Raw genomic sequence first — 72,089 nt, 5'->3', positions numbered from 1 at the left:
TATGTGCAATTCTTCTGAGGATTCCAAATCAACCCCAATATTATGCTGCTGATCATGACACAAAAACGATAATACCCGGATGGATTGTTCTGAGAGGGACCCTCGTCTGGCTGACACAATAATTTTGTAGATGTTGTTGCCCCTTTCAGCATCTGCAGAAATGGTCACACAGTTCTTGTACACAGCTGTAAGCTGTGAAAGGACTTGAATGTGGTCAGCCATCCCATGCCAAAATAAGTAATTGACGATCACCCGAGAAACTGATGCCTGGACTGCTTCTGGGTCTACATGTTCAAAGTAGAGGCTAAGCTCCTGATCAGGAAGTTTGCTCAAACCAGGGATGGCTGAATGTGAACTCTTGTTCATAGGCAGGTTGCAGACTCGTGCATGATTGAAAAGGAGCACTTGTTTTGAGAATCCAATGCCTGGTTGGGCCTCCCTATGTACTAGCCCACCTTTTCAAGAGAATTTTCAAAAGCTTCTTTAAGCTGGGATGTTATCTTTTTTTCTGTGTCAGAGTTGATTTAGCCCCTGCAGTGGTCTCTAGAAATGGCTGTAGTGACTCTAGAGGGAGGACTGAATTGTTTGTGAGCTTCATGTGGAGATCCTCTAGATAATCATACACCTTCATTGTCACTGGTGTCTGACTCTGTAATAAGTCCAACAGATTTAAAATGTTTTGGCATTTGTCTGCCACAATGTCCACTTTTAATGCAGTTTTTTGGTCACTGTTCAAAATCCTTTGCACATTTTCAAGGGACTCTGGGGGACTTTCTGAGTTGCATCTCAGACTCAACAAACCCAGCATAGGCCTCAAAGTGCTTGCAGGGGTACTGGGCAGCAGCAAACCAAGAATTCCACTGGGTACTGCAAGGGTAAGTGCCATCTGTGGTTTCATTCCATGGTTCTCAGCAAGATGGTGCAGGTACCTTCTCTTTCTGCTCCCGGCCATGTAAATGATTCGCGAGAAGTACAGAAGGGAAAGCATTTAGATCCACAAAAGGCTACCTAAATGACTCTCTAATAAGGTTCATTATGTGTGCCAAGCAGGTGATATGTATGGAGTTTGTATACAGATTTCCCAACACAGTGTTGTATGCCTTGAGCATGTATGTCGCATTGTCTGTGTTAAAGAAAATAACGTTCTGAAAGGCTATGCTGTACTCTGTTAGCACCTTGACAACTGCTTGCACTACAGTCCCCTGGTTGCACTGTGAGAGTGACACTGTGTCCGCTAGGTCGGTGTGGATCTGATGGCCACTCTGCACAGAGACCACTGTAAATAACACATTCAACACACAGGTGTTTCATCAAACATTACACTGATATTCTGGTCTTGCAATTGTTCTTTCAGCACGTTCTTGGCTCCTATATATCTCTGTGGGAGATAACGTTCTTGAAGCTGATGACTTCCAGGTATTGCTCCACCATTCCGTACTCGCTCGTGGAGAAACTTACACAACACAGGGTGTTTGGTTTTGCTCAGCGGAATGTTCAGCCCTGGGCAGAAATTGACCCACTAACTTATTATTTCCTGGTTTGAGGCACCAGCAGCTGTACTCTTTGTGAAAAGTGAGTTCACAGTCATCTGACAGGCACGTTTAGTTGAAGAGTGAGGGTCTGGGGCATCTGCATAGCGCTTCAAGTGTTTTTGGGATCGCACATGCATATCCACTGTGTGTTTCCGGATGTGGTCCACCGCCACATCACTCCACCGTCAGCATGCATCACAGTACTGTACTCTCTGGCCTGATCTGCTGTGGTTGTATGAGTAGGTAGATGTGATCAGTGCTTCACAGCCTTCACAGGCTGCAGAAACTTCTCCATCCTGCTTTTGTTTTGGTGGCCTGTTGCTCCCTGAGAATCAAAAAGATCCGGGGGGTTGTGGTGCAGTCACATAACTCACCTTCAAATATATGGTGTTTCTGGATGTGTTTCAAAGGGAAAAAAAGGCATTGAAATTGATGAATGGAAAGTAAAGAAAATATAAGGAAGCAGTGATTACAAATGCTCATAACTCTGAAGCAGTTACAAATGGCAAAAAAACTGAAAATTTGTTGAAACAAAACTGCAATGAAAAATGGTGTTCCCCAAACAGAGTTGAGCAAACAGTGTTAAAACAGCATGGTCTGTTGCAAAGGAAGGAGAACGTGAAACCTTTCAAAGCAAAGTTGCATACATGTAACGTAAATAAAGAAAAGTAGGCAGAAGTCTTTTGCAGTTCAATGGCACACTTGTGTCGGTCCCTCTAGGCAACTATGAGTTGACGGTGGGGGAGAGTGGTGGGTTGGTCTAACATTAAAAAAAGGCAAAAATTATTTTTTTTAAACAACCAACCCTGCTCCAAAGTGCCTGCAAATGAAAAATAAAATGAGTAAGCCTGCATGGGTGGAGCAAAAAGGACAAAAAATGGCAGGATGAGCCACATGCATAGAAAGGGAAACTTAAAACCTTCAAAAACAAATGTGTACATGTGCACTTTGTAGTAGGCGTTTGCAGACAGGGGTGGGGAGATTAATAGCAGGAAACAGTGCTTAGAGGGTGTGTACGGAAAATCTAAAAATTGCCCCAAACCACCACAACCCCCCCAAAAATAAACAATGAAACCCTTTACAAAGAATTCCATTGCAAAACCATGAGTTGACGTTGGGCTACTCCTGTGAAAAGACATGATGCAAACTGTGTGGGGCCACACACATCCATCCCACCCATTGCAAGTAGGACTTCACAAATATGGGTGGAGACCTCAAGGTTCTGCGCTTTAGCATATGCATTATTCATCTCTCCAGAAGTATACAGAACTGAAAACTTACCCGTGCTGTGTAGCAGCAAGCATGTATTATATTTGCCCGACTACCCAATGGCTCTTCAAACAGCAGATTCTTTCCTCCGAGACTTTACAAAAGAACAAAAAGGAGTTAGAGCAGGATAGGCTAGCCCTTTTCCATATCACCTGGCCCACAATACTGCCACTTACCAAACTCTGCGACCTTAAAACCACAGACCCGCTGCATGCCCCGTGTGTTGTGGGCCCCAAATCAATGCCCCTGGACCCGCTGCACACAGGGCATGCAGCAGGCCCAACATATTTTTTTTTAAACAGAATGCCAGTAAGGGCCCGCTGCGTGCCCCTGGGCCTGTGATACAATGCCCACGTGGCGGGTCCAACATAATTTAAAAAAAACAGAATGCTGGCAAGGGCCTGCTGCATGCCCCATGTGCGGCAGGCTCCCAAAAATGCCCCTAGGCCCGCCAAACACTGGCCATGTAGCAGGCCCAACATAATAAGGAAAAAAAAACAGAATGCCCGCAAAACTAAATCATAGACTGACTGAAAGACGAGGAGAAAAAGGAAAAACAGATCACAAAGTAATTTGGTTTAAAGATAGACCTAGTAGTCAAAAGGAAATGACTACCAAATCAGACTCTGTAGAACCAATGCAGATAGGGACCATCCGTGGGCCTTTGTCCAAAGAGGAAAAGGAAAAAAGGAAAAAGACGAAAGTTAAATCAGTGCCTCTATTGTGGCAAAACAGGTCATTTTGTCAGGGAGTGTCCCACGCACCCAAATAAAAGCAAAATAAAATCCGCAGAGGTAGCTGTAACTCAAGCGGAAAACTAGATCACTCGTTAAAAGATGAGATGAGGTCAGTTTGTCGAGTGTTTATTCTAGCTTGGCCTCCACAGTGCCTCCTCAAGGTTATCGACATTTATGTTTAAAGGTAAAATTACAGACCTTGACTAGACCCTTGCATTCTTGGGAAGTAGATGCCCTACTAGATTCCAGTGCTACGGGCAATTTTATTGATACCGAATTCTTGAAAAGATTAGGCATTAAATCTGAAAATAAGAGTCATCCAGAAATAGTATGGGCCGTTTATGGGAAAGAACTGACATCCGGGCCCATTCGATTACAGACAGAATCATTAGAAATGTTTTGTTCCTCAATTCACAAGAAAGAAATAACTTTTGACATTATCGATGCACCACAATTTAGGTTAATACTAGGAATTCCTTGGTTGATAAAACACAATCCAGGTATAGACTGGATTAAAAAGACTATCACGTTTTCCTCTTCTTATTGTTCAGACACTTGTTTTCAGGAACATGTTTCTGAAAACATCGTACAAGGATTTGACTCCTCAAACAAATTACAAAGCATTTTATTGTTGGAGGGGGTCCCTGTTGAATATTCAGAGATAATTGATGTTTTTGATAAAAAAGGGCTAACACTCTTCCCCCACACAGAGATTTCGATTGGAGATTAGATTTAATTCCTGGTGCGACTTTACCATGCAGCAGAATATATGCACTGACAGAAAAAGAAAATGAAAACTTAAGAGAATATTTAGATGAGTATTTAGCAAATGGCTTCATTCAACATTCAAAATCCCCTGTCTCTTCTTCTCTGTTTTTCATTCCTAAAAAGGGCGGGGAGTTGCGTACGTGCATTGATTATAGAGCTCTAAACAATGTTACGATTAAGAATAGGTATCCTTTACCTCTTATTCCGACTCTTTTGGATCAAGTAAAACAGGCTACCATTTATACAAAATTGGACTTGCGTGGAGCATACCATCTTGTGAGAGTCCGAGAGGGCGATCAGTGGAAACTGCATTTCGCACAAAATTTGGCCTTTTTGAATACCAAGAAATGCCCTTCGGCCTCTGTATTGCTCCAGCCGCTTTCCAAATTTTTATAAATGAAGTATTACACGAATTTATCGATGTCTGTTGTGCTGTTTATATTGATGACATCCTCGTATACTCACATTCAAAAGAACATGTAAAACAAGTTCGGGCTATCCTTCAAAAACTGCTTTCAAATTCCCTGTATGTGAAATTGGAAAAGAGTTTATTTCATGTATCTAAGGTGGATTTCTTAGGATATGTTATCAGTCCTTCAGGAATAGAAATGGACCCAAAAAAGATAGAAGCAGTAAGCACTTGGCCAAGTCCAACCACAGTAAAACAAGTACAACGTTTTTTGGGGTTTGCAAACTTTTATCTTCGATTCATTCAAGACTTTTCCCGAATTATCACTCCCATTACTCAACTTCTTCGAAAAGGAGTAAAATTCAATTGGTCTGACTCCGCCGAAAAAGCATTTAAAGAATTAAAATCTAAGTTTACCTCAGCACCTATTTTGAGTCATCCTGACCCGACTCAACCATTCATTGTAGAGGCAGACGCTTCTCAGTTTGCATTAGGAGGTATTCTATCACAACGAAATAAAGACACAGGGCAAATGCACCCAATAGCCTATTATTCTAGAAAGTTATCTCCAGCAGAACTAAATTACGCCATTGCAGACAAGGAATTATTGGCTATAAAGGCAGTTTTTGAAGAGTGGCGCCATTACTTGTTAGGGGCATGCCATCCAATAACAATATATACAGATCATAGAAATTTACAAGCTTTACGATCTGTCAAAGCGTTATCCGCTAGACAATTGCGGTGGTCTTTGTTTTTCAATGATTATACTTTTGTTGTCACATTTAGGCCTGGAAGAGAAAATTTAAAGGCCGATGCTTTATCACGACTTGGAGAAGATGATTCCGAAAAGGAAGTTCATATCAATCCAGAATTACCCACAAATTGTTTTCAAGCTAGTCTTTCCATTTGTGACATAATTTCTGATATAAAGAAGGACCTAGAATTAAAAGATGAGAATTATTGGAAAAAAGAATATCCATTTTTGCAAAGCAGAGACAGTCTATTGTTCTTCAATGATCAAATATTTGTACCATTGGTTGAAACTCAAAAGACAATTATGCACCTACATCACAATACTCTTTTGTCAGCCTATCCTGGTGTCACAAAAACTTATGAAGTCATTAAGAAAAGTTTTGGTGGCCTTCCATGTTTAAGGATATACAGGAGTTTGTAGAAACATGTAACATCTGTATCCAAAACAAGCCTTCACATCAAGCCCCCAGTGGTTTACTTCAGCCATTATCTGTTCCACTTCAGCCGTGGCACACTATATCATTAGATTTTATAGTTGAGCTTCCACCGACTAAGAAAGGGTTTACTACTATTTTAACAGTGGTAGATCAATTCTCTTGAATGGCTCATTTTTTGCCTTTAAAAAAGCTTCAAACAGCAATGGAGTTAGCTCAAGTGTTAATGGACAACATAATACGATTACATGGACTTCCATCTGGGGTAATCACAGATAGGGGTCCTCAATTATTTTCTCATGTTTGGCGAGGGTTGAGTACAATGTTGAACATGGATGTGCGTTTATCATCCAGTTACCATCCGCAAACTGATGGTCTAACGGAACGCACAAATCGTACTATAGAACAATATCTTCGATGTATGTTAACTCATTTGGACGATGATTGGTCAGATATTTTAGGAGCTGTGGAATTTGCATATAATAATTTGGAGCATTCTTCTACTAAAATGTCGCCTTTTTTTTGTAACTATGGATTTCATCCTAAAAATATCCGTGGCCACTTTCCTTCCCCTATTGATGTGCCTGCAATACATGATTATGTTTCCAAAATAACGACAATTCAGGCTGAAGCTCAATTCAATCTCGCAAAAGCAAAGGAAAGTCAAAAAGAATGCGCAGACAAGCATAGAGTAGTACAACCTTCTTATGTAATTGGAGATAAAGTTTGGTTAAACACAAGAAATTTAAAAATAAAGGGAAATAAAAAATTCAATCCTCGATACATAGGACCTTTTTCTATAGAAAAAGTGATTAACCCAGTTTGTGTTAAATTGACTCTCCCACTTACTTATTGATGTCATCCAGTCTTTCATGTTTCCTTGTTGAAACCTTACAACCCTAATACTCGTATGTTAAAGCCTCCTCCTCCTATAGACATCGAGGGACATCCAGAATTCAAAGTAAAAGCGATTCTGGATTCAAAGAGAGTGCGAGGAAAACTATTTTATTTAGTAGACTGGAGAGGGTATGGTCCTGAGGAACGGTCCTGGGAACCCATGGCTAACTTGACCCATACTCCCAGATTACTCAAAGCATTTCATACTAGATTCCCAACAAAACCAAAGCCAATTCCACAGGTATTAGGGGACTTTTGAGAGGGGAGCACTGTCACGATGATCTCATGCCTTCAAGACTATCTTAAAACATATTCACCTTTATGGTAAAAGACGTTAATTTCAACAGTAAAAAACCCTCCCCTGTCCCGTGCGCCTGCACTCCGTAATGTTGGAATGTATGTTTGATTTATTGGTATGTTTTTATGTTTGGTACATGTAACGATCTCATCTGCTAAAGTCGCAGCATTACTTCATTGTATGAATAATTTTATACTGTGGATTGTATTGTCAAGACACTGTAACCTGTTGAATGCAGCTTGGCACAAACTGAGGCCCAGTAATGTATTAGCAGTCTCATCTACTGATGAGCTTTCTTGCAGAAGACACAGCACCGTCCGTGGAATGCAACGGTGCTGTTTTGAAACCTCGGGCGGTTTCCGCTAGAACCGCGCACCTCCGCAGGACGTTACGGTGCGTCTCAACGTTGGGTGCGGCTGGTTATAAAAGCCGCACCCAAGGTTCTGGAAGGCGCTTTGCCTTCCGCTCTGCCCATGGACAGGATCGGGGTTTAGACTCTCTGGACAACTTACCTTGAGACGTGTATGTTGCTGCAGATTTTCATCTTCGGATTCTTCAGCTTCCTGAAAACATCGAACCTGCAAGAGAAGAGAAAAAGGAGATAAGTAACTCATTTCAGGCGCCCTTCGCAAGAAAGGGAATCACCTTGAAAATAATTTTTGGAACCTTTTGAACTTTGAACTTCAGGTATTAAGGACATAATTACTAGAATTTTCGAGAAAAGGACCTTTGTTGATATTTATGTGATTATATTTTACGGTTACACATAGGCAAGTCCGAGGATTTTTGGGAACTGTTTATTTGGTGAAAATTCAATCATCTATCGCTTACAATAAGCACGTAAAAACTAGAAAGCATTGTGGTTTTGTGCATTGTATGTCATTCTATTTTACTTAGATCCTGAGAGAAACACAGATGAGAACAAGCGTGATAAAAGAAGCAAGTCGTAGATAAGTGCGCAGAAAGTAACAGGAAAGATGGGGAGATACTAGTAGAAGCAGAATTGGTAGCAATTTGTTTATTTCTTTTTAGACTAAGATTATCTAACTAAACTGCATAAATGAACTACCACTTACTCGACTGAAAACGGACTCCATTCCCACGCAAGATAAAGAAATACTGGATGTAGGATTCACAAAAGCTGATTGCAGGTAGGCCAGTTTAGGTGTCTTGTGACGCAATTAGTTGATAAAACTCTGTAGGAAGAATACATAAAGATAAAAAGAAAAATTAATAGCGTGTCTCTTGTAATTTCACAGGTCAACAGCCAACGCCCACCACGTCCAGTACCAGGCCCTCCTCCCTAATTTCTAATTTATATTCTCAAAGTATTTAATACTATCTTTGGAAGTAAGTAAGGAATTTGGGAAGTTGGTCCCTTGCGTCCCTGCAAAATACTTCTACGTTGTTACAAGTAGCTCAGGTAAGAGACGACGTAGACCTTGACACTTCATTGCTCACGAGAGTGCTTGATTTTCGGTAGGTAAACCTTGGAATTGACTTGCATAAACGAATATCCTAGACCTGGCTGTATTGTTGAAGTTAATGAGAATTTTCATTGAACATTTATCGCCATATAAAATAATGAGCAAAAATATTACCACAGTAAATATTACTATGCTAATATGCTAATAGGTCAGATAAAACTTTAGCCTACTATTTACGAATTAAGAAAGATAATGCCCTGGTTACTTACCAGCACGTTTCCCAATAACGTGCGCGCACGCCCACCTCTGTTGCATGTAGCGCGCAGTGCTGTGTGTAGAGCGTGCACACACACACCACATCAAACGAGAATGTTCGCGCCGCTGCTTTTAAAAAGCAAGCAGCACAAAAAATGGGTGATTCTTTCAGGCTGCGGTGCATACTGTGTGCTTTTGTTTAAGTATTCATGTTAATTGCAGAGCCGTCACGAGCTGCAATTAACATGAATACTTTAAACAAAAGCACACAAACTGCCCATCCCCCTGCAGCTGCGGCGCTCTATTAAGAAAAGAAATTTAGCAAGTCTACAAACACGGTGTAAAAAGCACCCGTCGTGTTTCTAGACTTGCTGAATTTCTCTTCTTACCAGAGCTGGGCTGCAGGATGATTGTGTGACTTTGTTAAAGTTTTCAGGTTAATTGCAGCTCCAGACGGGCGCTGCGATTAACCTGAAATCTTTAACAAAGGCCCACAATCACACCGCAGCCCAGCTCTGTTAAGAAAAGAAATGCAGCAACTCTACAAACACGGCTTGAAAAGCACACGTCATGTTTGTAGACTTGCTAAATTTCTCTTAAAAGAGCTGGGCTACTTCTCACCCCAGAATGGCACATTTTCCCCGCGGTACAGAGTAGGACCTTGAGAAAATGGAATAAGAACTCATATGGAGAGGGCGGAGGTAGCAACTCTAAGCGCTGCAGCTCGCAGCACCCATCATGAGCTGCAATGAACACGAAAATCTTAACAAATGCACACAATCACCCCACAACCCAACCCAACTAAGAAAAGAAATGCAGCAACATAGCTGCCAAGGTTTCAAATTGCAATATGGGATGTTTTCATAATTTCACTATAATTATTAGTGCAATTTGAACAGGGCCGGCTTTAGTGCTGGTGGCGCCTAACATGACAATGTTTGTTGCCGGTCCAATGACCACCTTCACCACGGATACTCTCATTACCAACCTTTAACTGTGACCCTCATGTCTCCATAACCCCTCTCTTGTTCATATTTATTTTGTTTAATAGCGCCACTCATACCAGTGTAAGGTGTTAGGCACTTTACATCACATACACATTACACAGAGACACTGAATCATAGTGTGTAAGTCAATGTATAGGAACTGTTACATCAGACAGAGGAATAAAATGTCTCTTCTTAACAGAGCTGGGCTGCCAGGGTTTTAAGCAAACGTTCAAAGTGATATTTGGCGCTGCACACACTCACAGTCTGGTTCCTGGCGCACATAGCCATGGCTGCAGCGCACAGAGACCCTACACTGCCGCACACAGAGGAAAAAAATTAGAGGGAACATTGCTTACCAGTAATCTGCATTACTCTGAGTCCTAGTCTTTTTTGCCACAGTAATTCACACATGAGCTTTAGGCTCCTAAAGAAACTCCAAGTACAAAGTTAGCTTACTAGTCTCCCATCCCTCCAATATGGCCCCCACCTCTATCCACAAATGGTATAAAAGAAGGTACCATCCACCACAAAGATCTGCAACCAAAGTCACAGAAACATAAAGCCCCCAAACAAGGGCTGGGAGGGATGGAAAACTATACTGTGGCGAGATAGACTAGGACTTGGATTAATGAAGATTACAGGTAAGTAACCAGTGCATTACATCCCTTCCTCACCACAGTAATTCCCACATGAGCAGATACCAAAGCCGCATCTGCTTCGTGGAGAACAGAAGACAGCAAACACATAGAACAGAAAGCAATATCATGTTTAATAACATACAACATGGGAACTGAAACAGAACCTCGGAGAAGCAACAGAACCTAGAACAGAAGAAGCAAATGCACTGAAGCACCACCTCCAACCTCAAGTCGGTAATGCACCATAAAGGTATGAGAAGAAGACCAAGTGACTACCCCGCAAATATCCTCCATGGACACCACTTTGAACGTGGCCAAAGAATGAGTAGAACACAGCTGGACAGGAAGCGTAGGAACCCCATCTTGGGCATCATAAACCACCAGAATAGCTTCCTTAAGCCCATGAATAAGGGTAGAAAGGGAGGGCTTCAAGCCCTGTCTAGCCATGCCAAAAGTTACAAACAGACTGTCCATCTTACAGAAAGGAGCAGTCCACGACAAGTACACCAACAAAGCACGCTTCACACCCAAAAGATGCAACAGAGAACCTAAAAAGAAGCACCCTTCAGCACAAAAGTAGGCTGAGTTTTCATTACCACCCTATCCTCCAAACACCTCAAAAACGGGGCAGATCTCAAGAAAGACCCCAACCCCCCCACACGTCCAGCAGAAGCAATCGCCACCAAAAACATGACCTTTGTGGTAAAAGCAAGTCCACAGACTCCAGAGGCTCAAAGGGAGACCCTTCAAAGGCCCTCAACACCACCGGATGATCCCACAGAGGGGGCAACATCAGTCTAGGGTGCTGTAAAGCCAAAGACCTCAGCAAGCAAGCCAGCAAAGGCTCAATGCCCCGAAAAAGGGGACCCTTGAATGACCGAATAGCTGCCCATTGCACCTGGAGAGTTTAAAATAAAAACCTTTATTTAACATTTTTCATTCATCTACAGTTTACCACAATTTGGATAGTGAATCTGTTGCCTGCGGACAATTACAAACATTGCTTACTAGGACATACATCGAAAGTAGATACATTATAAAGCAATACCAAATTACCAGTCTGTGTAAACATAAATATAGCGGCATTACAATCCAGCAATTTAGGAGCTATCTAAGTACCAATTGACTCCTTTACAATTATCCATTTTGGATGGCCACGCCGGGGGACGGAATCAGCCCACACCAGTCGGGACAACTCCTGGAGGAGGTTGAGAGGAAGCAGACCCCAATTCCTATAAATAGTCCATTAAGGGCTCCCAGATGTCTTTGTGCTGCGATGTGACAGGTAGTGCAGACTCAAACAATTCCCCATTAGTATTACAATAAATGAGACTGTTCAGCCATGCCTTGGCAGTGAGCGTAAATTTATCTCCCCAATGAAGTGCGGTCTCTCGCTTAGCCAGTAATAGCGCAAGAGAAGTGTAACGATGCAATGTTTTGGGAATGTTCTGAACATACCCTAGTAGCGTCACTTCTGGTGTAGGAAGTAGGTCCAGATGTGTCATACTAGAGAGGATCACAAAAACTGATCTCCAAAACACTCTAATCTTATCACAAGTCCAGGTTATGTGGACATAGTCAGCATGTTACGTTATGTACTCTTATAACGCGCAACAGCTACTCCGAGGAATGTCCAAGAGGAGTCACTGAACTACACCACCATCATTTAAGGAAACAGGTGAGTTTTTAAAAGTTTCTTGAAGGCTAATGGGTCTTGAGTATTGCACAAGGAAAACGGAAGGGATTCCAAGCCTGGGCAGCCTTGACAGACAAGGAGCAGCCGCCCATCTTGTGACGAATGAAGCAGGCACCCTAGCTAGAAGGAGAGCTGAAGAGCGCAGTTGTCTTAGCGGGACATAAAAGGAGAACCGCTTCTGTAAATAGGCAGTCCCACAACCGTAGAGGGCTAGATGAGCAATGACCAGGGATTTAAATGTAACCCGATCCGCCACGGGAAGCCATTGGAGTACGCGGAGATGTTCATGCACGCTGCTCCTCTTAGCGATTCCCAAGAGCAGCCTAGCGGCCGCATTCTGTATTACCTAGAGTCTATTCAGAGAATATCCAGGAATGCCTTTGTACAACGCATTAGCGTAGTCCAATCGGGAAAGGATCAAGGCATGGATAACAGTCTCTTTGGCAGGCCTAGGGAGGAGAGGTAAAAACTCCTTAATGTTTTGAGAAGGCCAAAACAGCTGCCTGAAAGCTTTTTCACCTGAGCAGAAAAGGAGAGGTTGTCCTCAAACCACTCTCCTAGGTTTTTTGCAGATTTGCCATTAGAAGGAACCGAGGAGGCCAGATTGTGTCTCTAAAGCCTGAAGGGAATTTACCGTAGAGTAGGATCTCTGACTTGTCTTTGTTACATTTGAGTTGGGCCGCCGCAAGCCACTCAAAAACTGAAGACATGCAGTGCTAAACAAGGGATACAGAGTCCTCATCCTTTTTCCAAGTAAAGAGAAGCTGGGTGCCGTTGGCGTAGGCTATCACCTTAGCCCCCAAGTCCTCGGCTAAATAGATCAGAGGAGTAACCTAGATATTAAAAAGAAGGGGGCTAAGGGAAGACCCCTGTGGGACACCAGTGGTGACCGGCTGCGGAGTTGTGGTGGCCGGTGGCAGCCAGATCTGTTGAGCCCTCCCTTCAAGGAAGGACCTCAGTCAGCCCCAGGCAGCGTTGTGCCTTGCATTTGAGGCAGTTATACGACCTAGATGGGTCAACAAATTAAGTTTGGCAGGGGACATATAGGCTCGCCACAAGAATTAAAAATGAATCAACTTGTGGTGGCTGTTTAGAGAGACTTTTTTTTATTTGGGTACATCATAAGGATCAATGGTAGTCTTCTATGGGATGTCCCAAGTCTCGTTCCCAGATATCACAAATTTTGGCATCCCTGGTGGGCATAAGTTGCATTCAGGCCCTATATAACTTGGAAATTAAATGCTCCCCCCCAGCATCAGAGATTACCAGCGTCAAGGGTGTGAATGATTCCGGTTCAATACGGAACTCCGGTAACATGGACCGAAGTGAGCAATGGAGCCTAAAATTAACTTGACCTCACTTACATTCCAATGCACTTTTGAACCAAGGAAGAGCAATCACTACTAACTCCGCTCTCTCATATTTCTAAGTACGGCATTAGCCAGGACCTTTTGATATTTCTAAAATTATATGTGTAATATACTTATCGGTGTTTTCGGCCAGCCCTCTTCACCCTTGGGTCTGTTATTGTGCCATTCACATTTTTTCCACTCTCTACATCATAGAGCAAAGGGTTAACCTACTTCAGCCATTGTTCACTTCACTGTGAGTGACAACATTCTGCCCTTTCACAAGAAGCTGATCCGCACTCAAAGTAGATCTCTTCAGTGCCAGGAACTACAATTGTAATGTGTGCCTTAAAGACCTAATAAATGGTATTTTTGCTTTTAGATGTTTTTTTCCTGTTTAATGACGAGGGCCCAATAGCTCCCCAACAATAAAGTTTTACAAAAACCATGGCAAAAAAAACAAGTATTGACAACCGAATCAAAAAAGCTGGCAGCCAATGTAAGACCCATTGTTTTTTCCAATGATTGCTTGTATCAAAAGCCGTTATTCCATTATATTTAATTTCCCATGCATTCTTTTTATTTGCTTGTGTGGTTTTAGCACATCACCCACCCCTTCAAAAATAGTTCTACCTACAAAAATATTGCCATTGTTCCTGGAGAATAACAGTTGCATGAGTGCAAAACATATGGGTGTTTTGCTTTTGACGGTTTTCCTTTGCGACATATTTATTGAACAAATCGACCTCTTTATGATTGCCTGCTTTAAACCTTGTTTACAGTCACTCAAATTCAACACGTACTTTTCTTCACTGTAAAGCCCAGCTAATAAATTTATATCATGTTAAAATTTAAAGCAAACTGTATACATAACTTTTCTGTTCTGAATACTCGGCGCTTTTCAATCTCTTGAACAATCGTGTACTGAATACCAGCCCTCTACCTTATAAACCTAAAGACACTAAAAGTCAATCGCCCCTAATATTGACGTGTTTTACAATTAATTTATCAACCTCTAAATAATTACATTTTAAGTTGGCCCTGCAAGGAAGAACTTGCACATCACAAGTTGCCATCAAGAACCGCCTATTTTTCAGTATATAGCCATCTGATCATGTTTGATCCCTTCTATAATTTTATTAGCTCTGTGCAAATGTTAATCAAGTACTAAATAAAATGTTGCATTTTTAATTCGCAGATATTATTCAAATTACTTATGAGCAAGTTATTGCCTATCAGGGACCGAAAAGTGACATGTTAAAGAAGCCTAACGCGGTGAAAATAAATAGTTACAACTCATTATTTTGGGTAAATGTTCCTTTTGGGAGCAATTACTTTATTTCAGGTTGATATTTCGACATGATATAACGCACATTTTGTTTTCAGATGATCTATATGTTGTGAAATTTCTGTGAAAAAATATTTTAAAAGAATGCATGAAACCAAGTATTTACTACTATCTTTATAGCTGTGTCTGCTAATCTGACTTATGATATGAAAGCCAATGAAATGGTTTTAAAAGGAAAACTCATAAGGGTTTTGTTGAAGTAGGTGAATAGTAATAATATATACATTTAAATGCTACTCCTAAATACTATTTTGATTGCTTCTGACTTCGTGGGATGTTTTATATACACAGTTTACGATTTTATTTGGTAGTAAAGGTAGCATGTATTTTTTAGAATACTTAATATAATTTAGGCAGACCCCCCAGGATATTACAGTATGAACTAGCAAATTTAGGGGCACAACTATGGAAATTTAGCAGCACAAATGAGGGAATTTTGTGACATTTATGTGGCACTTCATTTAGCAATTTTCCCTACAACATATGCAGATATCTTATTTTTGTGAGGTATTTTACAACATGAAGCTATGTATATTTGGTTTATTTACAATGTAGTCAATTTATTTTGGGTCAAAGGCTACATATAGGACATAAACCTGTTAATGAATAAATGCCCACAGACCCTGTATGCTTGTCTCCTTAGGTGTTAATCTTGACCATGTATGTGCAATTCTTCTAAGCAGTCCAACTCTAGCCCAATATTATGCTGCTGATTATAATGCAAAAAACAATAATGCCCGGATGGATTGTTCTGAGAGGCACCCTAGTCTGGTTAACATAATAATTTTGTAGATTCGGTTGCTCCTTTCAGCGTCTGCAGAACTGGTCACACAGTCCTTGTACACAGCAGCAAGCTGTGAAAGGACTGGAATGTGGTCAGCCATCCCACAACAAAAGAGGTCAGTGTCGTAGCTAAGACAACTGAGGGGATGCAACCTGCAATCCCCTAGATTATTCAAGTAACTCATGACAACCTGGTTGTCTTCCCAGACTTGCAAATGGTGACCGACCAGCTGATCGGCAAATGCCACGAGACTTAAGTGAACCACCTTCAGCTCCCTGTATTTTGAAGAACAGGACATCAGACCCCTGGTCCACTGGCCCTGGACAAACACAAAAACAACAATTGATGGACAGAATGCAGAACAATGTCATACATTCACCCAGTACAAAGATCTGGGCCTAAATCCATCGTTTTTTTGCTCACCATGCCATTCCAGTTTGGACCCAGCCATATGCAAATCAGTCTTGACCCTGAGCCCAATGGGAACAGTCCAATAAGAAGCAATACCAAATTACCAGTCTGTGTAAACATAAATATAGCGGCATTACAATCCAGCAATTTAGGAGCTATCTAAGTACCAATTGACTCCTTTACAATTATCCATTTTGGATGGCCACGCCGGGGGACGGAATCAGCCCACACCAGTCGGGACTACTCCTGGAGGAGGTTGAGAGGAAGCAGACCCCAATTCCTATAAATAGTCCGTTAAGGGCTCGCAGATGTCTTTGGGCAGCAATGTGACAGGTAGTGCAGACTCAAACAATTCCCCATTAGTATTACAATAAATGAGACTGTTCAGCCATGCCTTGGCGGTGAGCGTAAATTTATCTCCCCAATGAAGTGCGGTCTCTCGCTTAGCCAGTAATAGCGCAAGAGAAGTGTAACGATGCAATGTTTTGAGAATGTTCTGAACATACCCTAGTAGCGTCACTTCTGGTGTAGGAAGTAGATCCAGATGTGTCATACTAGAGAGGATCACAAAAACTGATCTCCAAAACACTCTAATCTTATCACAAGTCCAGGTAGTGTGGACATAGTCAGCATGTTATGTTATGTACTCTTATAACGCGCAACAGCTACTCCGAGGAATGTCCAAGAGGAGTCACTGATCTACACCACCATCATTTAAGGAAACAGGTGAGTTTTTAAAAGTTTCTTGAAGGCTAATGGGTCTTGAGTATTGCACAAGGAAAACGGAAGGGATTCCAAGCCTGGGCAGCCTTGACAAACAAGGAGCAGCCGCCCATCTTGTGACGAATGAAGCAGGCACCCTAGCTAGAAGGAGAGCTGAAGAGTGCAGTTGTCTTAGCGGGACATAAAAGGAGAACCACTTCTGAAAATAGGCAGTCCCACAACCGTAGATGGCTAGATGAGCAATGACCAGGGATTTAAATGTAACCCGATCCGCCACGGGAAGCCATTGGAGTACGCGGAGATGTTCACGCACGCTGCTCCTCTTAGCGATTCCCAAGAGCAGCCTAGCGGCCGCATTCTGAATTACCTAGAGTCTATTCAGAGAATATCCAGGAATGCCTTTGTACAACGCATTAGCGTAGTCCAATTGGGAAAGGATCAAGGCATGGATAACAGTCTCTTTGGCAGGCCTAGGGAGGAGAGGTAAAAACTCCTTAATGTTTTGAGAAGGCCAAAACAGCTGCCTGAAAGCTTTTTCACCTGAGCAGAAAAGGAGAGGTTGTCCTCAAACCACACTCCTAGGTTTTTTGTAGATTTGCCATTAGAAGGAACCGAGGAGGCCAGATTGTGTCTCTAAAGCCTGAAGGGAATTTACCGTAGAGTAGGATCTCTGACTTGTCTTTGTTACATTTGAGTTGGGCCGCCGCAAGCCACTCAAAAACTGAAGACATGCAGTGCTAAACAAGAGATACAGAGTCCTCATCCTTTTTCCAAGTAAAGAGAAGCTGGGTGCCGTTGGCGTAGGCTATCACCTTAGCCCCCAAGTCCTCGGCTAAATAGACCAGAGGAGTAACCTAGATATTAAAAAGAAGGGGGCTAAGGGAAGACCCCTGTGGGACACCAGTGGTGACCGGCTGCGGAGTTGTGGTGGCCGGTGGCAGCCAGATCTGTTGAGCCCTCCCTTCAAGGAAGGACCTCAGTCAGCCCCAGGCAGCGTTGTGCCTTGCATTTGAGGCAGTTATACGACCTAGATGGGTCAACAAATTAAGTTTGGCAGGGGACATATAGGCTCGCCACAAGAATTAAAAATTAATCAACTTGTGGTGGCTGTTTAGAGAGACTTTTTTTTATTTGGGTACAGCAGAAGGACCAATGGTAGTCTTCTATGGGATGTCCCAAGTCTCGTTCCCAGATATCACACATTTTGGCATCCCTGGTGGGCATAAGTTGCATTCAGGCCCTATATAACTTGGAAATTAAATGCTCCCCCCAGCATCAGAGATTACCAGCATCAAGGGTGTGAATGATTCCGGTTCAATACGGAATTCCGGTAACATGGACCGAAGTGAGCAATGGAGCCTAAAATTAACTTGTCCTCACTTACATTCCAATGCACCTTTGAACCAAGGAAGAGCAATCACTACTAACTCCGCTCTCTCATATTTCTAAGTCCGGCATTAGCCAGGACCTTTTGATATTTCTAAAATTATATGTGTAATATACTTATCGGGGTTTTTGGCCAGCCCTCTTCACCCTTGGGTCTGTTATTGTGCCATTCACATTTTTTCCACTCTCTACATCATAGAGTAAAGGGTTAACCTACTTCAGCCATTGTTCACTTCACTGTGAGTGACAACATTCTGCCCTTTCACAAGAAGCTGATCCGCACTCAAAGTAGATCTCTTCAGTGCCAGGAACTACAATTGTAATGTGTGCCTTAAAGACCTAATAAATGGTATTTTTGCTTTTAGATGTTTTTTTCCTGTTTAATAACGAGGGCCCAATAGCTCCCCAACAATAAAGTTTTACAAAAACCGTGGCAAAAAAAACAAGTATTGACAACCGAATCAAAAAAGCTGGCAGCCAATGTAAGACCCATTGTTTTTTCCAATGATTGCTTTTATCAAAAGCCGTTATTCCGTTATATTTAATTTCCCACGTATTCTTTTTATTTGCTTGTGTGGTTTTAGCACATCACCCACCCCTTCGAACATAGTTCTGCCTGCAAAAATATTGCCATTGTTCCCGGAGAATAACAGTTGCTTGAGTGCAAAACATATGGGTGTTTTGCTTTTGACGGTTTTCATTTGCGACATATTCATTGAACAAATCGACCTCTTTATGATTGCCTACTTTAAACCTTGTTTACAGTCACACAAATTCAACACGTACTTTTCTTCACTGTAAAGCCCAGCTAATAAATTTATATCATGTTAAAATTTAAAGCAAACTGTAAACATAACTTTCCTGTTCTGAATACTCGGCGCTTTTCAATCTCTTGAACAATCGTGTATTGAATACCAGCCCTCTACCTTATAAACCTAAACACACTAAAAGTCAACCGCCCCTAATATTGACGTGTTTTACAATTAATTTATCAACCTCTAAATGATTACATTTTAAGTTGGCCCTGCAAGGAAGAACTTGCACATCTCAAGTTGCCATCAAGAACCGCCTATTTTTCAGTATATAGCCATCTGATCATGTTTGATCCCTTCTATAATTTTATTAGCTCTGTGCAAATGTTAATCAAGTACTAAATAAAATGTTGCATTTTTAATTCGCAGATATTATTCAAATTACTTATGAGCAAGTTATTGCCTATCAGGGACCGAAAAGTGACATGTTAAAGAAGCCTAACGCGGTGAAAATAAATAGTTACAACTCATTATTTTGGGTAAATGTTCCTTTTGGGAGCAATTACTTTATTTCAGGTTGATATTTCGACATGATATAACGCACATTTTGTTTTCAGATGATCTATATGTTGTGAAATTTCTGTGAAAAAATATTTTAAAAGAATGCATGAAACCAAGTATTTACTACTATCTTTATAGCTGTGTCTGCTAATCTGACTTATGATATGAAAGCCAATGAAATGGTTTTAAAAGGAAAACTCATAAGGGTTTTGTTGAAGTAGGTGAATAGTAATAATATATACATTTAAATGCTACTCCTAAATACTATTTTGATTGCTTCTGACTTCGTGGGATGTTTTATATACACAGTTTACGATTTTATTTGGTAGTAAAGGTAGCATGTATTTTTTAGAATACTTAATATAATTTAGGCAGACCCCCCAGGATATTACAGTATGAACTAGCAAATTTAGGGGCACAACTATGGAAATTTAGCAGCACAAATGAGGGAATTTTGTGACATTTATGTGGCACTTCATTTAGCAATTTTCCCTACAACATATGCAGATATCTTATTTTTGTGAGGTATTTTACAACATGAAGCTATGTATATTTGGTTTATTTACAATGTAGTCAATTTATTTTGGTCAAAGGCTACATATAGGACATAAACCTGTTAATGAATAAATGCCCACAGACCCTGTATGCTTGTCTCCTTAGGTGTTAATCTTGACCATGTATGTGCAATTCTTCTAAGCAGTCCAAATCTAGCCCAATATTATGCTGCTGATTATAATGCAAAAAACAATAATGCCCGGATGGATTGTTCTGAGAGGCACCCTAGTCTGGTTAACATAATAATTTTGTAGATTCGGTTGCTCCTTTCAGCGTCTGCAGAACTGGTCACACAGTCCTTGTACACAGCAGCAAGCTGTGAAAGGACTGGAATGTGGTCAGCCATCCCACAACAAAAGAGGTCAGTGTCGTAGCTAAGACAACTGAGGGGATGCAACCTGCAATCCCCTAGATTATTCAAGTAACTCATGACAACCTGGTTGTCTTCCCAGACTTGCAAATGGTGACCGACCAGCTGATCGGCAAATGCCACGAGACTTAAGTGAACCACCTTCAGCTCCCTGTATTTTGAAGAACAGGACATCAGACCCCTGGTCCACTGGCCCTGGACAAACACAAAAACAACAATTGATGGACAGAATGCAGAACAATGTCATACATTCACCCAGTACAAAGATCTGGGCCTAAATCCATCGTTTTTTTGCTCACCATGCCATTCCAGTTTGGACCCAGCCATATGCAAATCAGTCTTGACCCTGAGCCCAATGGGAACAGTCCAATAAGAAGCAATACCAAATTACCAGTCTGTGTAAACATAAATATAGCGGCATTACAATCCAGCAATTTAGGAGCTATCTAAGTACCAATTGACTCCTTTACAATTATCCATTTTGGATGGCCACGCCGGGTGACGGAATCAGCCCACACCAGTCGGGACAACTCCTGGAGGAGGTTGAGAGGAAGCAGACCCCAATTCCTATAAATAGTCCGTTAAGGGCTCGCAGATGTCTTTGGGCAGCGATGTGACAGGTAGTGCAGACTCAAACAATTCCCCATTAGTATTACAATAAATGAGACTGTTCAGCCATGCCTTGGCGGTGAGCGTAAATTTATCTCCCCAATGAAGTGCGGTCTCTCGCGTAGCCAGTAATAGCGCAAGAGAAGTGTAACGATGCAATGTTTTGAGAATGTTCTGAACATACCCTAGTAGCGTCACTTCTGGTGTAGGAAGTAGATCCAGATGTGTCATACTAGAGAGGATCACAAAAACTGATCTCCAAAACACTCTAATCTTATCACAAGTCCAGGTAGTGTGGACATAGTCAGCATGTTATGTTATGTACTCTTATAACGCGCAACAGCTACTCCGAGAAATGTCCAAGAGGAGTCACTGATCTACACCACCATCATTTAAGGAAACAGGTGAGTTTTTAAAAGTTTCTTGAAGGCTAATGGGTCTTGAGTATTGCACAAGGAAAACGGAAGGGATTCCAAGCCTGGGCAGCCTTGACAAACAAGGAGCAGCCGCCCATCTTGTGACGAATGAAGCAGGCACCCTAGCTAGAAGGAGAGCTGAAGAGTGCAGTTGTCTTAGCGGGACATAAAAGGAGAACCGCTTCTGAAAATAGGCAGTCCCACAACCGTAGATGGCTAGATGAGCAATGACCAGGGATTTAAATGTAACCCGATCCGCCACGGGAAGCCATTGGAGTACGCGGAGATGTTCACGCACGCTGCTCCTCTTAGCGATTCCCAAGAGCAGCCTAGCGGCCGCATTCTGAATTACCTAGAGTCTATTCAGAGAATATCCAGGAATGCCTTTGTACAACGCATTAGCGTAGTCCAATCGGGAAAGGATCAAGGCATGGATAACAGTCTCTTTGGCAGGCCTAGGGAGGAGAGGTAAAAACTCCTTAATGTTTTGAGAAGGCCAAAACAGCTGCCTGAAAGCTTTTTCACCTGAGCAGAAAAGGAGAGGTTGTCCTCAAACCACACTCCTAGGTTTTTTGTAGATTTGCCATTAGAAGGAACCGAGGAGGCCAGATTGTGTCTCTAAAGCCTGAAGGGAATTTACCGTAGAGTAGGATCTCTGACTTGTCTTTGTTACATTTGAGTTGGGCCGCCGCAAGCCACTCAAAAACTGAAGACATGCAGTGCTAAACAAGGGATACAGAGTCCTCATCCTTTTTCCAAGTAAAGAGAAGCTGGGTGCCGTTGGCGTAGGCTATCACCTTAGCCCCCAAGTCCTCGGCTAAATAGACCAGAGGAGTAACCTAGATATTAAAAAGAAGGGGGCTAAGGGAAGACCCCTGTGGGACACCAGTGGTGACCGGCTGCGGAGTTGTGGTGGCCGGTGGCAGCCAGATCTGTTGAGCCCTCCCTTCAAGGAAGGAACTCAGTCAGCCCCAGGCAGCGTTGTGCCTTGCATTTGAGGCAGTTATACGACCTAGATGGGTCAACAAATTAAGTTTGGCAGGGGACATATAGGCTTGCCACAAGAATTAAAAATTAATCAACTTGTGGTGGCTGTTTAGAGAGACTTTTTTTTATTTGGGTACAGCAGAAGGACCAATGGTAGTCTTCTATGGGATGTCCCAAGTCTCGTTCCCAGATATCACACATTTTGGCATCCCTGGTGGGCATAAGTTGCATTCAGGCCCTATATAACTTGGAAATTAAATGCTCCCCCCAGCATCAGAGATTACCAGCATCAAGGGTGTGAATGATTCCGGTTCAATACGGAATTCCGGTAACATGGACCGAAGTGAGCAATGGAGCCTAAAATTAACTTGACCTCACTTACATTCCAATGCACCTTTGAACCAAGGAAGAGCAATCACTACTAACTCCGCTCTCTCATATTTCTAAGTCCGGCATTAGCCAGGACCTTTTGATATTTCTAAAATTATATGTGTAATATACTTATCGGGGTTTTTGGCCAGCCCTCTTCACCCTTGGGTCTGTTATTGTGCCATTCACATTTTTTCCACTCTCTACATCATAGAGTAAAGGGTTAACCTACTTCAGCCATTGTTCACTTCACTGTGAGTGACAACATTCTGCCCTTTCACAAGAAGCTGATCCGCACTCAAAGTAGATCTCTTCAGTGCCAGGAACTACAATTGTAATGTGTGCCTTAAAGACCTAATAAATGGTATTTTTGCTTTTAGATGTTTTTTTCCTGTTTAATAACGAGGGCCCAATAGCTCCCCAACAATAAAGTTTTACAAAAACCGTGGCAAAAAAAACAAGTATTGACAACCGAATCAAAAAAGCTGGCAGCCAATGTAAGACCCATTGTTTTTTCCAATGATTGCTTTTATCAAAAGCCGTTATTCCGTTATATTTAATTTCCCACGCATTCTTTTTATTTGCTTGTGTGGTTTTAGCACATCACCCACCCCTTCGAACATAGTTCTGCCTGCAAAAATATTGCCATTGTTCCCGGAGAATAACAGTTGCTTGAGTGCAAAACATATGGGTGTTTTGCTTTTGACGGTTTTCGTTTGCGACATATTCATTGAACAAATCGACCTCTTTATGATTGCCTACTTTAAACCTTGTTTACAGTCACACAAATTCAACACGTACTTTTCTTCACTGTAAAGCCCAGCTAATAAATTTATATCATGTTAAAATTTAAAGCAAACTGTAAACATAACTTTCCTGTTCTGAATACTCGGCGCTTTTCAATCTCTTGAACAATCGTGTATTGAATACCAGCCCTCTACCTTATAAACCTAAACACACTAAAAGTCAACCGCCCCTAATATTGACGTGTTTTACAATTAATTTATCAACCTCTAAATGATTACATTTTAAGTTGGCCCTGCAAGGAAGAACTTGCACATCTCAAGTTGCCATCAGGAACCGCCTATTTTTCAGTATATAGCCATCTGATCATGTTTGATCCCTTCTATAATTTTATTAGCTCTGTGTAAATGTTAATCAAGTACTAAATAAAATGTTGCATTTTTAATTCGCAGATATTATTCAAATTACTTATGAGCAAGTTATTGCCTATCAGGGACCGAAAAGTGACATTTTAAAGAAGCCTAACGCGGTGAAAATAAATAGTTACAACTCATTATTTTGGGTAAATGTTCCTTTTGGGAGCAATTACTTTATTTCAGGTTGATATTTCGACATGATATAACGCACATTTTGTTTTCAGATGATCTATATGTTGTGAAATTTCTGTGAAAAAATATTTTAAAAGAATGCATGAAACCAAGTATTTACTACTATCTTTATAGCTGTGTCTGCTAATCTGACTTATGATATGAAAGCCAATGAAATGGTTTTAAAAGGAAAACTCATAAGGGTTTTGTTGAAGTAGGTGAATAGTAATAATATATACATTTAAATGCTACTCCTAAATACTATTTTGATTGCTTCTGACTTCGTGGGATGTTTTATATACACAGTTTACGATTTTATTTGGTAGTAAAGGTAGCATGTATTTTTTAGAATACTTAATATAATTTAGGCAGACCCCCCAGGATATTACAGTATGAACTAGCAAATTTAGGGGCACAACTATGGAAATTTAGCAGCACAAATGAGGGAATTTTGTGACATTTATGTGGCACTTCATTTAGCAATTTTCCCTACAACATATGCAGATATCTTATTTTTGTGAGGTATTTTACAACATGAAGCTATGTATATTTGGTTTATTTACAATGTAGTCAATTTATTTTGGTCAAAGGCTACATATAGGACATAAACCTGTTAATGAATAAATGCCCACAGACCCTGTATGCTTGTCTCCTTAGGTGTTAATCTTGACCATGTATGTGCAATTCTTCTAAGCAGTCCAAATCTAGCCCAATATTATGCTGCTGATTATAATGCAAAAAACAATAATGCCCGGATGGATTGTTCTGAGAGGCACCCTAGTCTGGTTAACATAATAATTTTGTAGATTCGGTTGCTCCTTTCAGCGTCTGCAGAACTGGTCACACAGTCCTTGTACACAGCAGCAAGCTGTGAAAGGACTGGAATGTGGTCAGCCATCCCACAACAAAAGAGGTCAGTGTCGTAGCTAAGACAACTGAGGGGATGCAACCTGCAATCCCCTAGATTATTCAAGTAACTCATGACAACCTGGTTGTCTTCCCAGACTTGCAAATGGTGACCGACCAGCTGATCGGCAAATGCCACGAGACTTAAGTGAACCACCTTCAGCTCCCTGTATTTTGAAAAACAGGACATCAGACCCCTGGTCCACTGGCCCTGGACAAACACAAAAACAACAATTGATGGACAGAATGCAGAACAATGTCATACATTCACCCAGTACAAAGATCTGGGCCTAAATCCATCGTTTTTTTGCTCACCATGCCATTCCAGTTTGGACCCAGCCATATGCAAATCAGTCTTGACCCTGAGCCCAATGGGAACAGTCCAATAAGAAGCAATACCAAATTACCAGTCTGTGTAAACATGAATATAGCGGCATTACAATCCAGCAATTTAGGAGCTATCTAAGTACCAATTGACTCCTTTACAATTATCCATTTTGGATGGCCACGCCGGGGGACGGAATCAGCCCACACCAGTCGGGACAACTCCTGGAGGAGGTTGAGAGGAAGCAGACCCCAATTCCTATAAATAGTCCGTTAAGGGCTCGCAGATGTCTTTGGGCAGCGATGTGACAGGTAGTGCAGACTCAAACAATTCCCCATTAGTATTACAATAAATGAGACTGTTCAGCCATGCCTTGGCGGTGAGCGTAAATGTATCTCCCCAATGAAGTGCGGTCTCTCGCTTAGCCAGTAATAGCGCAAGAGAAGTGTAACGATGCAATGTTTTGAGAATGTTCTGAACATACCCTAGTAGCGTCACTTCTGGTGTAGGAAGTAGATCCAGATGTGTCATACTAGAGAGGATCACAAAAACTGATCTCCAAAACACTCTAATCTTATCACAAGTCCAGGTAGTGTGGACATAGTCAGCATGTTATGTTATGTACTCTTATAACGCGCAACAGCTACTCCGAGGAATGTCCAAGAGGAGTCACTGATCTACACCACCATCATTTAAGGAAACAGGTGAGTTTTTAAAAGTTTCTTGAAGGCTAATGGGTCTTGAGTATTGCACAAGGAAAACGGAAGGGATTCCAAGCCTGGGCAGCCTTGACAAACAAGGAGCAGCCGCCCATCTTGTGACGAATGAAGCAGGCACCCTAGCTAGAAGGAGAGCTGAAGAGTGCAGTTGTCTTAGCGGGACATAAAAGGAGAACCGCTTCTGATAATAGGCAGTCCCACAACCGTAGATGGCTAGATGAGCAATGACCAGGGATTTAAATGTAACCCGATCCGCCACGGGAAGCCATTGGAGTACACGGAGATGTTCACGCACGCTGCTCCTCTTAGCGATTCCCAAGAGCAGCCTAGCGGCCGCATTCTGAATTACCTAGAGTCTATTCAGAGAATATCCAGGAATGCCTTTGTACAACGCATTAGCGTAGTCCAATCGGGAAAGGATCAAGGCATGGATAACAGTCTCTTTGGCAGGCCTAGGGAGGAGAGGTAAAAACTCCTTAATGTTTTGAGAAGGCCAAAACAGCTGCCTGAAAGCTTTTTCACTTGAGCAGAAAAGGAGAGGTTGTCCTCAAACCACACTCCTAGGTTTTTTGTAGATTTGCCATTAGAAGGAACCGAGGAGGCCAGATTGTGTCTCTAAAGCCTGAAGGGAATTTACCGTAGAGTAGGATCTCTGACTTGTCTTTGTTACATTTGAGTTGGGCCGCCGCAAGCCACTCAAAAACTGAAGACATGCAGTGCTAAACAAGGGATACAGAGTCCTCATCCTTTTTCCAAGTAAAGAGAAGCTGGGTGCCGTTGGCGTAGGCTATCACCTTAGCCCCCAAGTCCTCGGCTAAATAGACCAGAGGAGTAACCTAGATATTAAAAAGAAGGGGGCTAAGGGAAGACCCCTGTGGGACACCAGTGGTGACCGGCTGCGGAGTTGTGGTGGCCGGTGGCAGCCAGATCTGTTGAGCCCTCCCTTCAAGGAAGGAACTCAGTCAGCCCCAGGCAGCGGTGTGCCTTGCATTTGAGGCAGTTATACGACCTAGATGGGTCAACAAATTAAGTTTGGCAGGGGACATATAGGCTCGCCACAAGAATTAAAAATTAATCAACTTGTGGTGGCTGTTTAGAGAGACTTTTTTTTATTTGGGTACAGCAGAAGGACCAATGGTAGTCTTCTATGGGATGTCCCAAGTCTCGTTCCCAGATATCACACATTTTGGCATCCCTGGTGGGCATAAGTTGCATTCAGGCCCTATATAACTTGGAAATTAAATGCTCCCCCCAGCATCAGAGATTACCAGCATCAAGGGTGTGAATGATTCCGGTTCAATACGGAATTCCGGTAACATGGACCGAAGTGAGCAATGGAGCCTAAAATTAACTTGACCTCACTTACATTCCAATGCACCTTTGAACCAAGGAAGAGCAATCACTACTAACTCCGCTCTCTCATATTTCTAAGTCCGGCATTAGCCAGGACCTTTTGATATTTCTAAAATTATATGTGTAATATACTTATCGGGGTTTTTGGCCAGCCCTCTTCACCCTTGGGTCTGTTATTGTGCCATTCACATTTTTTCCACTCTCTACATCATAGAGTAAAGGGTTAACCTACTTCAGCCATTGTTCACTTCACTGTGAGTGACAACATTCTGCCCTTTCACAAGAAGCTGATCCGCACTCAAAGTAGATCTCTTCAGTGCCAGGAACTACAATTGTAATGTGTGCCTTAAAGACCTAATAAATGGTATTTTTGCTTTTAGATGTTTTTTTCCTGTTTAATAACGAGGGCCCAATAGCTCCCCAACAATAAAGTTTTACAAAAACCGTGGCAAAAAAAACAAGTATTGACAACCGAATCAAAAAAGCTGGCAGCCAATGTAAGACCCATTGTTTTTTCCAATGATTGCTTTTATCAAAAGCCGTTATTCCGTTATATTTAATTTCCCACGCATTCTTTTTATTTGCTTGTGTGGTTTTAGCACATCACCCACCCCTTCGAACATAGTTCTGCCTGCAAAAATATTGCCATTGTTCCCGGAGAATAACAGTTGCTTGAGTGCAAAACATATGGGTGTTTTGCTTTTGACGGTTTTCGTTTGCGACATATTCATTGAACAAATCGACCTCTTTATGATTGCCTACTTTAAACCTTGTTTACAGTCACACAAATTCAACACGTACTTTTCTTCACTGTAAAGCCCAGCTAATAAATTTATATCATGTTAAAATTTAAAGCAAACTGTAAACATAACTTTCCTGTTCTGAATACTCGGCGCTTTTCAATCTCTTGAACAATCGTGTATTGAATACCAGCCCTCTACCTTATAAACCTAAACACACTAAAAGTCAACCGCCCCTAATATTGACGTGTTTTACAATTAATTTATCAACCTCTAAATGATTACATTTTAAGTTGGCCCTGCAAGGAAGAACTTGCACATCTCAAGTTGCCATCAGGAACCGCCTATTTTTCAGCATATAGCCATCTGATCATGTTTGATCCCTTCTATAATTTTATTAGCTCTGTGTAAATGTTAATCAAGTACTAAATAAAATGTTGCATTTTTAATTCGCAGATATTATTCAAATTACTTATGAGCAAGTTATTGCCTATCAGGGACCGAAAAGTGACATGTTAAAGAAGCCTAACGCGGTGAAAATAAATAGTTACAACTCATTATTTTGGGTAAATGTTCCTTTTGGGAGCAATTACTTTATTTCAGGTTGATATTTCGACATGATATAACGCACATTTTGTTTTCAGATGATCTATATGTTGTGAAATTTCTGTGAAAAAATATTTTAAAAGAATGCATGAAACCAAGTATTTACTACTATCTTTATAGCTGTGTATGCTAATCTGACTTATGATATGAAAGCCAATGAAATGGTTTTAAAAGGAAAACTCATAAGGGTTTTGTTGAAGTAGGTGAATAGTAATAATATATACATTTAAATGCTACTCCTAAATACTATTTTGATTGCTTCTGACTTCGTGGGATGTTTTATATACACAGTTTACGATTTTATTTGGTAGTAAAGGTAGCATGTATTTTTTAGAATACTTAATATAATTTAGGCAGACCCCCCAGGATATTACAGTATGAACTAGCAAATTTAGGGGCACAACTATGGAAATTTAGCAGCACAAATGAGGGAATTTTGTGACATTTATGTGGCACTTCATTTAGCAATTTTCCCTACAACATATGCAGATATCTTATTTTTGTGAGGTATTTTACAACATGAAGCTATGTATATTTGGTTTATTTACAATGTAGTCAATTTATTTTGGTCAAAGGCTACATATAGGACATAAACCTGTTAATGAATAAATGCCCACAGACCCTGTATGCTTGTCTCCTTAGGTGTTAATCTTGACCATGTATGTGCAATTCTTCTAAGCAGTCCAAATCTAGCCCAATATTATGCTGCTAATTATAATGCAAAAAACAATAATGCCCGGATGGATTGTTCTGAGAGGCACCCTAGTCTGGTTAACATAATAATTTTGTAGATTCGGTTGCTCCTTTCAGCGTCTGCAGAACTGGTCACACAGTCCTTGTACACAGCAGCAAGCTGTGAAAGGACTGGAATGTGGTCAGCCATCCCACAACAAAAGAGGTCAGTGTCGTAGCTAAGACAACTGAGGGGATGCAACCTGCAATCCCCTAGATTATTCAAGTAACTCATGACAACCTGGTTGTCTTCCCAGACTTGCAAATGGTGACCGACCAGCTGATCGGCAAATGCCACGAGACTTAAGTGAACCACCTTCAGCTCCCTGTATTTTGAAGAACAGGACATCAGACCCCTGGTCCACTGGCCCTGGACAAACACAAAAACAACAATTGATGGACAGAATGCAGAACAATGTCATACATTCACCCAGTACAAAGATCTGGGCCTAAATCCATCGTTTTTTTGCTCACCATGCCATTCCAGTTTGGACCCAGCCATATGCAAATCAGTCTTGACCCTGAGCCCAATGGGAACAGTCCAATAAGAAGCAATACCAAATTACCAGTCTGTGTAAACATAAATACAGCGGCATTACAATCCAGCAATTTAGGAGCTATCTAAGTACCAATTGACTCCTTTACAATTATCCATTTTGGATGGCCACGCCGGGGGACGGAATCAGCCCACACCAGTCGGGACAACTCCTGGAGGAGGTTGAGAGGAAGCAGACCCCAATTCCTATAAATAGTCCGTTAAGGGCTCGCAGATGTCTTTGGGCAGCGATGTGACAGGTAGTGCAGACTCAAACAATTCCCCATTAGTATTACAATAAATGAGACTGTTCAGCCATGCCTTGGCGGTGAGCGTAAATGTATCTCCCCAATGAAGTGCGGTCTCTCGCTTAGCCAGTAATAGCGCAAGAGAAGTGTAACGATGCAATGTTTTGAGAATGTTCTGAACATACCCTAGTAGCGTCACTTCTGGTGTAGGAAGTAGATCCAGATGTGTCATACTAGAGAGGATCACAAAAACTGATCTCCAAAACACTCTAATCTTATCACAAGTCCAGGTAGTGTGGACATAGTCAGCATGTTATGTTATGTACTCTTATAACGCGCAACAGCTACTCCGAGGAATGTCCAAGAGGAGTCACTGATCTACACCACCATCATTTAAGGAAACAGGTGAGTTTTTAAAAGTTTCTTGAAGGCTAATGGGTCTTGAGTATTGCACAAGGAAAACGGAAGGGATTCCAAGCCTGGGCAGCCTTGACAAACAAGGAGCAGCCGCCCATCTTGTGACGAATGAAGCAGGCACCCTAGCTAGAAGGAGAGCTGAAGAGTGCAGTTGTCTTAGCGGGACATAAAAGGAGAACCGCTTCTGAAAATAGGCAGTCCCACAACTGTAGATGGCTAGATGAGCAATGACCAGGGATTTAAATGTAACCCGATCCGCCACGGGAAGCCATTGGAGTACGCGGAGATGTTCACGCACGCTGCTCCTCTTAGCGATTCCCAAGAGCAGCCTAGCGGCCGCATTCTGAATTACCTAGAGTCTATTCAGAGAATATCCAGGAATGCCTTTGTACAACGCATTAGCGTAGTCCAATCGGGAAAGGATCAAGGCATGGATAACAGTCTCTTTGGCAGGCCTAGGGAGGAGAGGTAAAAACTCCTTAATGTTTTGAGAAGGCCAAAACAGCTGCCTGAAAGCTTTTTCACCTGAGCAGAAAAGGAGAGGTTGTCCTCAAACCACACGCCTAGGTTTTTTGTAGATTTGCCATTAGAAGGAACCGAGGAGGCCAGATTGTGTCTCTAAAGCCTGAAGGGAATTTACCGTAGAGTAGGATCTCTGACTTGTCTTTGTTACATTTGAGTTGGGCCGCCGCAAGCCACTCAAAAACTGAAGACATGCAGTGCTAAACAAGGGATACAGAGTCCTCATCCTTTTTCCAAGTAAAGAGAAGCTGGGTGCCGTTGGCGTAGGCTATCACCTTAGCCCCCAAGTCCTCGGCTAAATAGACCAGAGGAGTAACCTAGATATTAAAAAGAAGGGGGCTAAGGGAAGACCCCTGTGGGACACCAGTGGTGACCGGCTGCGGAGTTGTGGTGGCCGGTGGCAGCCAGATCTGTTGAGCCCTCCCTTCAAGGAAGGAACTCAGTCAGCCCCAGGCAGCGTTGTGCCTTGCATTTGAGGCAGTTATACGACCTAGATGGGTCAACAAATTAAGTTTGGCAGGGGACATATAGGCTCGCCACAAGAATTAAAAATTAATCAACTTGCGGTGGCTGTTTAGAGAGACTTTTTTTTATTTGGGTACAGCAGAAGGACCAATGGTAGTCTTCTATGGGATGTCCCAAGTCTCGTTCCCAGATATCACACATTTTGGCATCCCTGGTGGGCATAAGTTGCATTCAGGCCCTATATAACTTGGAAATTAAATGCTCCCCCCAGCATCAGAGATTACCAGCATCAAGGGTGTGAATGATTCCGGTTCAATACGGAATTCCGGTAACATGGACCGAAGTGAGCAATGGAGCCTAAAATTAACTTGACCTCACTTACATTCCAATGCACCTTTGAACCAAGGAAGAGCAATCACTACTAACTCCGCTCTCTCATATTTCTAAGTCCGGCATTAGCCAGGACCTTTTGATATTTCTAAAATTATATGTGTAATATACTTATCGGGGTTTTTGGCCAGCCCTCTTCACCCTTGGGTCTGTTATTGTGCCATTCACATTTTTTCCACTCTCTACATCATAGAGTAAAGGGTTAACCTACTTCAGCCATTGTTCACTTCACTGTGAGTGACAACATTCTGCCCTTTCACAAGAAGCTGATCCGCACTCAAAGTAGATCTCTTCAGTGCCAGGAACTACAATTGTAATGTGTGCCTTAAAGACCTAATAAATGGTATTTTTGCTTTTAGATGTTTTTTTCCTGTTTAATAACGAGGGCCCAATAGCTCCCCAACAATAAAGTTTTACAAAAACCGTGGCAAAAAAAACAAGTATTGACAACCGAATCAAAAAAGCTGGCAGCCAATGTAAGACCCATTGTTTTTTCCAATGATTGCTTTTATCAAAAGCCGTTATTCCGTTATATTTAATTTCCCACGCATTCTTTTTATTTGCTTGTGTGGTTTTAGCACATCACCCACCCCTTCGAACATAGTTCTGCCTGCAAAAATATTGCCATTGTTCCCGGAGAATAACAGTTGCTTGAGTGCAAAACATATGGGTGTTTTGCTTTTGACGGTTTTCGTTTGCGACATATTCATTGAACAAATCGACCTCTTTATGATTGCCTACTTTAAACCTTGTTTACAGTCACACAAATTCAACACGTACTTTTCTTCACTGTAAAGCCCAGCTAATAAATGTATATCATGTTAAAATTTAAAGCAAACTGTAAACATAACTTTCCTGTTCTGAATACTCGGCGCTTTTCAATCTCTTGAACAATCGTGTATTGAATACCAGCCCTCTACCTTATAAACCTAAACACACTAAAAGTCAACCGCCCCTAATATTGACGTGTTTTACAATTAATTTATCAACCTCTAAATGATTACATTTTAAGTTGGCCCTGCAAGGAAGAACTTGCACATCTCAAGTTGCCATCAGGAACCGCCTATTTTTCAGTATATAGCCATCTGATCATGTTTGATCCCTTCTATAATTTTATTAGCTCTGTGTAAATGTTAATCAAGTACTAAATAAAATGTTGCATTTTTAATTCGCAGATATTATTCAAATTACTTATGAGCAAGTTATTGCCTATCAGGGACCGAAAAGTGACATGTTAAAGAAGCCTAACGCGGTGAAAATAAATAGTTACAACTCATTATTTTGGGTAAATGTTCCTTTTGGGAGCAATTACTTTATTTCAGGTTGATATTTCGACATGATATAACGCACATTTTGTTTTCAGATGATCTATATGTTGTGAAATTTCTGTGAAAAAATATTTTAAAAGAATGCATGAAACCAAGTATTTACTACTATCTTTATAGCTGTGTATGCTAATCTGACTTATGATATGAAAGCCAATGAAATGGTTTTAAAAGGAAAACTCATAAGGGTTTTGTTGAAGTAGGTGAATAGTAATAATATATACATTTAAATGCTACTCCTAAATACTATTTTGATTGCTTCTGACTTCGTGGGATGTTTTATATACACAGTTTACGATTTTATTTGGTAGTAAAGGTAGCATGTATTTTTTAGAATACTTAATATAATTTAGGCAGACCCCCCAGGATATTACAGTATGAACTAGCAAATTTAGGGGCACAACTATGGAAATTTAGCAGCACAAATGAGGGAATTTTGTGACATTTATGTGGCACTTCATTTAGCAATTTTCCCTACAACATATGCAGATATCTTATTTTTGTGAGGTATTTTACAACATGAAGCTATGTATATTTGGTTTATTTACAATGTAGTCAATTTATTTTGGGTCAAAGGCTACATATAGGACATAAACCTGTTAATGAATAAATGCCCACAGACCCTGTATGCTTGTCTCCTTAGGTGTTAATCTTGACCATGTATGTGCAATTCTTCTAAGCAGTCCAAATCTAGCCCAATATTATGCTGCTGATTATAATGCAAAAAACAATAATGCCCGGATGGATTGTTCTGAGAGGCACCCTAGTCTGGTTAACATAATAATTTTGTAGATTCGGTTGCTCCTTTCAGCGTCTGCAGAACTGGTCACACAGTCCTTGTACACAGCAGCAAGCTGTGAAAGGACTGGAATGTGGTCAGCCATCCCACAACAAAAGAGGTCAGTGTCGTAGCTAAGACAACTGAGGGGATGCAACCTGCAATCCCCTAGATTATTCAAGTAACTCATGACAACCTGGTTGTCTTCCCAGACTTGCAAATGGTGACCGACCAGCTGATCGGCAAATGCCACGAGACTTAAGTGAACCACCTTCAGCTCCCTGTATTTTGAAGAACAGGACATCAGACCCCTGGTCCACTGGCCCTGGACAAACACAAAAACAACAATTGATGGACAGAATGCAGAACAATGTCATACATTCACCCAGTACAAAGATCTGGGCCTAAATCCATCGTTTTTTTGCTCACCATGCCATTCCAGTTTGGACCCAGCCATATGCAAATCAGTCTTGACCCTGAGCCCAATGGGAACAGTCCAGCCCGAACTGCCAGGCCAGGTCCTCCCCGGACTGCAAACAAGCATCCTAGGACCGGTTTCGGGCTTTCAGCCCTCATCAGCCAGGATAGCTTGACTCCAGTGGCATGGAGAGCACAGGACCCACGTCTGGGCATACCCGTCCCACTCGGGGTGACAAATGCAAAAACGATAATTGATGGACAGAATGCAGAACAATGTCATACATTCACCCCAGTACAAAGATCTGGCCTAAATCCATCATTTTTTGTCCAGTTTGGACCCAGCCATATGCAAATCAGGCTTGACTCTGCGGCCAATGGGAACAGTCCAGCCTGAACAGCCAGGCCTGAGTCTCCGAGGGTAGAGGGCATATGCAAGCGAGCTCAAGTAACCACCATCAATGAAGCAGACATAAGCCCCTGCACCCTCAACCAATGGATCACAGGTAGACAGTCCATGGACAACAAAGAACGAATTTCGGACATCAGTGTCAATTTGTAATGTAAGTGAGATCCTTAGCCGGGACAAGGAAAGACTTCTTTGGATTCACCAGAAAGCCATGAGCCCCCAGCCCCGGCAAACCTCCCAGATATTACAATCCGCCTTAGATAAAGAAGAATCAGAAATCAAAAGATCATCCAGATAAGGAAAAAATATTAATCTCACCAGCATGCAACACCCCAATGAGCGGGCATTCACAATTTTTCGGAGCACACGTCACCACGTCAATGTTGTAATCAATCACATGATTGAAACTTGGAGGGGTTAGGGTGTCTTCTCTCCTTTTTCTGGATGCACCGTATTATTTTGTTTCTTAGTAATATTTAGTGTGAATACTATATGTGCGCTTCTTATACCCTTTACACCCTAACTACTTTGACCCCAATGAGCGGGGCCAACACTTTAGTAAAGACCCGGGGCGAAGAACAAAGACCAAAAGAAAATACCTTGAACTGGTAATGTTGACCCAGTCCTTAGAAGCATAGAGGCCTATGGAACTCCAGATGGAGAGGGACATGGAGATAGGCATCCTGTAGGCCGAGGGAAGCCAGTAAATCCCCTGATTGATCAAGGGAAAAATCAATGCAGAGATACCACCTTGAACTTGACATGGGGCATGAGCATATTCAGGGACTTCAGATTCAAAACTGATCTGAGGTCGCCTGTATTCTTCTCGACCAGAAAAAGAATGGAAGAAACCCCGAGCCCCACCTCACCAGGGGCACTGGAACCACGGCCCCTTTCTCCACGAGACTGTAAACACCAGCCAGGAGATCACTCCGCCTCAACTCATCCCTTGGACAAGGCATAGCTCGTAAACTGTTGGGGGGACCTTACCAAAAACTAAATTTGAAATCCCTCCGTCACCATCTGAAGGACCCACTGATCCGAAATAGAACATTTCCACCTGTTGAAAAAGAGAGACAGGCGTCCCCCTACTTGGACCTTGCTCACTGCCATATAGTCACGGTTTGGAATCAGCAGAGGAGGCGGATGAAGAGACAGGGAACCAGGACTTGTCAGTGGAAGGAGCACCCCAGCCACGCCCCCTGCCATAAAAGGGCTGGTATGCCTTCCCCTGTCAAGCCGGACCAAAAGCCCTCCTGGCACCAGAGAACAGTGGATGGGCTGACCTCTCCAGGGCAAAAAGTTTGCAGTCCTCAGCAGACTTTTTAACCATGTCCTCCAAAGGAGGGCAAAAGAGCTTCGCCCCTGAGAAAGGAATTTTCATCAACAACCCCTTCAGGTTTACTTCCACTTTCCAAGAATTCAACAACATCTGGCAGGGAGCAGCAACAGAAGAGCCAGACGTACAGGCCACCACCCCCAACAAATCAAAAGAAATGTCAGATAAGAGCCTCACCTGCTGCTCCATCAGAGCGAAGGTAGGTGAAATGTCCTCACCCTGGTCCTTTAACTCAATGAGAGACTGGAAGTCCTTAACTAAAGACTGAATAGTATAAGATAAATAGGCCGCAGCCCTAATAGCAAAATTGGAAGCCGCAAAAGTACGCTTAACAGTTGCATACACCTTCTTATCAACAGTAGTCCCCGGAGAACCATCCTCTGAAATAATAGCACCATGTGAAGCCATACCAGCCATCAAGGAATCCACATTAACAGAAGAAGGGGATTTAGTTGAAAAGTCTTGCAAAGGATAGCGTCTTGCCAAAAACGGGGAAACTCATGTTTATCAACATCCTTCCATTCTGTTTCCAAAACCCTCAGAACTGAAGAATGAATAGGCAAGGTCTCAGGCTCCTTCTTCAGATACTGGGAAAAGAAATCAGTGTCTTCCTCAGACGCCCCCGACTCAGGAAATAATAAATTAGACCAAAAGTGCTGAAGGCTCTCTTTGACTAATAAACCTGCACATAACGGCCCTCAAGCTCTGCGTCCTCCTCCCCATTAAACTCATGTGAGGAGCCAGGATCCACGCTCGACTTTTTAGAAGGAGGAACAGCCTCCCTATCTTGGAAAGCAGCAGCCACAGCAGCCTGTATCATCTGCTGGACAACAGCCACCAAAGGAAGAGGCTCTGCTGTGTCCCCATCCTTCATATTCTGGGATTTTTCCAGTGCCTTGCCACTCTACTCCATCATGAAGCACCCAAGACACTAAAAAACAACCATATGAACCGACAAACTCAGGACACTAAAAAAGCCCGGTTGCCATAGAAATATGCCCACAATGCAGAATGGCGGCTTGTGGCACATCCAGCAAGCATGCAGGCCTCCCAGAAGCCTGAAATAAACCTCCTGGGCTGCACGCAAACGGGGAACTGTCACCTAGAGTACAGCGATGCCCACTCTCCCAGCGAGCGAGAACCACAGGTCGACAGACAAGGGGGAAAATCGACCTCCCCAAACGTCATGAAACCAGGGAAGCCAGTAGGTGAGAAACCCATTGCAAGGCCACAAAAAGAATGACCATGACTCCCTAGCAAGTCCGCTTCAGCAGGACAATGCCGGTCTAGGACGTGGTGACTTGACGCACCAGGCGACCTGATCACGAACCAAGCTGCCACCATGCTCCCCGTCAGTCTGCTACAACAGGACTGCCTATCGCAGGGAGCGCGAAACAAAATAAAGCAAAACACGAGGTCGCCCCAGCATGCACAGCACACCGCAACCCTAGGGATATTAGAGTCCGCTAGAGCAGGACCTCAATCCCTCTTACCAGATAATCAGGAAACTGAAGCAGTGTAGAAATGAAATAACAGGTCTTGGTGGTGGATGGTGTCTACTTTTATCACATTGGTGGATAGAGGTTGGGGCCATATTTGAGGGATGGCATACTAGGAAGCTAACTTTTTACTTGGAGTTTCTGTGGGAGCTTAAAGCTCACGCATGAATTACTGTGGCGAGGAAGTCGGACGAGGAGGTAATGATTAAATATGTATCCTATACGATCAATAGATGGTAGGCCATTAATGTACACTAAAGATATTATTAATGAATCTTTGCCATTTTAGGCAAAATTGAATGAACTGCACAAATCCAAGATAATAATATTGATAGTTTTCTGCATTCCTGCAAGTTGCCCACTATTTCATCTAGTGATAAAGAATAATTAGATTGGTCTATACCTCCTGATAAAATTCTAAATAGGATTAAGCCCCTCGGTATTTGTAAAGTGTCTGGATCTAATGTCATTTCGGCAGATTTTAAACGAGGATTTCCAAAGAAATGTCTCTGTTGAGGGTCCTTTTGCATTAGCATTGCTTTTTGTCATTCCTGTACCTGATAAAGAAGAATTATTTGTTTAAAATAAAGGCCTATTTCAATTTTAAATCAGGATTGTAGAATTTTTACAAATGTTTTGGCAAGCAGAATGTCTAAAGTATTACATTTTGTAATGAATAATGATGAAACGAGATTCACGAAAGCAAGACTTTTATCGCACAATATTACAATGGTCTGTTATGTCAAATCTACCTCTCACTCTTATAATTCTCAGATTTTTTTTAGCAAGGTATGAAAGCATGAAACAGAATTTCCTGTTTTCAAGGTACACAATTGAAACTGAAGTCCTTGAATAAATGTTTTAACTGCATCCCAGTAAACAATCCTAGAAGTGCCTGATGGACCACTGTCATTGAAATAAACAGTAGTATTCATTTGTAAAGTGACCATTCTTCCTAATTCAAAATAATGCTTACATTCACGCTCCATCTGGCTAATAGACTAAAATATCGCTTAAAGCAATGCAAAAACAATTAAGTCACAATCTGAGATGTTAATCTATTCAATTATGGTTTTTATTATTGCAATGCATAGAACCTTTGATAATAACAGATAAGGAAATCTAGTGTAAGGCAAATGAGAAAAATGGCAATCTCTTTACAAGTAGCAAAATATAAATGCTAATTCTCTACTATCTTAAGAGAATGTAAAAAAGCTTTGGATTTTTTTATATGCTTTAGAAGATTCAGATTTAATAGTGGATAATCTGTCTAATAATGGATCATTTATAAAATTAAAGACTACACCAACAATTATTGGGATATTTTTAACATTAATACTTTTTTGTGTGATGTTTCTCATAAATATAGGGTCATCAGCACTGGATGCTGTAGGAAAATTGGTTCTAACCCATTATCCTACCTGGACTTTGCACAATTATGGTGAGTGAACCTCAGTTACGACTCTCACTCATTATAAACTATGTTCAAAGCGATTGAGAGTGATAGCCGCCTGAAGAAATTGGTCTACTGGTTAACGGGGGTGATACCCTTCTCGAGCAGCAGACACAATTATTCTCAGGGTGAAATCACAAGTAAAACATAAATGAACATGTGCTCAGCCCACAGGTAGCTTGGCACAGACCAGCCAGGCTTAACTCAGCGGCAATGCGTAAAGCATTCGTGGGGCACTTCAAACAGAAATACGGTAGAAACACGCAACAAAAGGAGCACAAAATATGATTAGAAAAAGTTGTTTTTAATAATTAAAACAACAAAAATCCAATTGGTAGAATGAAGATATTCAGTTTCAAACACTTTAGTAAAAAATAACACCAAAAGGCGTAAAGCACTAACTGTGAAGATCTGATTGCGCAAGATCGAGGCAAAGTCAAAAGTGCAGGCTGACTATGATGGAGCTCAGGACGGCTACAGAGACCAGTTAGGTCTGGTAGACCTGCTGAACACAGTACCTTAAATCTGGGTTTGTGGAGCGTTAATAGGATCCTCATCGAAGAAGCATCGCACAGCCAAAACGATGCGTCAGTTCCTGAGATGCGGCGAAGCTGTGGTGCGAAGTCCTGCTGCATTGTCATGAGGCCAACCAACCCCTTGAAGTCTGGGTTCAAGCAATGCAGGTCCAGTACTTCTTACCCAGGCAGGATGGCAGCAAGCAGCAGGTCAGCATAGCAAGGCAGTAGCCTAGCAGGGAAGGAGTATGGCAGAGTATCAGTCATCCTTCAGCAGCTCAACCCCTGGCAGAGTATCCACTGGTCCAGAAATGTACTGAAGAGGAGGTGTATGAGGTCTGATATTTATACTTGGCACCCTTCCTACTGGGGTAAGCTTCTAGAAATGTTCTTTGAAGTCCACAGGCATCCTGTCTTCCCTGCCCTGGCTCCAGGCTAACTACTGGTGGTATCCAACCCTTTGTGTGGAGGTAGGACACAGTCTATTCAAGTGCAGGTGGGGCTTTGCCAAGCTCCTCCCTCCCATCCTGCCAGTGGTGACCCATCCAGGCACACCAAATGTCTGGTTGTGTGTGGCTGTCTAGGAGGAATACACAAAGTCCAACTATTAGCTACACCCAGTCATGTGAACAGAGACTGGCACTAAATGGCGAAGGCAGGAAAATGCCAACTTTTTAAAACTCAACTTCACCATAAGTTAGGATTTTTCACTACAATTCCAAAGACACCAAAAGTGAAGCAGTCACCTACTCCCATTTGTAAATTACATCTTAATAAATATAATAAGGTAACTCCAATGTCAGTCTATTAGAGAGGTAAGCCTTGCCGTAGTGAAAAACAAATGTAAGGGTTTTTCACGACCAGGACACATAAAACTTCAAAGTACATGTGTTACCTTTTAATTTCACTGCACCCTACCCTCTGGGCTGTTTAGGGTTACCATAGGGGTGACCTATATGTCTTAAAAAGAAAGGTTGAGGCTTGCCATGAGATTTATTCTGCCAGGTCGACATGGTAGTTTATACTGCACACGCAGGTTGAAATGACAGGCCTGAGATATGTTTAAAGTGGGGGGCACAATCAGTGCTGCAGGCCCACTAGTAGCATTTAATTTACAGGCCCTGGGCACATGTAGTGCCACTTTACAAGGGCCTTACAAGTGCAATAAATATGCCAATTGGGCATAAGCCAATGTTACCATGTTGTTACAAGGGAGCATATGCACTTTAACACTGGTTAGCAGTAGTAAAGTGTGCAGCGTCCTAAGGCCAGCCAAAAACGAGATCAGAAAAAATGGATTAGAAAGGCAAAATGTTTTGGCAAAGACCACCCTAAGGCTGACAGGTCTAACACTGCCAAAGACTGTCTTTTAAAGCAAGTTTCGCTGCTGCGCATCAGGGGTAAGAGGCTTCTGGTTTTGAGACATGAGAATATGGGCACACTTGTATGTGCACGCAGGTGCAGGCTGAGTGAGTGGGTCTACCATTCAACACAGCCCAGTATATCCACTCAGGTAAGCATGGTTTTCCCACTTATTTCATGATATTGACATGGATTTGCAAATAATTTAAAAACTTTGGATTATTATGTCCAAGTGTGATCAAGCAATTTGTCTTCACATGTACGTTTTCTTCCCTCTTTTTGCTTCTTACCATTTAGGATTAAAATAAAGACGCTCCCCTAACAAATCGTAAGGAGAGGTTTGAAATTTGCAATAAACTAATTGGTTTGCACTGGGGTTAAATTTTGTTTAAATTTGATTTCACACTTTTATACAGCAGTAGCAAGGGTTCTGTTTGGTCCTGACGAAAGCCGGATTAATAGTCACCATCGGCTGAAACATGTTGACCTGATTTTTGGACTTATGCAGTTATTTTGTTAAAACTGCGTCTACACTGTTTTTAACTGTTGCCACATAAATAGACATTAATAAATAGTTTTTCTTTCCATTGGGCTTTTTTAACATCACTTTCTTCAAAAATGTATTGTTTTTTTGCACTGCTTTTGTCACCATTATGTATGTTTGTCAGCCACACTATCACTTGATAGTCACCTCATCTCAAGATGTATAGAGAGTTGCCAGTACTGTTTGCAGCCTTGATCTTTCTGATGGCTCAGACAGGGCTATCGGATCCCAAATGATGTGGGCTGCTATTTTGGTGGCTGATGGGATTCACGTTTCATGTGTAGACAATTTACATGTTTGAATTGCTTGATCTTTTTTGATTTGACCCTAGATTTCTGTGCTGTGGTATTTATCCACTCAGGTAGCCTGCCACAGAAGGTTGCCATCAAGGAGTGGTGCTGACCTGATGTAGGCTGTATAATGTGAGAGAGCATTCATAGTGTATGTCTGTCGTGCTTATCAAAAAAGAGTGTATGCTTACTTTATTAAGGGTCAAACTTGTACCAAAGTACAGTTTCATCACAGTAAGACTGAGGGTCAAGAGTGACACACTGAGCACATGGTAACAATTGATTCGAAGAGCAGATTCACTTTTGTCATATGTGCTCTCGATCTGGCACTTGAGGATATGTCATATTTCTCTGCTCCTAATTAAATTCCAGGCTTCTGTTCCCCATCCTAGACAAGTTAATTACTCTGCTGGTCAGTTGGAAGATCAAAGGCCTCCCCACCAACAGGGCCACTTGACAGTGCTTGGGCCTGTTTCTGGGAAAGGAAACGGTGGGGTGGTGTTTGGGTAGTAATTTTTACATTTTATACCACACCAGGCCCAGCAACGCTCATCTCAAGGAGGACAAAGAGAAAAGGTCAGACCTCTGGGGGCAATCACATGAGTGGCTTCCCTTTGAAATTTTGGAGGGAAGGGGTCAGGCGCAGTGGTAACTGGTGCCAGGACATAGACTCTCAGAGAAGGTCTTTCAACTGACTGGTTCAAATCACAAATCTAAAATGTCCCAAAATGTTGTTTAGGAAGATTGGGACAGAGGTGGAATGATGTTTCACCACAGGATTGGATAGAGGTGCCTACTTTCTGTAACATTTACCCCCCATTTAAAACCCTCTGCACACTGAGGGGAGGCAGAGAGAATGAAAAGTTGGATTTTGTGGGACCCTGAAGTAGACTGGACCCCTGCATGGTGTACTGGGGCACCCTGGACATAGCCTGATTGGGACTTTGTAGATTCACCTTTCCAGGGCTACTGGTGCAGGTCCCCTTAAACCCTCTGAGGAACAGTAGAGAGATTGACCTGATGAGGGACCTTGGAAGGAAAGGGTTTCCATGAAACCTCAGAGGACTAGGCCTAAGGAGTACTAAGGACTCATCAGAGGGTCACTCTCTGACTTCCACTAGCACACAGATACCCTTTAAGTGGCCACCAAGGTAATGGGTCTGTAGAGTGCCGGCATTAAAGGTATTCTGCCTTGTAGGCTGCAGAATGCTCCTGGAGGTGACCGCATTCTAAGGAAAACACAAGGGCCTGTACAGAAGACAGGTCCTGAGTAGGGAGGACAATACCAAAAAGAAATGAAGCTCTCCAAGGAAAGGAAAGTTTTGGAGGCCAGGAGGCTAGATCCTACCACTAGGAGGAAAATGGCATTGTTACAGTGTGATTTGGCTCAACTGGGCACAAGAAATGTAAGGGAGAAGTGCAGCCCACTGGGTACCAGGTCTGGCTGAGGCACGAGTAGAGCTCCCTTTCCAGTATTTGGGATACCATTGGGTAGGGCCAAAGGCCCCTGGGGTTGGCACATACAAAGTAGATTAAGGGAGAGGGCATGTGTGGGGCCCCCTCTCAGTAAGTCTTTTGTTCCTGGGTGACCCCAGTTTCCTGGGTTTGATGCCAACAACTAAGGGGCCTATTATCATAGTGGGCGGATCGCCACCGCCCGATCGGCGGTGGCGATCCGCCTGCCAAAACACCCCGCCGGACGTCCATTTACCCCTTGCCATATTAGCATGGCAGGGGGTACCGTGGCAGACGGAAAGACCATCCGCTGCTTTTCTGCCGGCAGGCAATCGTCACGATTGCCTGCCGGGCAGAAAAGGCCCATAATATGGTGGCGGTGCCTTGCAGTCACCACCATACATATTATGATGTGTGCGGTGGAATGCATTTCCATGACGGAGACTTCGCCATGGAAAGGCATGCAGTGTTTACTTTGGGGGCCTGTTGCGGGCCCCCGGGTGTGTGGGGGGTGGGGGGCTCGGTACCCCCTTACATTGGCATTCACTAGGTAGCAGGCACTGCGCTGTGACTGTCATGTTGTGCCAATGCACAAAATGCATTTTCAACATTGTGGCGGGGGCTGCTTACACCACCGTCCACCACAATGTTGAATGTGCTGGATGCGACCGCCAGGGTGGCAGTCGCATCCTAATGGGCACAGCGGGACCGCTGCACCTCTGGCGGTCAGTCCCGTTTACCGTTACGGTCTGCCCGCCATCGTAATGGGCCCCTTAGTGTGGCAAACAGGGTGTCCTGTTGCAACAGCAATTGGGTACCATGTTTACCAAACTCTTGGTCCACCTTCCCTAATTTGAGTCAGGCCAACTTTGATGTACTCCTTCCTCCGACAGGCTGAGGGAATATAGGTCCTTGGATGTAAGCCATTCGACTGTACACCATATTTAGAGTAGGTAATCAGATTGCTTTTGTTTTTTACAATACGTCACAACCAGAAATATCCTGGAGGTGGACCGTAAATTTATACACATGACCCACACACCGTAGGAGAATCCTCCCATGGTGTTTGGTCCATTAGCTTTTTTTCGGTAGCTAACTCTAATTTTGGTGGGCAGGGTGGAGGAGGGAAAATCTTCTGCAATCGTAACTTCCTTTACTCCCTCTGGAAAACTGTAAATCAGGCCATATATTTCCTACCCTGTTACTATTCATTATAGACAAAAGTTTTTCAATGTGTCTTTTGAAGCAGACCTATATATATCAGCTTTATAAAAATGTAGTCCGTAGTCTTTTTCCTCCCAACCAAGTGCCAAAGACCTTTAACATTCAGAGAATCCATTTTAATATTCTGTAAAGAAACGGTAAACTGCATAAAAATATAATTATGAAAATATTTTACAAACAAATTAAAATTAATTAACTTGTGACATATTATGTCCTCATAAAAATAACATACAAGACAAACACAGAAAAAGTTCCATGAAGGCTCTACAAACATCCATAACTGTGAAGTATTCCGGTGAGGAGGAACTCACCAAGAAAAACCAATAAGAAAGTACCTGCGATTAAATGAATCATATAAAATAGCAAATGAGATATATATCAGTACAGCAACAAAAGTTAAAAATTAATCATGTCACGGAATTAAAATGACAAGTCAATGGTACTTTGAAAGTCCATCAAATTGGAGAGTGGAGGCCCAGATATTTAACTTAATCAGCAGGTAAATGATCTGGAGATGCCACCTTTCGAAATGTTGATGGTGATACTGGCCAAACACACCGGTCCGATTCACAAAGGTGAACTGAGAGAAAAGTCGAACTTTACGACTTTCGGTATTCACAAAGGGCATTTACGAGCAGTAAATGCCCTTTGTGAATACCGAAAGTCGTAAAGTTCGACTTTCTTCTCAGTTTTCGTTTGTGAATTGGGGCCAGTATATTATCATTCAGCTTCTTTCAAGCGATGATGCAATAATGGAAATTCTTTCCATATTACAACTGTTTCTTTATCAAAGTCCTGATGGATATAGATCTTATTCCCCATCATTATCGAAAGAATTTCTCTGACTGCTTTATGAAGTAATACTAAATTTAGATGGTGCAGTACTTTAAATATACCCATCCTAGGTTTGGTATGAATTGGCTTACAATATGATGGAACTCAATCAGCCTTATCAATTTTAAATGTATCATCAACTTTTATTTTCAGCATTTTAAGCAGAAGATTTTCCAGGAAAACTTTACAACTCTTTCCTTCTAAATTATATTTCAGGATAAAAATTCGAAGATGATATTGTCTGTTTCTGATCGCCAGACCAAGAAGCATGTTTATTATACGTCTAATTTGTTTTACCATAGGATATAGTTGTTTCTTGCCATGTTTAATTTTTACATCTTTTTTCGACACCTTTATATACATTCCAGCTCCTATGTATAATCGTAGTGTCATAGTTGATTGCATCAGTGCTACTATTGCTTGTAAGTCCTCTAAAATATTATCCAGGAATGATTCTTGAGCTTCTATGACCTGGATTTGCCTAGATGTGGTGAAAAGGCTTGTTTTTCTTTTATTCGGTTTAGAGTTAACAACTAAGGTAGCCATCCGGATAAATTCGCATAGAACCTCATGTAATGCCACTAATGCAATAAGCTAATTTTCCAAACTTCATATATATGGAAGTGAGCAGTTAAAGGTTTTCATACAAACAACTAGCACAGTAGTTAAATATAGGATTATTTTAATGTATTTACTGCCCACAAAATGTTCTATTAATATAAAGAAAGGCAATTCTTGTCAAAGTTAATGCTAGCCTGGGGAAATAATGGACCCTTTTAGTATAAGAAGTCAAAATCTTTCCAAAACTCGATGAAAGCTTCTGTGGAGCAGTTTTCCCAACAAGAGTCAATTTTTTCTATAAAATTGGCCTCTCCCTTTTTGGTGTGTTAGCTGATTGTGAGCTAGTTTTTTACCTCATAAAAGTGTGAATTCAGCGAATGAGTCATGACTCATAAAATTTAAAGATAAAATTCAGAGCACCATCTATTTACACTAGGCGGGCTTCTATGGAAACCAGTGGCAGGCTTTTCCTTCTCAAAGCATTCGCTGGAGGCAGGCTATTGTGTTTACCTCAGGCACCATTTGAACCCACACCACTGATCTTCATCCTCCAAAACGCTAGCAAGGAAGGTGCTTCGCAAATGTTCAGACTTCTCTGCCCAGAGGACACAATAACATGCAGGCCCCTACACAACTCTCAATTTTTGTCCACATCTGAGTCTCATTGATCAACAGGTACAATTAAACTCACAGAGCAGCAGCCATCTTAGTTTCTGCACGGTTGACTCCTATGGAAGGGCTGGCTGAATACTGAAAAAATGTGTCTTACTTATTTTTTAAACATGAGATAGGGACCCTTGGAAGGCCAATGTGCCATATGCTCAAAGTGGGCACGTTTTTTCATGCTGTCAGATAAAAATCCCAGTTCTAAGTGTCACAGATTGCTTGTCCTTAAAATGGCACCGACATTGCCGTAGGGACACAGAAGGATAACATTGACACTCTAACACTAACTCACGCAGTGTGCCTATCTTGACAATTCCAGAGGAGCTCACAGGGCAGAGGCCATCTTGGAAGGGATGTCTGAAAACTGAAGACATGGGTCTTTCTTTTTTAGCCATGAGACTGGAGTCTTGGAAGGCCAATGCACAATGTGTTTTTTTTTATTTCTTGCAGATGTCAGATTAGTGTCCCCATCTGTAGTGTCACAGATTGACTGTCTGTGAAATGGCAACTGGTATTGCCCTTGGACACAGGAGGTTGGTACTGACAATGGTGCCCGATTCGCAAAGGAAACATACACGTTTGTGTAAATTTACTCTTTTTCGGTATTCACAAAAACTGCTATTTAATAGTAGGTTTTTGACTGTGGAGACTCAGCAGTTGAGGTGGAGAACTCTGCACATAAAAGACAGACCTGTCTTATCTTTTTATGTGCAAAGTTCTCCATCCCGACTGCGGAACCTCCGCAGTCATAAACTGATTATTAAATTGCAGTTTTGTGAATACCTAAAAAGAGTAAACTTGCACAAACGTGTAAGTTTATTTTGTGAATCAGGCCCCAGGGCACTAAATCAAGTGTGCCCATATTGACCATTTGTTACATTTGGAATACGGGGTTAATGAATACTTGTTGATCCTTATATCATATGCTGCAGTGTGAGATCGCTCTCAAGTTTCCCAGGTCCATGCAAGAGTAGCCAACTCGGTCACATTTTTACATTCTTCCAATTGTGGGTCTTTTTAATGCATTATATATTCAATACTAGAATTATAAACAGATTGCTAGCAGAATGATCAAGTCACACGTGGACTTCTGAAAGATTCTGATGTTATTTGAGGTTTAGTGTTTTTTATCGTCCTTTGTCCCCACATTAGATAAGGGGTGCAGCATTTCTGCGGTTTCTATGAGCCCCGTTTGAGAATATGCCCTACACAACCGCTGAAACAGGAAGACAGTGTGATGGCGTAGGGGTTTGGGCACCTGTGCATCCTGTGAACTCTGGACCTATAATGATCATTCCTGTAATACTCGTATTTACATCAGGCTTCTCCAACAAGTAGTTCGCAAAATACTGGTAGCTCTTGAGCTACCTATCAGTAGCTCAACTATGTGCAGTTCAGCCTTCTACATGTAAACTTTTTGCTTGGTTAAATTAACATATCTATGACAAAATTGTGTATTCCAAGATGATTATGTGTATATTCTCATAACTCATAAGCTGATGTTTGGAGAAAAATGGCCGCCTTACAAAAATATGTTTAGAGGTGATTTGTGAGTGATAAATCATGAGCGGAGACTTATTATTAATATGAATACTTTTGTGCCAGTGGCACGGCAGCTGTGAGTGCCATGTGTTACCTACATACAGGTGTTCCACATTTTCAAAAACGTTTTTACATTACTGCTCTCTAGCCTGCTGATGCACTGAGATGATCCCTGCTGTTGATCTTGAACATGGCGGTTCCTAATGTAATCTTGTCTGATGTGGTCACTATTATAACACTAATAATATTGGTAGCTTCAATGATTTTCGATTAACATAAGTTGCTCTTATCACACAAGAGGTTGGAGGCCCGTGGGTTACATAATATTTTAGGTTTCATCCATATATGCAAAAGGACTAGAATAACACAAGCAAATATGTGAAGGCAATTCAGAGACTGCTGATTTGTTACAAACGCCATGCATATGTATTGACAACAATTTAAGTGCATAGCATCCGAAAATCTTTTCATTATTTAGGAAAGTTTAGAAGCAAGCAAAGCAAAAAAAAAGGAAGTTGTACTTTGAAGAATAAAGGAGTTGCAATACTTAAAAAACAAACACTGCTTCAGCAACCCTTCAATTTCTGTGATGTAATAACTTTTTGTCTGAAAAGTGGGTTCCTTGATCTTGCTGAGACATTTGACAATTCGACAAAGCCTGTACTTCCCAATGACCTGTAACCACTTCCCACCATGGTAAGGACTGTCTACCTAATCACCTTGCTTCAATTATATCCAAACCCATAGTTTTGCCAGTACTGTGAGACAGTACCTAGATGTAACTGAATGCACCGATTGAATGCATCAATGCTCATGTGATGCCCTCTAAGTATACTGACCGGCACCCCCCGCGCCTAGAGGAGGGGCGCCCTTAGTAGCGCCACAGGACTGGACCTTCCCCAGGGCCGAAAAGGGGGCTGAATGAGGTGACGTCATCGGGGTGCGCAGGAAGGTTATTTAAATCCGCGCCCGGCGACCTTCAGCCTCTTTGTCCCTTTGAACCTCCGGCAAGCTGCAGGGGCACATCGTCAACGCGGAGAGAGTTCGAGTCGGCGGTGTGCCGAGTGTGGCACAGGAGGTTTGAGGGGGCCCTAGGCGTAGTTTTAGGATAGTTTGGCGATCACGTATTTAACTAAATATTCACTTTTAGAGTGCGAGGCGTCTCAGCGCCATATGCGGTGGGGCGCGCCTTTGTTTTTCTTGTGTATTTCCTTTCCGTGCTGTTACAGGAAAGGTACGGTTGTAGTGTGAGGCATTTCGCCACAATATGCGAGGGGATGCTCCCTTTATTGTCGAGGGGCGCGGTGGTAGATGGTGATATTTTTGCCCGATTGTAATGCCTGCAACTGCCTTTATGTATTTTATAGGTCTTTAGATGTTTAATCAGGGAGGTACCGAGGCCGCTTTTGGTGCGGGAAGCAAAATGGGTTTTGAGGCTGCCGCGCTGTCCGTGGCAGATAATAGACATTGTTCGATAACTTTTTGTGCAGTTAGACGGCTCATGGGATGGGGGCTGCCCGTTATGCAGGGGCCTGTCCACATGGGGGACAGTACGGGGCTTGGATCTCGCTGCGATGGGGCACAGATCCGTTTTTGGTGGGGTTGTGTCGTGCCAGCGGACCTGGAAGTACAGATTGCGCAGGGCTCACAACAATAGGCAGTGGGGGCGGCCAGCGGGATAGATGCTGCAGTTTGCTGGGGCCCGCCTGCCCCGTTGGTGGGGGGCGTGGCCTGGGTCGTGGTTGTGCAGTTGGTGGCCCAATCGGAGCAATGAAATGGCGCAGTGGTGGGTGCCGATGTCTCCAAAGTCTGGCGTCATGGGTTCGATTCCTGCCCTCGCTTTTGAGGCTGCAGAGATGAAACATTGGGATGCGAGCGGTTTCATTACACATTTTGTTGGTGTTATATGTTCCGCATAGCCGTTTTTATTGTCGCAGCAGGTAGCGGTGTAGGTAGGGACGGGTTCATAGGCGATTGGGGCGTGAGGCGGTATAGTTCTGGAGGCTGCGGAGATCTCGTAGGGCGTACCCATTTGTGCACATCTTTTGCAGAAGGCTGAGGATGAAACGGGGGGCTGCGAGCGGTTTTCATAACGGGCAGGCACATTTTGCTGGTGTAATCTGTCCAGGTGTTATCTAGCAGTGTGGTTTTATCTATCAGGGTGGCACTCCATGTTACTGAGGAAACTCGAACTGCTGAAACACGAACTGCTTGTACTATACCCGTTGTTATGTCTATTTACTCACCTGTCTTCAAAGAGGCCCGTACTTCTCACTGTACAGTCTGCGCTCCATGTGACTCAGAGGGGTCCCCGCGGGAAGCGCATAGCATACATTTTGTCCATGAGTCATTTCTGTGGCGCAATTGGTTAGCGCGTTCAGCTATTAACCGAAAGGTTGGTGGTTCAAACCAACCCAGAGTTTGATCTTATCAGATATGTAAATTGCGAGAATCACTAATTTTCGTCACCTATTACACCCTGAGCTCTTTAATGCAGAGCCATTGATACAAAAACTGGACAACCACAGTTTTTTCCAAGTGCTAGCCATACACAGAGAACCCGGCACATTGTTTGTAGCTTCGGTTACTGCCTCTGGGGAACGTATTTCACTTACTGATGAGATTACTGTATAACATCGAGGGCATTGGTGCAAACGCAGTTGAGATTATGGCCGAGATAATAAAAAGAGCAATTTGTTAGACTTGCGTCATAAGAGCACTATTTTTGCTCAATGTGTTATCACAACTACACTGTTTTAAATGCATGTTATGGGAAGGGCTGCGGCCTTGCACATCCTAATTAAGGTGGGATCTTTGCCCTCCAGGCGACAGTTACGAACATTATTTTATTTTCTCGAATAAGAATGCGTTGTAATGTATAGAGGGTCGTTGCCCCGGAATCCCCAGTTACGATGTTGGTGGGATTTTTCTCAAATACAACATTGGTTGTAAATGGGACTGGACTTGTATTCCTACCTCGTGCAAGTGTGTTTTCAGGCCTGGGCTATGCTGAGGTATGCTGTGACTCCTTGCACAAAGGTGGACAATTCATGTCAGGTGGTGCAGAAACACACCGTTGCATACAGCAACCCCACGCTAGTAGCGGGCATTCTTTCTGGGGGGGTTTATAATTCATGCTAAATGGCGCAGAAACACACCGATGCATACAGAAGCCGCATGCTAATAGCGGGTATTCTTACTGTGTGGGTGTACAATTCATGCCAAATGGCGCGGAAGCACACCGCCGCGCACAGCAACTGCACGCTAGTAGTGGGCATTGCTTCTGGGTGGGCGTACGCTTATTACCACTCTCGGTACATTGCAATGAGACAGTAGGATAGGGGCTGCACGTGGAAATACTTGGAGCTAATCCAGCCCAGTTTCAATAGCCGCCGGATGTGTACCTGAATCCACACGCTTTTGCTGTAGTGGGGTAGTAGTTATGGGGCTTATGTTAAATAGGATGATAGGCCGAGCGTTTGCTGTGTGAAACATTCTAAACGTTCCGAGCCAGGCGCCCCCATGTGCGGCATTGCGTTGCTCGGCTATAGGTCACCTGGTACAATGCATATACAAGTTCTCTAAACAGCAGGATTTGCGGACTGCTTCCCTTCATTGATAAGGTACACGTTGGAATAGGCTCTTGCAGGCACAGCTGAGCAGAACCTTGCGTATTCGGGCTAGCTCCCATTACACCAACTCCAGTAAGGTTATGTAGTCCAGTAAGAACTCTGTAGATCTAAAACCGGACAATGCTGTTATGGTAAAGGCAGCACATACTTAATTCCGTTTTATGTACCAGCAATAAGGAAATCAGCCATTGGTCTCAGTCACTTTTAGTACGTTTGATCCCAATACTCCCGTCAGTGGCAATAACCAATTTTCCTGGGGGTAACACGGTACGGTAAAAATTGCCATCCATAATGGTCCTTGTGGCTAAGTCTCTGAGGAATGTAAAGCAGCTTGTTTTACCTTATAATCTCTTGAATTACCAAATGAAAAGACACCACACAGGTATATATATCAAATATATATGTATTTATCTCTAAATATACTCTCTCTACTAATCTCTTTATGAGATTAGAGCCAGGTAAACATTCAAAGATCAACAATTCTCAATAAATTAAGCACAAATATGGCTGTAGCCCTAGGGGCGTACCAGACCACATTCTAAAAAAAAAAAAAAAAAAAAAATGGTATAACAGTTCAAAACGTTTGTCTTCTTCCAGTTATCTGTGAAACGTTATGGTCAGTTCAGCACAAGGGACATAAACTCTGTCTTGCCAAAATAATCACATGGCTGGTGTGATAGTATAGGGGGAATCAGCCTTGGCCTGGATGGAGAACGTCTCATCATGTGCTCATGGTGCTGCTAAGAAGTCAGGAAACAGATGAAATTTTGTCTGCTTACAATTACGCTTGAGCCGCTAGTGCTGGGGAACCAATTCTGGCATAGATGTAGTTTCTTGTTATGTTCACACGATGGTGCCAATAAGTGTGAGGAGACAGTGCAAAATCATTCTCAAGGCTTTTGTTGCAGGAGGACCCCTTCCAAAACCCAAGTTTACAATCACCAGTTTGTGCCGATATGGAACAGTATTTATTCCTTTCACGTAGGGGGTCTTTTGCGTGGGACATAATAACCGGTAGGGTAGTAGTCAGTTTGGGGCTGAACTGTGAGTATTGTTGCGTGGGCTACCGGGTATGACTAGATACCAGGCAATATATTAAATCAGTCAGCCGCTGCTTCCTTCGACCAAGGACAACGCCATCTTCACATAGTGTTGGCCATGCGGGGGTGGGAGGATTTATAATAAAGAGGCACATAGCAGAGGATACGGTAACCGGAAGCTCCCTGGTAAAGGTGGTTATGGAGTACAATTTACAAACTTCACCTCGGGCACAGGGTAATTACCCGGCAGGTGCTACATTATCATGGTAACCCAGCCATGTATACCCCTGTGGCAGCCTTTAACTACAGGTCTTAACAGTAAGGGGTGAAGCAAAACCAGCCTTTTATACCCCTGTGGCGGCCTATAACCACAGGTCCTAACAGTAAGGGGCAAAGCAACACCTCTCACAAAGGGAGCAGCCTTGTCAGTGGGTGGAGCAATAGCTCAGAGGGTGGCAGTGCAGGTGTCCAGGCCAGTGTAAGTCCGGCTCAAGAGGGTCTTTTGATGTACACAAAATATGTAGCATAGCTGAGTGGTTTCTAGGCACAAGGAGGTGCCTGGTTGGTAAGTTAACTATGACTGATGTCAGCAGGTAACGGTATGGGGCAGTAGTTCTTCTTCGGGATTGAGGCTGCGGGGAGATGGGTCACAACTCAGGCATCCACACATGCTGTGGGTCAGAGGGATTCCCAGAGGTTCTGGTGAAGTTGCCTAAGGCTGTCATCAGCCGGGACATAGCTTCTGGGGCATCTGGCTGGCGACAGAAGGGACTGACCTGCCGGTGGTCCCGGACGTCACCTGGCTGGTGACAGAGTTCGGACCTGCTGGGGGTCCTGGACTTCATGGGCATACCGAAGAGGCATACCGGAGAGGCTCGGGAGAGTACACTTAGGGTTGCACTAAGGTTGCAGGCATCCTGGTGGGCAGAATTGCTATTGGAGGCCCTAAGGGACTAGTTTCCTTATGGAGGGAGGTGGATGTCATAAAGTAAAAACGGGAGATAGTGTTGGGCCTTCCCAACTTGGTGGGCATTAAGAGAGGCTTCTGGACAATGTGCCAGCTACTGAGGTTAGTTGCCAAGGCATTTTATCTAACGCATTCTTGGGCCTGGTAAATTATCACAAGGCTGTAAGAGGGTGCGTTATTATGCCACCGCTCAATGACCGATGGTCTGAAGGGAAGTTTCTATATGTGGTCGGTAGGTTAACGCAGGCAGTACAAGTTAAGGGGGTTCTGGTTAAGGCCATGGACAAGCTGGGGAATAAAGTGATACAGGCGACCAGTAAGCGGAAGGCAGCGGGTCCAACACTTCCTCCGCTGTCCCAGGAGACCAGGGGAGTCTAATTGGGTTGCGCTAGCATCTAGGCACCCGTACGGGCGGAAATTTTATGGAGGGCCTGGGGTAGTAGTTCCCTTTAGGATAGCGGTGGTGGAAATACAGCTGGTGACAGGTTCCTGGCAGGGGGACATGGATTAATTCAGGGGAAACAGGAGATGGTGTAAACTAGGGTCTTCACAACTCGATGGCCACTGAAAGGGGGCAGGTAATGTATCACAGGACGGCCCAGATAACAAAAAGGAGAGGTGGAATCAGGATGGAGGGCATAATTTTGGTAGACGGGCAGTGGCTCATACAAACAATACTAGGGGCCATTTGGGAGCACAGTTAGCGCAGGGGGAGGGCGAGCGTGCCAGGGAGCTTCTCGCCCTGTGGCGGTTCAACAACTGGATGGCCCCCAGAAAGGGGTAGGAGCCACGTGTGCAGAGGGTAGGCGGAAGGGGGGACTGGCCTGCTGGTGGTCCCTGACTCTTCTGCCCTAACCCACAACGTATGGACTGAGGTGAACCCTGGGGAGGCTGCCTGAGTGCAGGTGATCCAGATCAGGGTATAGAAATCTTACTTACTTCCACAGATAGAGTAAATTCACAGTTACACGCACATATACTCACCATACACTTGGGCCCATTTTACTAACATACACTCAATTACTCTATTACCACTAAACCTGTAGGAAGAAAAACCCTTCTAAACACCCTGCATCTGCACCACGGTCGATAAGACCTAAATGGAACTGTCTTGAGTCATGATTTAAATAACAATTCTAAACATCAATATTCAAAATAAAGTACTCAATAATTGACAAGAAATAACCACCAACACCGTATTAAAGTAATGAAAATTTATCTAAAAATTAGTCAAAGTAAAATCAATCATAGCAAATCATTTCTCATAATTACCTATTCTAGCTATACGTCAGAATGGGTCAGGACAAGTCTCTCAGTAAAGTCTTTCGAGACGCAGTCCTCACAGCATCGATCCTCACCAACGCAGATTTGGGAAGAAGTGGCATAGATGGCAAAACGCAACGACCACAACCCTCTCTAGTCTAGTATATTTATAATAAATCAGACAAAAGAAAGAAACATTTAATATTATTTCATCCGCTGAACCGCTGAGCAGAGCGAGAAGGAAAAGGATGTAGCATTGCTACATTTGGAAAATCTCCGCTCAGAAAAAACACAAAAATAAAAAGACAGAACAGGAACTGAATATTAAAGTATCTTCTCAACATTCACATTTCCTCTGGTGAGCTCAGAGTTCATTTAATACGGCTCCATTGTCCTCCAAGGTTACTCAGAAGCCTTTTGGATGCCAGCCCAGTGCTGCTGTCCTCACGGAAAATTTTAACCAAGCGAAGACTGTGGTCAGATGACTTGCATCCATATTCAGCAAGGCCTTTTTCATCACAAACTCTCACTCGAGACTAGGCTTCAAATGTCAGCCATTTTGTAACAGGCCAAAATGCACAATCTTAATTAAAAGAGACAAAAACAACATTACCACAGCATAGTGATTAAACAGTGTTAACCCCACTAATACCCTTATGTGTATGTAATTATCTAGCCTTTGCGACATAAGAAAAGCATTAATTCAAAAGCGTTTGTGCTTTAAAATAAACAGCACACAGCAACGTTTATTTAATAAACATGCACATTTATTATTTAAGCAGAAAAAAAGCACATACCCACGTGTAGTTTTCTCTTGTTAGTTCGTTCATGTTAGTTAGTAAAACTACATTTACACAAAACAAAATAATTAAGAATTAAAATTAATAATTTTAATTTTACCACGTTTAGACAACTGAAGCTTCAAAACCCGATAAATTTTCAACAGAAAACTCTGCTCCAGCAATCCCCCCTTTGGTGATTTTATCACCAAATAAACCCAAAAAAAAAAAAAATTAGTAAAATTTAGTCCCGATTTTAGGAGAAACTGGAAATGTCTTTTCTTTTCACAACACTAGACACCAGACTCCCTTTCATCATCCCTCTTTGTTTCCAAATAAACACTCTCCCTTAATTCTTCTAATTCTATTTCTTGTGGTTCTCTTTTCAACCTTTTATTTCTCTTTTCATTATTTCTTTTAATTAATTTCTTTTTCCCTCCCCTGTTTTTACAACACACACACACCAATCTTAGTATCAATAAAGCAACAATTATACAAGTTAAAGGAAACAATATCTTACCTATAATAGTACTACCTATTTTTGCAATAAAATTCTTAACAGCAACTATTTTATTAGCTATTCTAGTCCATAAACTCTCAGCTTCTAGTGGTACTAATTCTTCATGCAAATCAGTAATATTTTTGATATAGACCTTCAGATCTTTGCTTTCATCTGGAATGTAAGTGCAACAATGTTGAACTTTCAGCATTCCACAAACTCCACCCTCCTTGGCTAATAAAATATCAAGGGCAAGTCAATTTTGCATAGACATGGCACGTACGGCAATCAATTCCGTATTCACCAAAACAAACCCTCCAGCGGTATTTGTCGATAAACGATCAACCACTGTTGACAGTTTTCGAATTCCATAAGCAGTTCAAAGAAATTCCCACTGCTGGAATTAAAGCTCCAAAAATGTCACCCACTATTTCTGACCAAGTTTCTCTCTTAAATCTTGTTAGTAAATTAATATGTTCTACATCTTCTATTCTATCTATATGAAAAATCTTTGGAAAGACCAGGCCCACATAACACGTGCCATACCAATGGTCAGGCAACTTGTAATAAGCCTTGTTCCCACAAACATAATACACTCCTGGGAAAACTGGATCCTCTCCACCTCTAAAACCCCATCCGGTTGCAATGAAATATGTATCAGGACACTCACTAGTTCCAACAAAATATGTATCATATTGGGATTTTCTTCTTGTAATGCACAGCTTACCCTTCTGTGGTGCATCTAGAGCTAAAGTTGGACTAGCTCCATTTTCCAATTCTTTTCCCATCTCAATGTCCCAAATTGTCTCACTCACTTTGTATTTCCCTGCTTTCTCACGCATGCTCATTCTCCTTTCCTCTACCATGTTCAGGAAAGCTTTCTCCTCTTCTTTCAGACTGCAAGTTAAATTGTTCTTAAAAATGTAATCTAATGTTAATTCTTCTTTTTCAATAAAAATCTCACCAAAAATGTTAGCTTCTTTAGCTGGATTCAGCTTCTCATTCATAGGCAAGTGCCCAAAAATACTATCTTTGTTAGACATCTTATAATCTATTTTCCCTAACAAATAAAAAACACTACTTAATACACTACATGAAATTCCATACGTAGCTGGTAAATGGTGATAAGTAACACCCTCTGAAACGGATGCAGGTAACTGCATACAAACATAGCAATCCCTCACTTCCATTATTTTCACATATTCATATAACAATTTTGAAAAAACATTACTAGAAAAATCATTAATTGACCTATCTTTATGTATGTAAGTATTACTAATTCTAGTTGGAACTACTTTTTGTGAACTCCTCTCTGCATTTGTCACATTCTCTTTATGTATCTCAAATGTACCTATTGTAACCTTAAAAGTAACTAATAAAGCTAAAACACCCCATAATAACATTAAAAATGCAGTACAACAGCAGCACATTCTACACCATCTTTTCAAAAAGGCACATCTACTTTGGTTATTCTCTATGTTAGCCATTTTACTACTTTGACCTTGTCTTTTGACTTAGCCTCTACTACTCCACTACTGAAATTTCTTGAGCTTTGGACTTTTCAACAATTAGTTTTCAAACTCTTTTCTTTTTCAGTTTCTCTAAGTGATCTTCTTCTGTTCACTTAATCCAAGTGAATCCTTCTTCTGTTTACTCAGTTTGGATACTTATCATTCTTCACTTCAACTTCTTCAACATCAAATTGTATTAGATCTCCAACACCAAAATCCTCAGTATCTGACTCTTCTCCAATGTCAGTCAAGATTACTTTCAGGATTTCACCTGTATCTTCCTCAACCACTTCACGTATGGCCTCCTCTGGATTTCCTTGACTTTCTGTCTCTTCACCTTCAGACAGTGCCACGTACATCCATTCCGGCGACCTATACTTCTGGTTAGGTTTTCTTATTCTTTTGATCTCCTCTGATTCTTTTGATTTTTCTTCTTTCGTTGAATTCTGACTCGATACTTCATTCACTCGTTCAGCTTTCGAAGTATTTGCTCTTATCAATCTGTATCGCAGCCTTTTTATTCTGCTGTTAGGCCAAAGATCTCCTCTTATAACCTTTTTCGGCCTTATTTCTTTATTATTTCTTTCTCCAATCCAAGTTCTCTTTCTCAGAACTCGACCCTCTGATTTCTCATTCTCGCTTTCATCCGATTCTGTTTCAAATGCCTTTTGTTTTTGCTTTCTAGCAGTTTTCTTTCGCTCCACAGTCTTTTTCACCACTGTTTGAGACTTCCCTACTTCTGTCCCTCCTCGGGTCTCCAACACGCAATCTTCTTGCTGTCTACTTGTCCCTTCACCTAGCTCATCAAGAATATTCCCTACACCTCCTCGGGGGTCTTCCGCAATCTGTCCCTCTCTATCTTCTTCTGACCCTACTTCTTCTGGAATAGTCTCAAGTTGTTCTTCAATCTCAATCTCCTCTTCTACTTCAGGAGTAGTCTCTGTGGAATTGCTCTTTTCTTTTCTTTTTCCTTCACTGCTTCTTGAAACTTCAGGCTCTTTTACAGAATCTGATCTCCCTTCTGATGGTTCTCTTGAAGCCCTTTCTGCTTCCTTCTCTGAATTCTGATCCTTTCTCACTGTTTCTGGGTCTTCATCATCACTGGAATCTGACTCTTCAAAATACTCCTTACCAGTCCCTTCTTTTGGGTTTGGAACTCTCAGAGTATGACTTGCATGTACCCAGTTTTTCACACCAGCACACTTTACTGCAGTTGTTGTAGTCAAAATGACTTGTCTCGGCCTTCCCCACCTTGGAACCAAGCAATTTCTTCTTCTGTGCACCTTAATCCTCACCCAGTCCCCTGGACTCAGATCATGAGCTTGCTTCTTCTCAAGTGTGGTAGCTTCTTCTCCAACCTGGTGAAACACAGAATGAACTGCGTCAGCCAGGCCTTTACAGTAATCCAAAATCATGTCATCAGTTATTGTCACCAACTTATTGACAGGTACAAATGCATGGTGCATTGCACGTCCCATTAGAATTTCGTGTGGACTTAAACCAGTAGTTCTATCTGGAGTAGATCTAATAGTCATTAGCACTAGAGGCAAGACATCCGGCCATTTCATGCCAGTGGCTAAACACATCTTACCAATCCTATTCTTGATTGTGCCATTTATCTGCTCAACAACGCCAGAAGCCTCTGGCCTGTATGCACAATGTAGCTTCTGTTGTATGCCCAATGCTTCACAAATCAGACTCATGAGCTCATTATAGAAGTGTCCACCTCTATCAGACTCAATCGTCACTGGAAATCCGTACCTAGGAATCAGCTCTCTTAACAGTAACTTTGCCACTGTAATTCCATCATTTCTCCTAGTCGGATAGGCCTCCACCCATCTTGAGAATAAACAGACTACCACTAGAACATACCTCAATCTGTTCACTTGGGGCATTTCAATGAAATCAATCTGCATTCTCGTAAAAGGACCACCTTCTCTGCCTATTGTTCCCAGACTCACCACTGTCTTTTTCCCAGTGTTAAATTGCTGGCAAATCAAACATCTTTGACAGATGCTTTCTGCAATTGTCCTGAACTTGGCATTATACCAGGTTTGTTTAAAAGACCTGATCATTGCATCCCTTCCCAAATGTCCCTGACCATGATACATCCTTGCCATTGTCGACAGCATACAATTAGGCATGACTGGTCTACCATCTCTATAGACCCAAACATGGTCTATTTCTCTTGGGGCACAACCTGCCTTGATCCAGTCTTTCTTCTCTTCCTTTCCTGCCTCATCCTGCAACTGTTTCACTTCATCCCACGTTTCTAGGACATTAGTAAACATCACAGAGCAAAAAGACATTTCCCCTTCTCGTTCCCGATTAATGGACTGGTTGTGTTTCGCACAATATTGAGCAATATCGTTTGCATAACGATTGCCAACTATCACAAAATCATCTCCTTGTCCATGAGCAGCACATTTTACAACTGCTAACTCCCTAGGCAGCTGTATCGCCTCAAGTAATTTTCCAATCACTTCAGCATTCTTTATTGGAGTCCCACTCGACGTCAAGAAACCTCTTTGCAGCCAAAGCTGGCCAAAATCATGCACAACTCCAAATCCATACTGACTATCAGTTATCACAGTTGTTCTCAAATCTTTCCCAATTTCACAAGCTTTCGTCAATGCCACCAATTCAGCAAGTTGTGCAGATTTCACTCCTTTCAATGATGATGCTTCCATTACCTCTGAAACCTTGCACACTGCGTATGCTGCACACAACACACCTTCATCATTCCTCAAACATGATCCATCCACAAACAACACATGATCACTCTCAAGCAAAGGAAGATCCCTTATGTCTGGTCTCGGTTTTGTACAATAATCCAATACATCCAAACAATCATGATCATCTTCCATCTTCACACCCACATTTTCAATATCCGGCAACAGTGTCGCTGGATTCACATTCACACATCTCTCAAGAGTCACATTTGATGCTCCCAGAATCACCTTTTCATATTTAGTCAGTCGACTATGTGACATGTACTGGGTTCTGCTTCTTGTCAAAAGAATTGCCACATTATGAGGTACAAATACCCTTACAGGATATCCCATTATGATTCCCTCACTCTGTTCTAGGCTTCTGCATGTTGCAGCCACAGATTTCAGACAACCTGGTAAACCCACAGCTACAGGGTCAAGTGTCGATGAGAAGTACGCAATAGGCCTTCTCAGTAATCCATGCTTCTGGATTAACACTGAAAGTGCACATCCATTTCTCTCACTGCAGTACAATTCAAATTCTTTTTCATAGTCTGGCATACCCAAAGCAGGTGCTTCACACATCCTGTTTTTCAGCTCTTCAAATGCTGCCATTTGTTCTCCATCTAGTTCCAATGGATCTGTCATTTCACTTTTTGTCAGCTTAATCAGTGGCTTTGCTATCAGAGAAAAATTAATCATCCACTGACGACAATAACCCACCATACCCAGGAACATTCTCACTTCCCTCTGGGTCTTTGGGGCTTTCATTTCTCTGATGATTCTGATCCTGTCATCAGTCACTTTTCTCAGACCTTTTTCAATATTATGTCCAAGATAATGCACTTCTTTCTTGCAAAATTGCAATTTGGCTGGAGATACCTTTAACCCTCCATCTGCCAGATGATTCAGTAAAGCTATGGTATCTACTTCACAAGCTTCACGTGTTTTTGATGCCACAAGTAGGTCATCAATATATTGCACTAGTACCGAATTTTTAGGCATGATCAAACTCTCTAATGACTTTTTCAATAGCTGATTGAAAATCGAAGGACTCTCTGTATACCCCTGTGGGATTCTACACCATGCTAAAATACGCTGGCCAAACCTAAATGCAAAAATCGGCTGGCTGTCATGATGCAATGGAATTGAAAAGAAAGCATGACACAAATCAATCACTGTATACCACTCAGCATCATGTGGTATCTGATACAGAATCACTGACGGATGTGCCATGCAGGGCCCTGGTTTACAAGTAGTGCAACTGTTCGCTGTAGCACGTTGGGGCCTGCTGGCACAATGTGCACAGCAGAGTGGGGGCTTGGTGGGCCGAGACGGCCAAGTTCAAGTGTATGGCCAAGTTCAAATGTAATGTGGTGCATATCTTCTTTACTGCCTTTGACAGGCCAAGGCCACTAAAGTGTACGGCCAAGCTCAAGTTCAAGTGTAATGTTGTGCCTAATTGCCTGGCAGCCTTCGTCAAGTTAATACCGCTAAAGAGTGATGCTTTGATAATTCTATATCCAAAAGGGATACTGTTACTCTCGTGTTGGTCACTGGTGAATTACCTGTTTCGTGAATTAAAAGGCTATGCCATGGGCAAATGGGAAGAGTGAATGTCACGTTGTGCGCCTACTATAGGTTTTGTAATGTAATACCGTTTTCGATGGTTGATGAAGGGTAAAGGCCAAGCTACTATTACTGATGGCTCAGAAAAGCCAATCATCAGAGTGCATGCTGGACCACAGTGAAGTACAGGGACCACTACATGAACCACTGATCATAATATCCGGTAAGACTAGTACAAGCTCAAGTGACTTCCATCAGCTCACTCAAGAATCACAAAATCACATATAATTAATGAGGCACATTCATCTTTATTTCTGATGTCTTGAGTGGACTTCACTTACTCCTGTCTGCTTGAACCTTGGGTACCAAACGAAATAGGCAAAAATAGGTATGGTCTAAAGTGGACAGAGAGCTTTCCCTACTTCTCTCAGGCCCTATCCAATGGTTCAGTTACCAATAGTCTTGCTTATTTGATTCCCAATGCATACAGCTACTTTATGCACACTCCACACTTCCCCAGCCAAAAGGAAAGAAGGTGTACAGCAGACAGTCTTCTTAAGGACAGACATTGACCTCTTATCCTTGTGGGTCTCGACTCCTCCCTCCTCTCCTTCCACTGACAGGGGACTTCTATGAGCACGTAATCCTCCAGACTCATCTGCTCTCTTATGCAGCCCGCCTCCCTAAGAATAGTTCCAGCAGTTTTCACAAGGGGAGCCCAACTATATTTGGCAAAATCCCATCAGTCAATTAAGTTAGAAATCCAACACATTCTGCTTCTTTGGTGGAAAGCAAACATATCCTCTGCCCTTGTTTGGATGAAGCATCAAAACACACTATTTTGTCAAATGTTCTGTATTACAATGAATACATGCACAAATATGGAACTGCCGAACCATCCCAGAGTGGTGTAAAATAGTTTCCAAAGCTTCCTGGCCTCAGTAGGGTATCTTCACAGCGTGCAGGGTCATCAAGGCACAGGCCCCAAACACATACCCTAAGCTCACTCAGAGAGACCAGGGACACGCCCTGTACTCCCAGGACACAGCACACACCATGCAGTCACAAGGTCCAGGACCACCCAGGTATTAACAGGGCCCTTTTTTATGCTGTTTCCACAGGGAACACACAAACCCTGTTGTCGCAGTGTGCAGACACATACCCTACGTTCAGAAAGCCCAGGTGTGTATGCTGAACCCACCGCCACAGGAACAAACCCTGTACTCACTGGCACAATATTCATACAATAATAAAATCCAGAAGATCTCCGTGCGCAACGTCTTACACTGGCCTTAAGATAAGCTCTTCACTTTTTATGCCACTCTACCCCAAGTCTATCACCCTGGGTTCAGGCATGGATGGAACTCAAAGCCTATATTGATAAAACCTCCAGCTTCCCTCTACTCATCGATATTACCCGGAGCAGACCTCGCCTTGTATTCATGATGTGCACACTCATACATTCAGTGGAGACCAGCCTACCCATTCAAGTGCACACCGACTGACCACCCAGCACTAGACCCTTGCCTCAGGTGTTAACGAATTACAGAGCTCAGACAGCCCACAAATTAACCCCGTCCAGGAGCCCGTCACGAAATGGGCCAAGATAGGCTGAGGATAAAAGGAGAGGTGGTGGACACCATGTGTGAGGGAGACTGCTTAGAACATTGACACGTCCATGCATGGCAGGAAGGATGGAACATGGACATGCACAGCAGGTCATCAGGGAGGGTAGCGTGGGTCTGGGAGGTGTCCTGGGGAGAAAGAGTCATAATTCTAAAGCCCTCCAGGCAGCCCTCCTGCATTCGTCACTGCTCTGCTACTCACCGATGACGTGGTGCCAGCTTTCACTCCAAGAGGAATCTCCTAGTTACACGATATTAGGGAAGCCCAAATCATTGCCACAACCATTTCACATCATCCCCTGCCACACAGACACGATTTATTGCTGCTCAGGGATGTGACAGGAACATAAGATTCTCCAAAGGGCATAGAATGGGTCGTGCGGAAACTTCGAATTGTCTGCGCTGCCACACTGAGGAGGGAGACGTCCTGCATAAGATATGCGGCTGTCCATTTTAAAATACTGTGATGTGGTAATTCAGGAGTTAAACAGCGTACTAAAAACCTCCCTCCCTGCAGACCCGCGGTTTGTAATTGTGGGCATTCCCTGTGACCATGATGTCGCTCGACCACAGTTGATCTTCAGTGCCCTGGGCCTAGTGTTGGCTAAACGGGATGTGGCAAGACACTGGGGCGCACAAGAAACTCCAACACTCCAAGGGGCATATTATCAGGAAACGGCGTTAGAATTATTGCCCTTCAGAATTCCCATAGAAGCCCATGTTCTGGTGTCAACATGAGCTTCTAGGGGAATTCTCTGCGGCATATTAACAAGCCCATTATCGCTGCTTTAGCGGCCGCTAAAGCGGCGATAATTTTAACGCCGTGCTTGATAATATGCCCCTTGGAGTGGAAAAGGGGATGGACTGCTACATGCAGCTGAAAGGTACAAGAGCAGAGGGTGCCCAAAAGAATTCCGCAAGATCTGGGGTAACCGGATAGATGATTATTGGCTGGCTCTCCTGGATGGGGCTCTACCGATAACAGGCGAGGAGGACAGGGGGACAGGTAGTGGACGCATTCACCTAATCTAACAAAGGGAAGATCTGACAGTGCTGTGAAAGTCCTTGCATCTGTTAACCTTCTGTAATACTTGATATTCCTTACTACTATATGTGATCATCGAGACTGTACTGCTTTGACTATACCATGAATGCACTATGTACGACCTGTTGCATTTCTAGTACTGAAAACTGTGTGTTTTCCTATGAATCTTAAAAAATAAATAGGTTAATAAAAAAGGGTTGTGACAGGAACAGGTACATATTTTCCCTTCTGCCAGCAATTGGCAAAAATAGAGCTCTCCATACAGCTCTCTGTCACTGTCCATGTTTTTGGTTTGGCAGGTTTGAGGCCTAGAAGGCCCTGGTCAGCTTGAGGTATTGATGAGAGATGATGGTGAGAGGTCACTATTTAATGGACCACTCAGTAGCTTAGTCCATTGTCAGTAGTCAGTCGTAGGTGTTCTGATGGTAGCTGTGAGTGACGCAGTATTAATGTGAAATGAACTGTTCACATTCAGAAGGACACTGAAAAATGCTGATGCTGACAACAATCAGCACAGGTGCCTCTTCGAAGGAGTTATAAATCGGTGTTTATTGAGGGGCCTGGGACCTTCAATCAGCTCCACAGATGTTCAAATTCATGATAAAAACAATGATCATTTTGGGAATCTTCAAAGCAGGCGAATGTCTTGCTGAAGGGTGAAAAGGCGCTGATGTCCACAGGTTCGAGTGTAAGGTTCAGTCTTGGATTTGTGTGAGGGTAAAGGATGTCTTAGACCAGGATACATATATTATGTTCTACTGTTGTTGGCTGCAAAAAAACCCTTCCTCTCAATCACTCTCTTAGATATTAACCAATTTTAAGAAGTATGATTTTGGTGTGAAATGCCACCTCATACAAATCCAGCCCACTACTAGTCCAATCGCCAATATGTCTTGTGCCAACTTGCTGCTTCTACTGTCTTTCAGCTGGCTGCACACGGAAGTTGCAACTCAAAGATTCACAAAACCCTTCACCCTGTCATCCCCGGAGAAAGGTTGGCTTTGCTGCTTATTTTCCTCCTTCTAATATTAGCTTAAGTGGCTATGCTATAACAGCTCTAAAAAACTGGAACAAATATAGTATACCACAGTTACCAAGGTATTTAAATACACCCCTACAGAATATGATTTGAGATCAGCCCCAGAACCAGCCCTCGACCCAAAGATCTTTGCCTCCCGCACACCTCCTACCTAATAACCCGATCCCACGGTCTGGGGGATCAAACTCTGAAAGCAACCGGATTCATAAACCGGCACCTATTTCATCAGAAGGTACTGCACTCTTACATGGGGCGGAAATATCTGTATCTATGCATACCCTGGGTTATAATCAGGGATATCAAGCTGACACAGGTTCGATCCTGGATCTCCCACCTGAGGCCACACCATATACGATAGTTTTGGCCAATGTTCCGCCCCTTCCTCATAACGATGGTGAGCATTGGTCTACATTAATGAATAAATCGTTACATTTACTATCAGGTAGAACTGGGATGACCGATGTTCTTTTTTCACAATTTAAAATGGCTCGGCGAATACATTGGGTGGGAAAGTCGTTTAAGTCCCTGGGAGGAGACTGCATAGTATTAACTTTTAGGTCACCCAGTTTAGTGCGGTCCATCATTGATGTTGCAGGGACTCAGATTATTTCCCCCCATAATATAAGTATATTACCTTTAGGGTATTTCTACCAATCGCGCGGATTCCATCGAAGACTCCCGAGAATGAGCCCCGTGGGGGAATTACCATCAAGGAATCATTGCCCTAGATATCCAATCCCAGTTAGTAACCGTTTTGGCATCCTCAACACGTTAGACGAACAAGATTGACGTACTCTCCATCTAAGCCCTTCTTTAGAAAATAACTGTTATAGTGATGGGATTTGTAATGTTACCAATACTGTAGCACAAGATGAACAAAACCCTTATTTTGTGGAGGCTCAGGATATGGCCCCTTTGGATTCCAGCATTAAGGCCGCTTACGAATCTAGAAGTATCGTCATGATAGAACAGCTTCCACTCAGTAGTGACTGAGGTTTGGTGAGTCTATCAGACACTCCATCTCAACGTGTTCTTGTAGAGAAAGCACGTTGCAATATAGTATCTTGGAACATTGCGGGCTTATCGTCCAAGCAGACTAATCCACTTTTTGGGGACTTTATAACAACATTTAATATTGTATGCCTGCAAGAAACGTGGGCTAAGGAGCCAATTCACATCAATGGCTATAAAACTTTCCACACTCCAGCAATTGAAGGGTCTAGCGGCAGAGCAAAAGGTCATCTTGGCATGTACATTTCAAATAGGTTGGCTTTGGAAAAGGTAGTGCTCCTTGCTGGGGATTCCTATTATCAATTAATGTTAATTCATGTTGAAGGTAACTATTGTATACTACTGATAAACTTTTACCACACCATACCACCGGCTTTAGTGAGAGGTGTCTTATCGAAAATACATAACAATCTGCAGTCCGAACATAGGAAATGCCATAGAGACACGATGCTGATTATGGTAGGTGACTTTAACTGTGCACTTTGCTCAAGCGGAGGGGGGAAAACCTGTGGAGTTCTCCCTGAGGCTGGAATCGGTAACACCCACTTCCGTCATTCCCCATTGGGGGATTTGTATAATAACTTGATCTTTAGCATGAATCTGGGTTTCGCTAATGAACTAATCAGTACACCAACACCTATGCCCCACACTTTTAATGGTAGGGGTTGTTACTCCACCATTGATTATATTCTTGCATCACATAATTTTCTGTGGATGATAACTCTCTGAGCGACCATTACCCTTTGTGTCTCTCAGTCTTAATTCCATCTAGTAAAATACATATGCAAGATGTAACAGACCGGGTTCTAACAGACATTACCATTAATAAGTTAAATGGCTACAACCTGCGATGGTGGAAAGTGGACCCCGTGGCTACCACTAAAAAAGTGGTATGTAAGTGTAGCGCAGCCATCAACAAATGCTTGGATGAGTCAGTAACTCCACCTGGTATCCTCTCGTCCTTTAAGTTAATAGCTGAGGCTGTTAGGGATTCACTATTTGTCCCAAAGAACAATAAAAAAAAATACCCGTGGCTGGTTTGATTCAAAATGTTCGCGAGCATATTCTACTTGAAATTGGAACTACATAAGGTCCCCAAAAATATCGAAGGTATCAGGAGGGCAAGGGGGAATATAGAGTAGCTCTAAAGGGAAAGAAAAGCCACTGTGAGAAACGAGGCATGGGAACCACTCCATGAGGCATCTATAAGGGGTGACAGTGCGGCTTTTTGGAGGGTGATAAAGACCCCCTTTCTGAATACGGGCGAGGGACCATCTATCGAGGCCGCTATAGCAGAGCACCAGTGGATTGACTATTTCTCGAGGGTGTACAATGCTGATGGATATACTGTTCCCACCCCCGATAGAATGTCTAGGGAAAATGCTAATAATCCTGAGCACATGTATCTCGAGCTTAGGTTCACATTGGAGGAGATAACTTGCACGCTTAACGCGAGCTCAGGGGGGAAGGCCCCGGGTCCGGATGGGGTCCCCATAGATCTTTTTAAATCCAACAATGAACTATGGGGCCCAATCATCACCCAGGTTTTGAATGCCAGCTGCCTCGCCCCCTTTCCTTCCACATGGGTGGAATACACCATCGTCCCAATTTTTAAGAAGGGGGACCGTCAAGACCCAAAGTGTTATAGACCTATTTCGTTATTGGATGCTCTGACTAAAGTAGATCGACATGTAATATATTGCAACGGTTAGGTGACTGGGCTGAGGAAAATACTATCCTGGCCGACATACAATATGGTTTCCGGGCAGGTTTGGGGACAGTGGAGCAGAGTCTTAACTTATCTATTTTTATGGGGAAGTACATGAGAGTGAAAACAGGTAGATTGTTCTTGGCATTTGTCGATCTCACTACTGCCTTTGACTCCGTGAGTCATGAGGATTTATGGGCCGTCCTTGAACAGCTAGGGGTAGATATACACATAATCCACTTCCTCAGACGCCTATATTGTGACGCCAAGGTGCGAGTTCGTTTTGGCCCAGGCGGAGAACGTACGGCCCCATTTCCCATTAGGAAAGGAGTCAGGCAAGGTTGTGTCCTGGCTCCTTTCCTTTTCAACCTTTATATCAATGGTTTAAGTAAAGCATTAATTAAGGGCAACAATGATTTTCCACAAATAGCTGGGCAGATGATGCAGTTTTAATGTCCCGCACACAAATAGGTCTATAACGAGTTTTAAACAGTTTTGTTAAGTTTATGGGACATTTGGATCTCAAGGTGAATACTTCTAAAACTTACATCATGAGATGTGGACCTGAAAGTCAAACATGCAGGGACATGTTCCTGGAGGGTCAGAAAATTGAGCACACTACCAGCTTTGCATACCTAGGAATATTGTTTGAGCACACTGATTCTTGGACTCGAGCCATTAATGCCAAAAAACTTGTAATGGCTAGGACTACATCGTCCCTGGTAAACTTTGCAAGGAAATTAGGGATAAGACCACCACGGTAACGTATACAGATTTACAAAACGAAATGCGTCTCTGCAGCTATGTATGGAGCAGGAGTATGGGGTTTCATGGAGACTCATTCACTTCAAACGGTGGAAAATATCTTTTTGAGATATATTTTAGCTGTTCCCAGCAGTATTTCAGCATATATCTGTCACTCAGAGCTCGGGTTGCCATTTATTTCAGACCTGATAAAAATGGAGCCTGTTCTTCTTTGGCACAGAATTTGGTCGAAACCTGAGACCAAGCTAAATCACGAAGTTTTAGCAGGTAGTTTAAAGCTTGAAGGAGCACTACTGATCCCATGGCTGAGGTTTATTAGAAATTTTATGTCTGATCTCGGCCACTCGGAGTATTATATTAACCCGAGCTCAATGCAGTCGATCAGTAGAAAGGAACTAAAAAAACAGGGCCTACTTCATCTGGACTCAATTAGATTGGCTAGCGAGAGTTTAAAGCCCACTGTGCAGTATAATCAATTGATTTTATTCTCTTTTAATATTCAGTCCTACTTAATGATTGTACCCGGTGGCTACGACAGATTTTTATTAACCCGTTTTAGATGTAATATTTTTCACAGGCTAGTGAGCTTCCCAGGTATGAATGATTGGTCACGAACGCTAGGACTGTGTCCATGTGACAACTGTTCGGATCAATCGACAATTCACGTTCTGTTATTTTGTAGGTATTATAGTAACCTGAGGAAAATTTGGATTGTCCCGATTTTAAAGGAGCTGGGCCTGAGACAACGCCACCCTGCATTGCTGGCGCTGCAGCTCCTGGACGATGTACATAGAGCCTGGCGGATAGGCATGTTTTAAAAAAAGTTCTTAGCCACAGGAAATCTATCATTTTGTAATTATGGAGACTATTACGATTGTTTGTATGCTGATTTTATTAATGTAATCATGTATAGTTTTTATAATCTTAATGAATGAACTGTTTATATGTACTGTTATGATTGTCTCAAAAAGCAATCAAATAAAGTCTCTTTGATTTGATTTGATTTGAATGAAGTCCAACTCTGATTCTAGATGTGGTTGTGGACGTTTAGGATAAAATGCTTTAACTCAGCATCTGCAATCAGAAATCTACCAATTCTGAAAGTGAAACTGAGACATGTGCCTGTGAGCACCACATTTTTTACAGTCCAAAGTAACTCCTATCGTTGGTCAGAATAACTATGCACCCAAGCACTTCACCCCGAATATGCAAAGTGGCAGTGGAATTTCATCCAGTAGAACATGCCATGTTTCAAGATTATGTTGGCCAGACCTGTTCAAGCTATCCTAGAAGTCTTCCCAGGAAAGTAACGTGGTGTGGATCCTGAGGGCAGGCATAACCACACAACTGTTCATATAGGAATGAGAGAGGCATGTCTGGCAGAATCGGAAACCCAGTTCTTTCGCAAATATGTAAGTAAAGATCCCTGCAAAAGAGTTTACGTTTTGCTATGGTAACGTGTGTCCAGACCAGATCTACACAATATCCAGGTACCAAATCAAAAACCCTCTGACTATGAACAGAGAGAACACCACCAGATGGTAATGTCAGAGGACGAAACAAGGGTTCAAACTATATGCAGCATAGTTTTGTCTTTGAATCTGTAGAGCATAGTAATATAGATTTGCATTGACTGTGTAAGAGCCTTTTAAACAATGATTAGATAAACTGCACCAAGCAAGGTTAAACAAAGGTTCTGGAGGCCTGTTTAGAAGGATTAAGACCTGCTCTGAAAACATGGAAAGAATACAAATAACTGTTGAAAGTGACTTTTTTTTTTTTTATGAGCTTCATGTTTTGTCGTAGGAGGTAGGCAGTAAAGGAGGAATCCAGGCTCATTGGTCATCTGCAACATTAAACAAGTGCCAGCGTCAGAGTCAAAATCTGGAAATACATAACAGACAATATGAAAGTGTTATCCAGCCATTACTGGATTATACAGATTATTTGACTGTTTCTTTTCTATGTGTTGCAATGGAGGTGCAATACAGTACAGAAATGCCTTCAGGCAGCTGAGCACTTAATAAATGTAATCATTAGCATGCAAATGTATAGAAAGCTATGCTTCCCTTCTGGATACTCTAAAATGTTCGCGCAAATGTAATAATGCATGTGTTCTCTCTGACAGTTAGGCTTCAACAGCTCACATACATATTGTTTAGCTTAGAAAGTACTAATACAGTGTAATAATACATAATAGAAATATCATCTACCTACATGCAAATATATAGTTATGCAAGTAGTTTCTGAAGATGAAAATGATACACAAGTGAGGATTCATTGACAAACACAAAGAACGAGTTTAAGGAACAAGTTTTATAGTTGTAAATTTGAAAAAAATCCACTAAATGTGGTTTTACAGTAAAATAACATGGTTTGTGGGTGAATATTACCCACATTCTACATTACAGCCTGAGAAACCTAAAACTATCCCATTAACTTATACTCAAATATGCCCTTGAATGGAAAAAGTATCATCCACCCTAATCCTAAATAATTAATCTTTCATATTAGATCTATCAACTATCTAATCCTAACTAACAATATTATATCTCATAATAACCTACAGTAAGACCTGTCTTCCTTTGTGTGTTCTTTCCCAAAGTGTTTTGCCTTCACCCCTCCTGTTTTCTGACTTTCGCTGTTGTTGGCATTAGGACTTCTAACCAGTATTATATCTCCTAATAACCTACAGTAAGAC

Source organism: Triturus cristatus, chromosome 4_2 (genome assembly GCF_964204655.1).
Source record: "Triturus cristatus chromosome 4_2, aTriCri1.1, whole genome shotgun sequence".
NCBI lineage: Eukaryota > Metazoa > Chordata > Amphibia > Caudata > Salamandridae > Triturus > Triturus cristatus.
The sequence above is the reverse complement of the archived record's forward strand: the minus strand, read 5'-3'. Positions refer to the sequence as shown.